The sequence below is a fragment of the Bubalus bubalis genome, chromosome 7 (assembly GCF_019923935.1).
Source record: "Bubalus bubalis isolate 160015118507 breed Murrah chromosome 7, NDDB_SH_1, whole genome shotgun sequence".
Taxonomy (NCBI): domain Eukaryota; kingdom Metazoa; phylum Chordata; class Mammalia; order Artiodactyla; family Bovidae; genus Bubalus; species Bubalus bubalis.
In genome coordinates this window covers 72153396-72225278 of record NC_059163.1, presented here as the reverse complement: position 1 = coordinate 72225278, position 71883 = coordinate 72153396, and the positions used below count along the sequence as shown (strand labels likewise).

Here is a 71883-nt window from a genome sequence, read left to right as displayed (position 1 = left end):
TGTCTAGGAGCCACCCCAACCTGTAAGGACTCTTGGTCATAAGAAACGGAAATCCACACCATCTCGCTGAAGGCTGATGGATACCCGCTGTCGCACAGAACCCTAGCATATGCTGTAACTGTGAATATCAACCAGGACTTCTTACTTGTGAACAAGAGAATGCCACTCCTGTTTTAAAAGAAATGATTCATTTTGATATTTGGCAAATCTAATACAGTTATGTAAAGTTTAAAAATAAAATAAAATTTAAAAAAAAAAGCTAAAAAAAAAAAAAAAGAAATGAAAAGAAGTGTAAAGGAAGAGTGATGGGGGCGCACGCATGGCCAATTGCAGATAGGGTGAGGCCCCAGGGTGCCTGGAAAGACAAAAGGAGGAGGGCTGAGCACCAGCAGCCTGGGCAGGCAGCAGCTGTTCAGTCGACTGGGGTGAACCGTCCCTGGTCAGCCACTTGCAATTGCGTTTGTTCAGCTCTGGACATAAAGCCTGTAAATGGAGGTCCCTGGGGTGGGCAGAAGGATCTTGTTTCCCCACTAACACAGTGAGACCGTGCCTGGAATGACTTATCCCTGCAGTGACTCACAGTGGAGAGAGGTCACTCCTCCAAAGGAAACAAAGACTTAATTTGGAAGGCGATGGGCACTGGATCGTGAAAGCACGTAAACCTGCTCTTTGCCAGCTCTTGACCGCGAACTGACCAGGGACAGGATTGTCCCTGAGACTGTCTCCCACTCCCATTTTTTAAGCCCTCTTTATATTTCTGCTTCATTCATTTCTCTCTCTTTCCCTGAAAACTGACTTTCTTTGCATCAGGTAGAAAGTGGCTGGCCACAGCCTCAGGATTTGTTGACTGGGGGGCTTCCCAGGTGGTTCAGTGGTAAAAGAATCTGCCTGCAATGCAGGAGACCCAGGTTCAATCCCTGGGTCAGGAAGATCCCCCGGAGATGGAAATGGCAGCTCCACTCCAGTATTCTTGCCTGGAGAATTCCACAGACAGAGGAGCCTGGCGGGCTGCAGTCGATGGGGTCTCAAAGAGTACACCATAACTGAGCGGCTAACACACACCAGCCACAGCTGGGCTGAATCTCTCAGCACAGTTTCAGTTTTCCAGACAAGGAACTGATTGGTCCAGCTCAGGTCAGTTGTCTACTTTGCTCCAATCAATTGAGGCCGGGGAGAGGGGAGCAGGGCTGGTGGTGAGGAGACGATCTGAACACCACCAATGTGATTTGGGAGAATGGAGCAATTTGCAGGACAGGCTTGGGGACTTGTCCTAGAATATGGGTCCCTTTCTGTGGAATTTGTAAGTCGTTGCCTGTATTAGACTACCTGCAATAGTGGTTGAATGCTTTGACGTCTCCATATCCACCTAGGTGGGAGCTGGCCTAGTCTGGGGTCATTCCCAGTATCGAAAGTCTTCAGAGACCCTCGCAGCTCAGCAGGACAGATATGACAGGACACTTGTCCCGTGAGACCAGAGGCAGGAGTGACCCTGCATTGGCTGAGGCAGCCCTGGAGATATCGGAGGAGGAGGGAGGGGGAGGGGTGTGAGAAGAATTTGGGACTGTGTGTTCTGTGAGAAGATGTACAAAGTGAATGAAGGCATGACCCTGCCCTAGGCAGCTGTGCCCCGACACACAGGCAGGTAGCTGGGACTCTGGTTCCTGGGGTCTGAGGCAGTGAACCCAGGGACGGAGGAGAGAGTTGGAGCCCAGAATGAGGGGTTAGAACTCAGGAGGGGCCTGAGGGACATCAGCCCAGCTCCCTCACCGCAGACTCAGAGCCCCGGGGATGTGGAGCCTTCCTCAGCGCCCTCCCCGGGTTGGTGACAGAGCTCGGGCCTGCCAACTGGTCTCTGGGTTCTTTGCCTGGGACACTCTTCACCTCATGTACCATCTCCTGTGTTTAATTTTAGAATAATGCTTTATTCTGAGCTTCTCACCCAAGTACAGGGAAGGATATGATCTTCCCTCAGAAGAGCTGTGGGTTTGATGTCACCTTGGATTCTATGTGTGTGCTGTGCTTAGCTCAGTCGTCAGGCTCCTCTGTCCATGGGGATTCTCCAGGCAAGAATACTGGAGTGGGTTGCCATGCCTTTCTCCAGGGGATCTTCCTGACCCAGGGATCAAACCCGCATCTCTTATGTCTCCTGCCTTGGTAGGTGGGTTCCTTACCTCCAGCACCACCTGGGAAGCCCCTTGGATTCTACAGTTATTTCCAAATGTGAGTTATTGACTGTAGTGTTTCTTTCTCCTCTCCAATGAACCGAGAGAGTGGTCCAGGCCAGTTACAACTCCTCTATGTGCTTCAGGAGTTGTCCTGTGAAGCCTATTCTTGTGTCTGGATCATTTGAGGCTCTGAGGAAAATCTTGCAGGCCCAATGTCACTCCAGGTCTATCTGAGAGAAACAGAAATTTGGACATGCGGAGAATCTAGAATGCGATCCCAAGGGTGAATTCACCAGGGAGAGACTGGCTCCCCTCCCCAGCCAGTCAGACCATACTAGGGCATCCACTGAGGTTTTGCTGAAACTGAACATATTTAGGAGCTAATCCACTCCAGGATTCTCCTGAAGATAATTCGTAAGTCTCTCTTTTCTTTTTGAACTTTAATATTAGAATTTACTTTAAAATAGGTAATAATTATATTCAGATGGCTCAAAGTTCAAAAGTGAGAAGGGTAGACAGCACAATGTTTTTTGTTCCCCCCACCCCTCCCCAGGCAGCCAGCTCCATCATGTAAAAGCAGTCAGTGCTAATGGGTAATTTGCTTTCTCGAGGGGAGAACCTGCCTGATGAGCACGGGTTACTGTTGGTGTCAGGAATTTTCTGGAAGACAGTGTTAGCTGGCATTCATTCCTCCTGAGCCCTAGCTGCTCCAGATACCTCCCAGAGCTGCCGGGAGGCAGTGGGCGGAAGATCGGCTCTGAGGGCAGGTGTGGAACCTGGAGTCTGTCTCTCGCTCCTTGTGGGATCTCAGCCAAGTCCTGGTCTCGCACTGACTGGCCCAGTCTTCAAGATCTGGGAGCAGTGAGAGAACCTCCTTTACAAGCAGGTTGAGAGGGTTACACAACATCACATGCATCCTCAGTACATTCTGGGGCATGTGTATTACACAAATAATTCTTTCAGTTCAGTTCAGTTCACTCGCTCAGTTGTGTCTGACTCTTTGCTACCCCATGAATTGCAGCACGCCAGGCCTCCCTGTCCATCACCAACTCCCGGAGTTCACTCAGACTCATGTCCATCGAGTCAGTGATGCCATCCAGCCATCTCATCCTCTGTCGTCCCCTTCTCCTCCTGCCCTCAATCCCTCCCAGCATCAGAGTCTTTTCCAATGAGTCAACTCTTCGCATGAGGTAGCCAAAGTACTGTAGTTTCAGCTTCAGCATCAGTCCTTCCAATGAACACCCAGGACTGATCTCCTTTAGGATGGACTGGTTGGATCGCCTTGCAGTCCAAGGGACTCTCAAGAGTCTTCTCCAACACCACAGTTCAAAAGCATCAATTCTTCATCGCTCAGCTTTCTTTATAGTCCAACTCTCATATCCATACATGACCACAGGAAAAACCATAGTCTTGACTAGATGGACCTTTGTTGGCAAAGTAATGTCTCTGCTTTTCAATATGCTATCTAGGTTGGTCATAACTTTCCTTCCAAGGAGTAAGCATCTTTTAATTTCATGGCTGCAATCACCATCTGCAGTGATTTTGGAGGCCAAAAAATAAAGTCTGACACTGTTTCCCCATCTATTTCCCATGAAGTGATGGGACCAGATGCCATGATCTTAGTTTTCTGAATGTTGAGCTTTAAGCCAACTTTTTCACTCTCCTCTTTCACTTTCATCAAGAGGCTCTTTAGTTCTTCTTCACTTTCTGCCATAAGGGTGGTGTCATCTGCATATCTGAGGTTATTGGTATTTCTCCCAGCAATCTTGATTCCAGTTTGTGCTTCTTCCAGCCCAGCATTTCTCATGATGTACTCTACATATAAGTTAAATAAGCAGGGTGACAATATACAGCCTTGACGTATTCCTTTTCCTATTTGGAACCAGTTTTTAATATGTGTGTGTGTGTATGTATATATATATATATATATATATATATATATATATAGTTGGAGTATATTTGCCTTACAGTGATGTGTTAGTTTCTGCTGTACAATGAAGTGAATCAGCCATCCATATGTATACACTTATCCACTCTGTCTTGGACCCTCCTCCCACCCCCAACCCCTGTCCCATTCATCTAAGTCATCACAGAAGACTAGCCGAGTTCTCTGCATTATACAGCAGGTTCCCACTAGCTATTTACTCTACATGCAGAGTATACATATGTCAGTCCTAATCTTCCAATGCATTCTACCCTCTCCTTTCCCCTTGGTGTCCATGTGTCTGTCCTCTGCATCTGCGTCTCTATCCCTACCCTGCAAGCCGGTTCATCTGTACTATTTTCCTAGATTCCATATATACGTATTAATATACAATATTTGTTTTCCTCTTTTTTACTTACCTCACCCTGTACAAAATTACATATGACCCAGAAATCCCACTCTTGGGATATACCCTGCTGCTGCTGCTGCTAAAGTGCTTCAGTCGTGTCTGACTCTGTGCAACCCCATAAACAGCAGCCCACCAGGCTCCCCCGTTCCTGGGGTTCTCCAGGCCAGAACACTGGAGTGGGTTGCCATTTCCTTCTCCAATGCATGAAAATGAAAAGTGAAAGTGAAGTCGCTCAGTTGTGTCGACTCTTAGCGACTCCATAGACTGCAGCCCACCAGGCTCCTCCGTCGATGGGATTTTCCAGGCAAGAGTACTGGAGTGGGCTGCCATTGCCTTCTCTGTGAGATATACCCTGAGAAAACCATAATTCAAAAAGACACATGTACCCCAACGTTCATTGCAGCACTATTTACAATAACCAGGACATGGAAGCAACCTAAATGTCCATCAACAGATGAAGAGATAAAGAAGATGTGGTGCATATATAAAATGGAAAATTATTCAGCCATAAAAAGGAACGAAACTGGGGCATTTGTAGAGTTGTAGGTGGAACTAGAGTCTGTCATACACAAACAACCCTTGGTATCACCCGTTCACAGCCTGACCCTCTCACGAGAACATGGCCCCCTGGAGGGCAAGGTGTGTCTGTCACCAGCACCGCTGGATGCCCTGTCCTGGCACAGAAGTTGGCAGGTGGCAGACACTCAATAAATCACCATCACTGGTAATGTTGTGAAGCACTTGCTATGGGCCAGGCACTGTACCAAGCTCACTGCAGACAGACTCACAATAGCCCCTCTTTGAGGTGGCTGCTGCTCCATTCCTGCTATGTAGATGGGGGCATGGGGGCACAGAGAGGCTGTCCCCCAACCACAGAGCAGCCACACCAAGATGTGATATCTGGAAGTCCAGGGGTGACACCAGCTCTAACTGATTTGCCCGGGACCACCCTAGTTTTAAAATGGAAAGATCTACCTCCCAGAAAAGGGCAAAGGAGAAGGTCCAGATCAGGATAAAATGAGTAAGGTACTTGCCTGGGGCCCAAAATTTAAGTGGATGCCAAAACACTCAGTAACCAAGAGAAATTACATTTTAAGGCAGTATTTTAAAAACAACCAAAATTCATGTAAAAAATTCATGATGAACAAAATAACAAAGTTTAAAGAGTCAATTCCTGTGTGGGTCACCACTCCCCTCCTCATGCCATGAGAACGTGTCACAATGAGGCAAAATCATGAAGCGTCTCAGGCTGGTCAGTGGAGACAGGGAGGCTGGCCTCTCCTGCTCCCACCAGTTGGGACCCAGGGGTCTATCCTTCTGGTTTTCCTTAGCTTTGAGCAAGCAGGCGGGGAATCTCTGGGAGAAGTAGGAATGCTGCTAAGTCGCTTCACTTGTGTCCGACTCTGTGCGACCCCATAGACGGCAGCCCACCAGGGTCCCCCGTCCCTGGGATTCTCCAGGCAAGAACACTGGAGTGGGTTGCCATTTCCTTCTCCAATGCATAAAAGTGAAACGTGAAAGTGAAGTCGCTCAGTCATGTCTGACTCTTAGCGATCCCATGGACTGCAGCCTACCAGGGTCCTCCGTCCATGGGATTTTCCAAGCAAGAGTACTGGAGTGGGGTGCCATTGCCTTCTCCGAAGTAGGAATAGCTGCTGCAAAGCAGAAGGAATTGCTGAGTTTAGAGGAATTCTAAGAGGTGGTATTCTCTCCCAGAAACCTGCATGGCTAGCAAGGGGAAGACTTTGGGAGGAAGGCCGGAACAGGAGACAAGAGAGCATTTTTTCTTAACATCAGTGGGAGAGAGGACATCTCTGTTGAGAAATGCTTCAAAAACTCCATTTGCTGTACAGGCTGCAGTCAGGGTTTCACTGGCAGCTGAAAGCAGAGGAAAGGGAAAGCTATTGTGTAACAGAGGAAGGAGCACTGAATTGGAGCCTGGTGGAGGATTTTGGATGCAAGAGAGGAGACAGAGAAGGATGCTACTGCAGGAACTCCATGTGACGCCTCTTTGTGACTTTCCATCTTTATCTTAAATTACATTTCCAACCACCACAAATTGCTGGGAGTGAAGCCTGTCACAAGACTGCAGAGGCCAGGGTCTGTGTGGTCCCTGGTCCACTTCTGGATTTCATTAACATCACATCTGCAGGAAATGGATTCATCCACTCTTTCTGGGAAGGTTGGCTCCTCTGTGACTGTTAGCAATTAAGAGGTTCCAGAGTGATTTTGCTATTGACCGAATACCTATTTTTGTATCCACTTTAGTTCTCACCACTTTTGGGATAATGGTAATGCTCTCCCAGGTTATTATAGTGGTTTTGCCACTTGGTAGAGATTTATGGAGCTCATTTTGGGGCGCTTAGAAATTTGAACTCTTGGTTTTATTCCTGAACTTGTTTTTCTCCCTGTTGGCTCAGACGGTCAAGAATCCACCTGCAGGGCAAGAGCCCTGGGCTCCATCCCTAGGTTGGGAAGATCCCTTGGAGAAGGGAATGGCTACTCACTCCAGTATTCTTGCCTGGAGAATCCCATGGCCAGAGGAGCCTGGTGGGCCACAGTCCACGGGGTCACAAAGAGTTAGACACAGCTGAGTGACTAACCCTTTAGTCCTCTGTCCTTGTAGGATAGCAGTAACGCCCTCCCAATTTATATTGTGACTTCACCACTTGGTAGATTTATGGAGCTCATTTTGGGGCACTCAAAGTCAAACTCTTGATCTGATCCTTGAAGTTATTTCTCTCTCATCCACCAGTAAATGGCACCGCCACCTACCCAGCTGTTCAAGCTAACTCCCATCATTCTCTGTAGATTTCCTTTTCTTCCTTCCATCCCATCCATCAGCAAGTCAGATGGTCTTGCCTCCAAGTGTTGTGGCCTATGATAACCAACCTGATAACCAACCACCCAGGCCAGGAATTTTTCCATTTTAGCACTAAATGTCCCATGTCCCAGGAAACCCCTTAGTCCCAGGCCAACAGGGGCAGTCGGTCACCCTACTCTGCTTCGGCCACACTTGTCTGATATGCACTACTGCGTGCTCTCCAGCTGGTCTCTCTCCTTCGCTCTGCACCCACAGCCACACTCCACACTGCAGCGGGGTGAGCCTTCAGACAGCTGACTCGGATGGCACCCTCTGCTCAAGACCCTCTGATGCCCCTAAACCCACAGCTCCCCCCAGCATGTCCTCTCGAGGCCGCATGTGATGGGCTGTGGCCTCACTCGGCCTCTCTGCTATAGCACTTCCTCGGTCACCACACTGGAACCACCATCTCATTATGACAAGTCCCCTCACCTCATACACATCTGCCTTCACTGGCCCCCTCTTCCCAGGACGCTGTTCCCAGGTCTCCACATGGGGCTTGCTTCTCACCATTCCAGTCTTGGTGCAAATATCACCATCTCAGAAAGGGCTCTCCTACCACCCAGATCTCAAGTACTACCCCCCCCCAAAACTGTCACGTTTTATCCCATAACTCTGTTTTATTCTCCTCATGTATGAGTCACCACTAAAACAATTGTGTGTGTATATGTGTTTGTTGATTGCCTTTCACCTCCTCTCTACTCCCCTAAGACATAAACTCCCTGATAGTAGGAACTTTCTTTCCCTCATTCTCCCCAACACCTAGAACAGTGCCTGGCAAACAGGTGGTGCTTAAGAAATGAGTGGAAACAAGGCTTCCCTTCACAGATTTCAAATTGGCAAAAGGCATGGTTTCTGCCCTCCAGAGGCTTTAAGTACTTAGGGGCTGGAGAACACAGCAACAGAAGGAGGACTTGTGGTTGTTATTTGAATCATTTAAAGGAAAAGAGGGCCCCTGAGTAGGTTAAGTCCTGAAGGAAAATGGGATTTCCAGAGGCAAAATTAAGGACACTCCAAGGGCATTCCCTGCACGTGGAGGATGAAGGCAGGAACAGCTGCACTCAGCGATCTGTCCTTGGCATGGCTTTCAGAGTTTGCATAAAGTCACCATTGCCTGGGTGATGAGACCTCCACAGGGTTAGCCAGGAACCGTGGAAGGCTCTAGAGCAACATACCCGAGGGCTTTTGCGGGGAACGTCATTCAGGGTGGTGGGGAGAACCATCAGTCTGCTGCAGCACTGATGCTTCTGTGAGTACTGGGAGAAAGGAAAACCTGGTGAATACTCAGAGGCAAGAATTACTAGGGCTTGGGGGAAATTTGGATCTTTGTGGCAAAGGGGAAGGAAATAGCCAACCAGTTGCCTAATTCTATTGATCTCCAATAGAATCAATTAGAATTGATCAATAGGTTAGGCAATTGCAGAAATCAATAAGATAGGGAAAGCCAGTAGAGAGAGCAATAGAATTAAGACATTGGTTGGATTTTTTGGCAAAGAAGAAGGGCTTTGATAGTTGAGAGCCTCTGAGTTGCAGGTTGGAGAGGCATCTCTGTGGGAGGGACTGGTTTGGGAGGGTCCTTCTCATAAAATAATGAGCTTCCCAGGTGGTGCTAGGGGTAAAGGAACCTGCCTGACAATGCAAGAGACCTAAGAGATGTGGGTTTGATCCCTGGGTCAGGAAGATCCCCTGGAGAAGGGAATGGCAACCCACTCTGCCAGTATTCTTGCCCAGAGAATCCCATGGACAGAGGAGGCTGGTGAGCTACGGTCCATGAGGTCACACAGAATTGGACATGACTGAAGCGACTTAGCATGCATGCACACTCATAAAATGGTTTTGCAGACTGTTGCATGTGGGGCACTACTGGGAGGTCCAAGTGAAGCTCCAGGGCAGCTTTAGGACCCATGGGGCTGGGGAGAGAGATGTATAAGTCACTCCATCCACAGAAAAAGATTTTTAAGCTTTTGGGATGAAGGACATTTGTAGATGTGAAAAAATATCAGACCCACTCTCTAGAAAAATGCACAAATCCACCTACTCTGAAAAACTTCATTCAAGTTCAACCCAGCTGTCAAATGGATATTTTTTTGTTTGTTTATCTTTTGTGTGCCCTGGAGATTGGCTTTTGGAAATGATTCTTTTATGGAAAGGATTATTCTGAAAAGATAATCCCTTATGGAAAGGATTATTCTATAAAGATTTAAGTTTCAATTTTTAAAACCTCTACTTCTCCCTTCATCTTTTTTTTTTTTTAGCCATGCCCTCAGCAGTGAAAGCACAGAGTCCTAGCCACTGGCCCACCAGGGAATTTCCCTTCTCACTTCATCTTAAATTCAGTTTTAAAATATCTTTTTACTATGTATAAACCTACCAAAGTTTGAACAACTAATTTAAAAATCACTTTATTTACATTTTAAACTTCATTTGCACTTTCAATATATTTGGTTTCTTTCAGTCATTGTGATTATCGAATATAATAACTAGATACTTACCTCATTTTTATGAATCTAACAAATTAAACCTTAAAATAATGGATTTTAAGTACTCTTAAGTGTTCTGATATGGTTTACAAACTGAATAAAATTTCAATTTAAGTTCACAAATATCTACATCAATTATGCAATCATTATTTTAAATTAAAATTTCTGGGTTCAGTTCAGCTCAGTCACTCAGTCATGTCCCACTCTCTCCGACCCCATGAACTGCAGCACAGCAGGCCTCCCTGTCCATCACTAACTCCTGGAGTTTACTCAAACTCATGTCCATTGAGTCAGTGATGCCATCCAAACATCTTATCCTCTGTCATCCCCTTCTCCTCCAGCCTTCAATCTTTCCCAGCATCAGTCTTCACGAGGCCAAAGTATTGGAGTTTCAGCTTCAGCATCAGTCCTTCCAATGAATATTCAGGACTGATTTCCTTTAGGATGGACTGGTTGGATCTCCTTGGAGTCCAAGGACTCTCAAGAGTCTTCTCCAGCACCACAGTTCAAAAGCATCATTTCTTCGGCACTCAGCTTTCTTTATAGTCCAACTCTCACATCCATACATGAATACTGGGAAAACCATAGCCTTGACTAGATAGACTTTTGTTGGCAGAGTGATGTCTCTGCTTTTTTAAATGCTGTCTAGGTTGGTCATAACTTTTCTTCCAAGGAGCAAGCATCTTTTAATTTCATGGCTGCAGTCACCATCTGCAGTGATTTTGGAGCCCAAGAAAATAAAGCCTGTCACTGTTTCCACTGTTTCACCATCTATTTCCCATGAAGTGATGGGACCAGATGCCATGATCTTCGTTTTCTGAATGTTGAGCTTTAAGCCAACTTTTTCACTCTCCTCTTTCACTTTCATCAAGAGGCTCTTTAGTTCTTCTTTGCTTTCTGCCATAAGGGTGGTGTCATCTGCATATCTGAGGTTATTGATATTTCTCCCGGCAATCCTGATTCTAGCTTGTGCTTCTTCCAGCCCAGCGTTTCTCATGATGTATTCTGCATATGAGTTAAATAAGCAGGGTGACAATATACAGGCTTGATGTACTCCTTTCCCTATTTGGAACCAGTCTGTTGCTCCATGTCCAGTTCTAACTATTTATTCCTGACCAGCATACAGATTTCTCAAGAGGCAGGTCAGGTGGTCTGGTATTCCCATCTCTTTCAGAATTTTCCACAGTTTGTGGTGATCCACACAGGCAAAGGCTTTGGCATAGTCAATAAAGCAGAAATAGATGTTTTTCTGGAACTCTCTTGCTTTTTCGATAATCCAGCGGATGTTGGCAATTTGGTCTCTGATTCCTCTGTCTTTTCTAAAACCAGCTTGAACATCTGGAATTTCACAGTTCATGTATTGTTGAAGCCTGGCTTAGAGAATTTTGAACACTACTTTACTGCTGTGTGAGATGAGTGGAATTGTGCGGTAGTTTGAGCATTCTTTGGCATCGCCTTTCTTTGGGTTGGAATGAACGCTGACTTTTTCCAGTCCTGTGGCCACTGCTGCTGCTGCTGCCGCTGCTAAGTCACTTTGCTGGCGTATTGAGTGCAGCATTTCACAGCATTATCTTTTAGGATTTGAAATAGCTCAACTGGAATTCCATCACCTCCACTAGCTTTGTTCGTAGTGACGCTTTCTAAGGCCCACTTGACTTCACATTCATTCCAGGATATCTGGCTCTAGGTGAGTGATCACACCATCATGATTACCTGGGTCATGAAGATCTTTTTTGTACAGTTCTTCTGTGCATTCTTGCCACCTCTTCTTAATATCTTCTGCTTCTGTTAGGTCCATACCATTTTTGTCCATTATTGAGCCCATCTTTGAATGAAAAGTTCCCTTGATATCTCTAATTTTCTTGAAGAGATCTCTAGTCTTTCCCATTCTATTGTTTTCATCTATTTCTTTGCATTGATCACTGAGGAAGGCTTTCTTATCTCTCCTTGCTATTCTTTGGAACTCTGCATTCAAATGTGTATATCTTTCCTGTTCTCTTTGCTTTTTGCTTCTCTTCTTTTCACAGCTATTTGTAAGGCCTCCTCACACAGCCATTTTGCCTTTTTGCATTTCTTTTTCTTGGTGATGGTCTTCATCACTGCTTCCTGTACAACATCATGAACCTCCATCCATAGTTCATCAGGCACTCTGTTTATCAGATATAATCCCTTAAATCTATTTCTCACTTCCACTGTATAATTGTAAAGGCCTTGATTTAGGTCATACCTGAATGGTCTAGTGGTTTTCCCTACTCTCTTCAATTTAAGTCTGAATTTTGCAATAAGGAGTTCATGATCTGAGTCACAGTCAGTTTCTGGTCTTGTTTTTGCTGACTTTATAGAGCTTCTCCATTGTTGGCTGCAAAGAATATAATCAATCTGATTTCAGTATTGATCATCTGGTGATGTCCATGTATAGAGTCTTCTCTTGTGTTGTTGGAAGAGGGTGTTTGCTATGACCAGTGCATTCTCTTGGCAAAAATCTATTAGCCTTTGCCCTGCTTCATTCTTTACTCCAAGGCCAAATTTACCTTTTACTCCAGGTGTTTCTTGACTTCCTACTTTTGCATTCCAGTCCTCTAAAATGAAAAGGATGTCTTTTTGGAGTGTTAGTTCTAGAAGGTCTTGTAGGTCTTCACAGAACCATTCAACTCCAGCTTCTTCAGCATTACTGGTTGGGGCATAGACTTGGATTATTGTGATACTGAATGGTTTACCTTGGAAACGAACAGAGATCATTCTATCATTTTTGAGATTGCATCCAAATACTGCATTTCAGACTCTTTTGTTGACTATGAGGGCTACTCCATTTCTTCTAGGGGATTCTTGCCCACAGTAATAGATATAAGGGTCATCTGAGTTAAATTCACCCATTCCAGTGCATTTTAGTTCACTGATTCCTAAAACACCAATGTTCACTCTTGCCATCTCCTGTTTGACAACTTCCAATTTGCCTTGATTCATGGACCTACCTAACATTCCAGGTTCCTATGCAATATTATTCATTACAGCATCAGACTTTGCTTCTATCACCGGTCACATCCACAACTGGGTGTTGTTTTTGCTTTGGCTCCATCTCTTCATTCTTTCTGGAGTTATTTCTCCACTGATCTCCAGTAGCATATGGGGCATCTACTGACCTGGGGAGTTCATCTTTCAGTGTGTTATCTTTTTGCCTATTCATACTACTCCTGGGGTTCTCAAGGCAGGAATACTGAAGTGGTTTGCCATTCCCTTCTCTAGTGGATTGCATTCTGTCAGACCTCTCCACCATGACCCATCCATCTTGGGTGGCACTACACGGCATGGCTCATAGTTCCACTGAGTTAGACAGGCTGTGGTCCATGTGATCTAATTGGTTAGTCTTCTGTGATTGTGGTTTTCAGTCTGTCTGCCCTCTGATGGAGAAGGATAAGAGGCTTCTGGCAGTTTCCTGATGGGAGAGACTGAGGGGGGAAACTGGGTCTTGTTCTGATGGGCGGGGCCATGCTCAGTAAATCTTTAATCCAATTTTCTGTTGATGGGTGGAGCTGTGTTCCCTCCCTGCTATTTACCTGTGGCCAAACTAAAGCAGGAGACCCAGGTTCAATTACTGGGTGGGGAAGATCTCCTGGAGAAGGGAATGGCAACCCACTCCAGTACTCTTGCCTGGAGAATTCTATGGACAGAGGAGCCTGGTGGGCTACAGTCCATGGGGTAGCAAAGAGTCAGACACGACTGAACGACTTCACTTCACTCCAAACTATGGTAGAGTTAATGAGGATAATGGGGACCTCCTTCAAAGGGTCCCATGCATGCACTGCTACGAGTGCCCCCAGCCCTGCAGCAGGCTACCACCGACCTACGCCTCCACTGGAGACTCCTGGACACTCCCGGGCAAGTCTGGGTCAGTCTCTTGTGGGGTCACTGCTCCTTTCTCCTGGGTCTTGGTGCACACAAGGTTCTGTTTGTGCCCTCCAAGAGTCTATTTCCCAGTCCTGTGTAAGTTCTGGCAGCTCTATGGTGGGGTTAATGGCACCTCCTCCAAGAGGAAGTATGCCATACCCAAGTCTGCTGCACCCAGAGCCCCTGTTCCTGTGGCAGTCCACTGCTGACGTATATCTCCACAGGAGATGCTCAAACACAGTCTGTCTCAGTCTCTGTGGGGCCCCTGGGTCCTGGCGTGCACAAGGTTTGTTTGAGTCCTCTGAACATCTCTGGTGGAAATGGGGTTTGATTCCAAATGTGAATTCGCCCGTCCTACCATCTTGCTGGGGCTTCTCCTTTGCCCTTGGGCGTGGACTATCTCCTCACAGCCGCTCCAGGGCCACAGAGCAGCGGCTCCAGCGCCTATGGTCTTGCTGTAGACCTTTTTGTTTGATATAGTCCAATTTGTTTATTTTTGCTTTGTTGCCTTTGCCTGAGGAGAAAGAGCCAAAAAGATACAGCTAAGACCAATGTCAAAAAGTTTACCTACTCCTTATGTTGTCTTCTAAAGGTATTATGTTTCAAGTCTTGTATTTAAGTCTTTAGTCCATTTGAATTTGTTTTTGTGTATGGTGTAAGAAGGTGGTCTAATTTCATTCTTTGTGTGTGTCTGTCTAGTTTTCCCAGCATCATTTATTAAAGAAACTTTTTCCTCATTGTATATTCTTGTCTCCTTTGTCATAGATTGACCACGGGTGAAAGTGTTAGCTGCTAAGTCTGACTCTTTGTGACCCCCACGGACTGTAGCCCAGCAGTCTCCTCTGTCCATGGGATTCTCCAGGCAAGAATACTGGAGTGGGTTTCCATTCCCTTCTCCAGGGGACCTTCCCAATCCAGGGAACAAAGCTGGGTCTCCTGCACTGCAGGCAGGTTCTGCACAAAAATAAACCCTTAGATGAATGGAACAGAATAGAGAGCCATATAGATTGACTGTATAAGTGTAGGTTTATTTCTAAACTCTCTGTTCTGCTCCATCATCTATGTGTCTATTTTGTACCAGTACTATACTATTTGATTACTACAGCTCTGTAGTATAATTTGGAATCAGGAAATGTAATGGTTTCAGCTTTGTTATTCCTTTTCAAGATTGCTTTGACTATTTTGGGTCTTTTGCAGTTCTATTTTAGAATTATTTGATCTAGTTTTCTAGAAAATGTCATGGCTATTTTTTTTATAGGGATTGTGTTGAGTCTGTAGATAGTTTGAGGGTAATATAAGCATTTTAACATGAGTATGGAATATCTTTCCATTTACTTTTGTTGTCTTCAATTTCTTTTATTATTGTTTTATAGTTTTCAGAGTACAGATCTTTTACCTCCTTCATTCAATTTATTCCTAGGTATTTTATTCTTTTTTTTTTTTGATGTAATTATAAATGGTGTTATTTCATTTCTCTTTCTGATGGTTTATTATCTGTGTATAGAAATATAACATATTTCTGTATATTAATTTTTATTTTATTTTTATTCTATATTGGTATATAATTGATGAACAATATTGTATTAGTTTCAGGTGTACAACAAGCTGTATATATTAATTTTGTATCCTGCAATTTTACCGAATTTTACTGAGTTTTTTGGTAGAGTCTTTAGAGTTTTCTATATATAGTATCATCTACCAATAGTGACAGGTTTACTTCTTCCCTTCCAATTTGAATGACTTTTGCTTATTTTTCTTCTATGATTGCTGTAGCTAGGACTTACAATGCTATGCTGCATGAAAGTGGTGAGATGGGCATCTTTGTCTTATTCCTGTTCTTGGAGGAAAAGCTCCCAACTGTTTACCATTGAGTGTGATGTTAGCTGTAGGTTTGTCATAAATGGCCTTTAGTATGCTGAGGTGTGTTTCTTCTGCACTCACTTTGTTGTGAGTTTTTATTGTAAGTGGATGTTGAACTTTGTCAAATGTTTTTTCTGCATATATTGAGATGGTTATATGATTTTTATCTTTCATTTTGTTAATGTGATGAATCATGTTGAATTATGAATATTCAATCATCTTACACTCTTGGCATAAAGTCCATGTGATCATGGTGTATACTCCTTTTAAAGTATTATTGAATTCAGTTTGGTAATATTTTATTGAGGATTTGTTTTTCCATCTATTTTTTTTTATCCAGGATATTGGCATTCAATTTTTTTTTTTTGGTGGTGTCTTTGTCTGATTTTGCCATCAGGGTAATGCTGGCCTCATAGAATGAGTTTGTAAGCTTTCCTTCCTCTTCAATTTAAAAAAATAATTTGGTAAGGATAGGTATTGTGTCTTTCTAATGTTATGCTCTAAAGTTTTTAATGTGAACAACTGAGTAACTCATTACTAAGATCAGGAAGGCTGGGGGAGTCAGGAGTGGAATTTAGGTCATGTCAAGTTTGAAAGGCTGGTGGGATATGCCTATGACAGGAACTCTTGAGAAGCAGTTGGAAATTCATGTCTGAAACTCAGATACTTCCAGGCTGGAAATAAATATTTGGGAGTTGTCAGCAGAGTGAGGGCATTTAAAGGCATTTAATGACCTATGCCCCAGTGGTAATCCTGACCAGCATTAAAAAAAAGTGAATAAAATAGAAATTTCAGAGTGTGTTATACATAGTATGTGGTCATTGTTTTGTGAAATATTTTATTTCAGTTGTGTTTATGTACACGCACGAACTGGGTCTGGATGTAAAATGTATTTCTTACTGTGAAAGTGAAAGTGTGTTAGTCGCTCAGTCATGTCTGACTCTTTGCAACCTCACGGACTGTGTCCTACCAGGCTCCTCTGTCCATGGGAGTCTCCAGGCAAGAATATTGGAGTGGGTAGCCATTCACTTCTCCGGGGGAATCTTCCCAACATATGGATTGAACCTGGGTCTCCCGCATTGCAGATAGCTTCTTTACTGTCTGAGAGTCATGGTCAAAAGTTTGAAGGTCATTTAGCTAAGGGCTGAGTGAAAGAGAACTGAAGACTGATCCCTGGGGCACTTTGAGGTATAAAGTTTAGGAAAGAATTCCAACAAGCAACTCATGAGAAGGAGTGATGTAGGAGGAACATTAAGAAGCTGAGCAGTGAAAGTATTTGAATCAGAGAGAGAGATCGTGTGCCTCAAAAATGCTATCACAAGATTGAGTAAGGTAACCAAGCACTGAAAATGAGATTAGCAACATGGAAAGCAATGGGGACCTTGATAAAGTTCTTTTGGTGGCATATGGAGGGCCAAAACCTGGTTAGAATGGGTTCCAGAGAGACTGGGATGGAGGAGAGAAGTAAAGACAGGGTCTGGATGACTGAAGGCACTTACTAAAAGGTGAGAAAGAGAAATGGGACAGTAGAGGGAGATGAGGGGTCAATGAGGAGGATGACTGGGAGAGCTGTCCTGGAGCAGGGCAGAGGAGGGAGGGGAGAGGATCTAATAAAGATTAGACCCTCTAATAAAGATTAGATGGTATTGTTAGCTGAGGAGAAGGCAGGGGGAGTTAGAGATCTTTGCTCACTCACTCAAACAAAAAATGCTAAAGCCCTCCAGTGGTCTGCAGTCTGCCACTGGAGTATGCCTGCCTGCTCTCCCTTGACTTGTGGCTGAACGCTTGGACATCCATGTGGTGACTTTAGCTCTGGGCTTACTTGGGGCTAAGTGTAGTACCTGCTTTCCCATCAAAATCTCTCCCAAAGGCCCTGAGTCTGCAGCTTATGCTCATCCATGGTAAACAGTGAGGTCACCAAAAAGGATGATTGTGATTCCAAACGGAATGAAGCCAGGTCTGTGGAATCAGCCCGGCATGGATGGAAGTCTGTGCAGCTCTAACACAGGCTGCGTCTGCCCGCAATGCGGGAGACCCGGGTTCGATTCCTGGATCGGGAAGATCCCTTGGAGAAGGAAATGGCAATCCACTCCAGCACTCTTGCCTGGAAAATCCCATGGACGGAGGAGCCTCCATGGGGTCACAAAAAGTTGGACACGACTGAGCGACTTCACTGTACTATATAACGCAGGCCCAGTCCTGCCGCCCCTTCCATGTGCATGGGGAAGGTGCCTTCACTGGTGGCACACAGACCCAGGCAAAGATTAAAAACCAACAAAAAACCTCTGGGTGTGAGAAAACAACTAGAGTGAAATGCACCCAAACTCGTCATAGTGACTATTCACTGACAGTAACTTCCCTCCTATTTTGGAAATGTCACAATTTCCACAACAGCCATAGATTCCTTTTATGATAGAAATCTTCAATAAATATATTTTTCTTCTTTTTTCCTGAATATGAGGACTGATTCAGTTTTGCAGGCTGCAACTCAGAAATCCCAGGGGTTTCACAGAGCTCCCTCCCAATCTGCACCCCTATCCCCACCCCCAGAGTCCCCACCCAGGTTATAAATGCTGGAAGGGAGATTGGGAGGTGGAAAGATCACGGGAGGCTGGGGGATCAGATCATTCAATTCTGCTTTTATCTGTTTTATCTGTTTGCACAGGAAAAAAAAAAAAATCACTGGAACGGATGATTTCTATGGTTTGTTCCAACTTAAACATTCTGTGTTCTGTGTTACCTGTAAATTGTTGAGATGATTGCAGTACTGCAATTTTATCTGAGCAAAGGTTTCCACAGAGTTATACACAGGATGACGCCTTAGATTCCTGGCAGAGTGGAAAGTGCTTTGACAGGTTCCCTATGTGAGAGCTCAGCTGATACCACAGTGCCTAGATCAGAAGGGTTACTTTGGAGGTTTCTGGAAAGAATTGAAATTTGGTCAAACTTACCATTCAGGGTAAAGACTATGTAACTTGTGCAGTGACCCCAAATCAGAAGAGGTTCATTTCCTGAAACAAGAAGAGACTAGGTTGTGTTTGCTCCACTGTGTCTACCCACTGCTTTTTTCTGAGTCACACTCAAGGGTTCCCCCCTCCTATCCGCCACAGATCAGAAAGAAAGAAATAACAGCTAACAGTAGCAGTTAAAAATGGCAAACCTCTTGCCCTTTCTCAGGAGTTACAAAGCTTCTAGCAAGGGAGGGAAAGGATTTTCATTTTGTTGAGTTTCTATAAGGACAAAGAGGCTTCATTGTTCCTGGTACCTAGCAGCTGCTCCCAGGATGAAATCCTCTGGACAGTTGCCCAGTGCAAACATGGACACCTCACAGGGACAAGGAGGCCCTCTTCACCTTCTTCATTCTGTGATGGGAGAGAGCCAAAGGGGCAACCACATCAACATTAGTGATGGCAAGGCACTGGCGTTTTAAAGAGTTGGGACAGGAATGCGATGCCTGCAATCAGGTGGTTTCTTAGGAGCCTTCTTTCCTGAGATGAGGCTGATTCTGATAAAGGGAGAACTGGCACAGAGGCAGGCCACGATGCTGATGACATAGGCCTGTTCTCTGTGACATTCATTCACTCCACAAATATCGGTTGAGTTCTACTCTGAGCCAGGTGCCCCTCCAGGTTTGGGGGTCACCGCAATGAGTAAGAGAAAAATCCCTGCCTCCATGCAGTGTATATTCTATTGTCATCTAGAACTTAGTTCTAGAAAGAACTAAACAGTGATGCCATTCAGAGGTAGTAAGCTAGCCAGCAGCTAGTATGCTGCATTTGGCCTGAGATATGCTTTTGAACTGTGGTGTTGGAGAAGACTATTGAGAGTCCCCTGGACTGCAAGGAGATCCAACCAGTCCATTCTGAAGGAGATCAGCCCTGGGTGTTCTTTGGAAGGACTGATGCTAAAGCTGAAACTCCAATATTTTGGCCACCTCATGGGAAGAGTTGACTCATTGGAAAAGACTCTGATGCTGGGAGGGATTGGGGGCAGGAGGAGAAGGGGACGACAGAGGATGAGATGTCTGGATGGCATCACCAATTCGATGGACGTGGGTTTGGGTGAACTCTGGGAGTTGGTGATGGACAGGGAGGCCTGGCGTGCTGCAATTCATGGGGTCGCAAAGAGTCAGACACGACTGAGCAACTGAACTGAACTGAACTGATATTTTGTTCAGCTCCCCAAGATGGATTTTTGGAGGTTTTTATGATTCAAAAATTTTGAGCCAACCTCAAAAATTCTGAAATTTTATTCTTTTAACTTATTTATTTATTTATTTATTTTGAAATCTTATTTATTTATTTGGCTGCGCTGGGTCTTAGTTGTGGCATGTGGGATCTAGTTCCCTGACCAGGGATGGAACCTAGGCCCCCTGCATTGGGTGCATGGAGTCTTAGCCACTGGACCCTCAGGGAAGTCCCCAAATTCTGAAGTTTTCGCTAAAGGCCTTAATTTTTTGAGCTGTGAGAGACGTAGCAACACAGGTCCTTGTGCTAAATAGCAACAATCAACTGAAGGTGAGTATTGGCCGCTGCTGCTTTTTCTTTTTTGGTTACTCAGCTGGCGGGATCTTAGCTTCCTCACCAGGAGTGGAACCTGTGCCCCCTGCAGTAGAAGCACAGAGTCCTAACCACTGGACAGTCAAGGAGCTCTGGGACCTTCTGTTACACTGGGCTTTTTCACTGAAGACTCGCCTGAATGTGGCACTGGCCATTGGCCAGAGTTCCAGCTCAGGAAGGTGTTGCACTTCTGTGGGAACTACCCTGAGCCCCACTTTCTCATGTCTGCTTTGATTTTATTACTATTCAGCAAACATTCACTGAGAACCAGATTCTGTGCTGGGCTCCAGGGACACAAAGATTAAGAAAGTACAGTGTTGGCTTTTCCTTGGGAGGGCTTCCTGGGGGAGGTGACACGGGGGAAGAAAAGAGATGAGGTTGGATGTATAGGCAGAGCCATGGAGAGACTGCCAGAGCAGACTTTGGATTCTGTCTTATCAGCTAGTAGTTCTTAAAATTAGGTGCACACCAGAATCACCTATGTGACTGCTGGGCCACATGTCCAGGCTTCCCCATCAGAAAATCTGGGGTGGAGACAAGAAACTGCATTGCCAAAAAGGTCCTGGTGCTGCTGGTCTGGGAACCACACTTGAGGAACTGGTATTTCTCTGGCCTCTCCTGCCAGCTGGCTGACTCTTGCTTTAATGCTTTAAAGACTATAAAACATCCTTGGCCTTTGGAGTTGTGTCTGTTTCTGCTGTTAGACCACCGCCCCGTAATTCAGATTTAAGTGAGCCCAGTGCATGGAGCAGCCTTTCTCCTTAGAAACCACTGGTCCTGAGATTTGTGCTTCTGGCAAACCAGGGATAGAGAGGCCTGCTTGCTAAGGTTTTAGAGCAGAACAGAGGCCAACTCTGAGTTGGGTCAGACAAAAGAAAGGGGTGGAGGGATGGAGGGAAGAAAGAAGGAGGAAAGGAAGAAAGGGAAGAATGAAGGAAGGAGAAGGGAAAAGGAGAGGAGGAAGAGAAAGGGAGGGAAGAAGACTACATGCAGAGAAAGAACATGTTAATTTCACTGTGATTCAAATCACAGAGATTTGAATCTCACCAAGTGTGAGGTGACACAAACATTAGTAAACTTTTGGGGGCTTGGAGGGAATGGAAATGTCTGCAATTGAACCTGAGCGTGAGTCCGTCCTTGAGTTCTGTGCTTTAAGTGCCTCTTGCCTCTCGTGTGCCAGGCCCTGGACGGACGTATAAGCTTTGGAGTTAGGCAGACGTGAGTGAATCTCAACAGGTGGGAAAGTAATGAACGTCTTGGTCTGGATTTCTCATCTCTAGCATGTAAATAATTAACAATTCAGTCACTCAATGGGCTTCCCTGGTGGCTCAGTGACAAAGAATCTGCCTCCAGTGTGAGAGACCTGGGTTTGATCCCTAGGTCAGGAAGATCTCCTGGAGAAGGGCATGGCAACCCACTCCAGAATTCTTGCCTGGAGAATCCCATGGACAGAGGAGCCTGGTGGGCTATAGTCCATGGGGTTGCAAAGAGTTGGACATGACTGAGCGACTAACACACAACAACTGAGGATGAAATGAGACAATGCATGAGGAGCTAGATTTGGGGTTTGGAACATAGAGGCTCCCCACACAGAATTAAGACAAAAATCACAGTGGAGTCCTACTGTGTGCCAAGCTGTAGATTTGGTATTGTACATGCCTCTGTTAAACTAGTCCGGATGACAACCTGCTGCTGAAGGCACTATAAGCGCAGGGCCCAGGCCTCCACATAGAGCCTGACACATAGTAGGTGTCCATAAAGGCTTCCTGACTAACTGCTATGGAAGGGTCCCAGTCTCTCAGCTGGCCAGAGGGAAGGGACGGGGGAGACCTCAGATTCCAGAGGAAAATAAATGTAAGAATGATTTATCCCCATAGGAGAGATGGGAGAAGAAACTGGTTATGATAAATTAAGTAACAGTGAAACAAAAGAGGGTATCAGGGGACTTTAAGGAACTATTTATAAATAATAATAGTAAGATTCAAGGTAAAAAAAGCTCAAGGTACTGAAGCCTTCTCATTAAATTGATAATTATACATCATACCTACTACATGTTCAAAATGTGTGATAAGAAGGATTTGAGAACCAGAGAGGCCAAGGTTTGAGAGCCTAACTTTGCTTCTAGTTGTTACAGACCTTTAGCAAGAAATAAATGGAATAATAGCTTTTTTCCTGAGTCCCTGTTGTGTACTAGGCACTATAATAATACTTGATATTCATTAATTTACTAAACAACTTATAAAATATGCAAAGTTCTATAAACTTTTAGGACCTATTAGTTATGACTCAAACAGAACATGCATATCTCTTAGAAGTACCAACAGTCATTACTGTGGTTGGATCTCCTGTGTGTCAGACATCATGCAAGGCACTTTACTGATAAACATTTACATTCATCAGTTCCATAGGCGTGAGTCTGTTACATCTGTGACTATAACTCTGTAGGACTTATTTGTTACTAGACACCAGCACAGTACCTGACTACAGCAAGCACTTAATAAATGGTGCCATTTCTATTCTCTGCAAGGCTTCTAGATGGATTTTACACCTTATTGAACATCATCTTATTTGAATACTCAAAACCACCTTTGGAGTGAGTTGAGTAGATACTATCTTATTGAGAAATGGAGTGACACTACTTCAAATCTGAAAACTCAGGGATGGAGGGCTCAGGTCCAGCACCAATTTCTTTAAAAAGCATTTACCTTAAGAATTTCTGGTTAAGAAAGGGAAATATAGTCTTGAAAAATATTTTAGTAGAAGGAAAGTCTCGAGCATCTAGTTGTTTTTTTTTTAATCTAATGGACACCATAGGTTTTTAACTAGCGTTATTTCCCCCTTCCAGTTGGTGACTAGAAAACTGAGAGCCAAAGTTGCCTGAGCTCCAGCGAGTCTAGATCTGCATTTTATATTAAGTTGGGCCACATGAAATTGGGGAAATTTTTTGATCTACAAAAAATGGCAATTTCATTTGGTTCCACTTAATATATAGCACCTGCCTCTTTCCTACCTCAATCTTACTTCCCCATCTTTCTCTTTGCCTCTTGTTTCTCACTTATTTTTGAATCAATTTCTTTTGTGTCTTTGTAGATTTCCTAAAACCCTCTTTGGTGGTTTAGTTGCTAAGTCATGTCTGACTCTTGCGACCACATGGACTGTAGGCTGCCAGGCTCCTCTGTCCATGGGATTCTCTGGGCAAGAATACTGGAGTGGGTATCCATTTCCTTCTCCAAGGGATCTTCCCGACCCAGGAATCGAACCCAAGTCTCCTGCACTGCAGGCAGATTTTTTACCAACTGAGCTACAAGGGAAGTTCAGCTCAGTTCAGTCACTCAGTCGTGTCTGACTCTTTGCAACCCCATGAATCGCAGCACACCAGGCCTCCCTGTCCATCACCAACTCCCGGAGTTCACTCAGACTCATGTCCATCGAGTCCGTGATGCCATCCAGCCATCTCATCCTCTGTCGTCCCCTTCTCCTCCTGTCCCCAATCCCTCCCAGCATCAGTCTTTTCCAATGAGTCAACTCTTCACATGAGGTGGCCAAAGTACTGGAGTTTCAGCTTCAGCATCATTCCTTCCAAAGAACACCCAGGGCTGATCTCCTTTAGAATGGACTGGTTGGATCTCCTTGCAGTCCATGGGACTCAAGAGTCTTCTCCAACACCCCAGTTCAAAAGCATCCATTCTTCAGTGCTCAGCTTTCTTCACAGTTCAACATTCACATCCATACATGACCACTAGAAAAACCATAGCCTTGACTAGATGGACCTTTTTTGGCAAAGTAATGTCTCTGCTTTTGAATATGCTATCTAGGTTGGTCATGACTTTCTTCCAAGGACTAAGCATCTTTTAATTTCATGGCTGCAGTCACCATCTGCAGTGATTTTGGAGCTCCCAAAAATAAAGTCAGCCACTGTTTTCACTGTTTCCCCATCTATTTGCCATGAAGTGATGGAACCAGATGCCATGATCTTCGTTTTCAGAATGCTGAGCTTTAAGCCAACTTTTTCACTCTCCTCTTTCACTTTCATTAAGAGGCTTTTTAGTTCCTCTTCACTTTCTGCCATAAGTGTGGTGTCCTCTGCATATCTGAGGTTATTGATATTTCCCCCGGCAATCTTGATTCCAGCTTGTGCTTCTTCCAGCCCAGCATTTCTCATGATGTACTCTGCATATAAGTTAAATTAGCAGGGTGACAATATACAGCCTTGACGTACTCCTTTTCCTATTTGGAACCAGTCTGTTGTGGCAGTATGGAAATAGGAAAAAAAAAAACCCTCACACATTTCCACTACCAGATATAGCCACTGTGAACCTTTCTGTGCATTGCTTTCCAGAATTTTTCTCTGCATATTTATACACATATTTAAGCAAAGTTGAAAACAGCCTATAGTTATGTCCATCTGTCTTCCATTTCTTTAAACTTTTTCCATTTAAACCTGATACTTTGAAGTCTAGTGCTGTCTCACAACTATGCAACATGTTCTTTGACATTTCCTGAATTCTGGCTGCATTGATGAGTGGGCCTGGCTGAACAGTCTAAAATGATCAACACTGCCACAGGCCCTGAAGAAGCTCCTAATGGATGCAAAAGGTTCTAAGCGGTTTTGTTCAGGTGATATTTTTGGAGCCACTTTTTCGGGCCTTTATGGTACAATCTACTTTATGCCTTTGTATTGCAGGGGCTGTGGCCAGGACAGCACCAAGCTGCTTGCCCACTGCCCTCCAGGGTGGGTGCCTGAGTAGACAAGTTCTCTGGGCCCAGTTCTCACAGATGAGACCCAAACAGGAATATTTGCCATCCCCTTCTTTTCTTGTTTCAGTCACCGGCAGCTTCTCACTGCTGAGGAATTGGGGATGAACTGGGCAAGGCCAGGGGTTGGTTCTCCTGTCTGTCTGAGTGCCTTGGTTTTCTCAGGCCTGGTGACTTGGAGGGCAGGGCATTGAGCTGAGGATGAGAAATGAAAGAGTCTGGTTCCCGGGTGCCCATCTCTCAGGACACAGCCATCTCCCAGGCAAGAGAGCCATTGTCTCCTCTTGAGAGCTTCTCTCTACCACCTTAAAGAATGCCAGCCCCACCAAGTGGATTAGGAGACCAGCAGGAAGAAGTACTCGGCCCCAGAGGACAAGCCATATATTAATACACAGCTGGTGGAAAGGGCCAGGGTCTGAACATCTGAGGATAGATTCTGGCATCACATGAACACTGAATTGGCGGTCCACAGACCTGCTTTGGGGCTTTCTCCGTATTCCAGAGGTAAAGAATCCACCTGCATTCGATGCACGATACTGGATGCTTGGGGCTGGTACACTGGGACGACCCAGAGGGATGGAATGGGGAGGGAGGAGGGAGGAGGGTTCAGGATGGGGAACACATGTAAACCTGTGGCGGATTCATTTTGATATTTGGCAAATCTAATACAGTTATGTAAAGTTTAAAAATAAAATAAAATTTAAAATAAATAAATAAATAAATAAAAGTCAATTAAATTAAAAAAAAAAAAAAAGAATCCACCTGCAATGCAGGAGACATACCTGCAATGCAGGGATCAGACACGGATTTGGTCCCTGGATTGGAAAGATCCCCTGGAGGAGGAAAAGGCCAGCCAATCCAGTATTCTTGCCTGGAGAATCCCATGGACAAGAGGAGCCTGGTGGGCTACGGGGGTCTCAAAGAGTCAGACACCTGTGAGCACGCGTACAGACCTGCTTTGTTTGGCCAGCCATTTTTTTTTTTTTCCTAGTGGTAAATTTCGCATGAAAAACTGACTTCTTCAGAAAAGTCCAAATATCTGGCAGCATCCCGTCCCTGTCTGTCCTGCAACATCTGGAGTTAAACCCTGGCCTGGGCGTTGCCTGTTCAGATTAGCACAGAACACACCTGTCTTCTCTTGCCTGGGGCCTGCCCCTGAGGGAGTAATTTCTGCCTCAATCTGTGCTCAGGCACTTTATCTATGTCCTTAACGGCTAAGGCTGATGAGTTTAAAGATAAGATATCTGACTCTTGCCTTCTCCAAAGTCTTCCTTCTCCGAAGGCAGGAACATTGGGGTGGGAGGGGTTTTCTGGAAAGTGGGGACATTTGGGGAGTCTCAGCCTGCTGGATTTCCCCAGGTGGCAGTAGTGGTAAAGATCCCGCCTGCCAATTCAGGAGACAAAAGAGACATGGGTTCAATCCCTGGGTTAGGAAGATCCTCTGGAGGAGGAAATGGCAGCCCATTCCAGTATTCTTGCCCATGGACAGAGAAGCCTGATGACCTTCAGACCATAGCGTCGCAAAGAGGCGGAAGCAACTTAGCAGCAGCAGCAGCAAAGCTTTCAAGAAGGAACAGTGGGAGAGGACACTATGTATGAACAGAAAGCCCAAAAGCCTTCGTCTGTTGACTGGTAAAGTGTAAAGCAGATAACAGGGTGGGAGAAAGCAGGAGCGTTTCAGGAGGAAGAGACAGGACAGCAGTGTCCTGACACAGGCCAGGCCTCCCCTTCACCTAATCCTGGGCTGGGTTGTTACATGCATGAGAGTAGGTGTCCCAAAGAGCTAGAGTTTGTGCTATAATTTATTATGCATTTCATCAGCTTTTCAGGCAAAACCAAAGACAAATAAGTGATATAAATATTCTAAGTGGAATTCCCATCCTTGTCAATGCACAAGTACACGTTTGGTAGAGGTTATTGGGGATGCAAAAGGACTACCCTGTTTCTCCCTACTGAACACAACAATATTTGTGTATGTGTATATAGATTGTTGAAACAATCCAACTATCAGACATTCGTATAACTCTTTAGAGTTGCAAAGCTCTTTTCTTGTGCTGTCTTACTAAATTTTCATCATCTGTGAGATTGTTGTTTTTCAGTCACTAAGTCATTTCTGACCGTTTGTGATCCCAGGGACTGCAGTGCATCAGGCTTCCCTGTCCTTTACCATCTCCCAGAGTTTCCTCAAACTCATGTCCATGGAGTGAGTTGGTGATGCCATCCAACCATCTCATTCTCTCAGTTGCCCTCTTCTTCTCCTGCTCTCAATCTTTCCCAGCTTTCAAGGTCTTTTATAATGAATTGGCTCTTCCTGCTTGACCACCTCCAATTTGCCTTGATTCATGGACCTAATATTCCAGGTTCCTATGCAATATTGTTCTTTACAGGACTTTACTTTCTCTACCAGATACATCCACAACTGAGTGTCATTTCTGCTCTGGCCCAGACCCTTCATTCTCTTTGGAGCTGTTTCTCTACTCTTCTCCAGTAGCATATTGGACACCTTCTGACCTGGGGGATTCATCTTCCATATCTTTTTGCATTTTCATACTGTTTATGGGGTTCTCAAGGAAAGAATACTGGAGTCGTTTGCCATTCCTTGCTCCAGGGGACCATGTTTTGCCAGAACTCTTCACTATGACCTGTCCATCTTGGGTGGTCTTGCACAGCACGGCTCATAGCTTCATTGAGTTATGCAAACCCCTTCCCCACACCAAGGCTGTGATCCATGAAGGGGATGAGTTAGGTAAAGCAGATCAAAACATTGCCCCCATATAACAAGTAAGAAAACTGAGGTTCAGTTAGATGACTTGTCCATGTCAGTCAGTGACAGAATAAATCATTATTCTTTTCAGATCCACTGTCCACCCTTCTTTCCAAGCTCTCTGCTCCATGAGACCTGTATGAACTCTATCAAAGGGCTTGCATTTTGCTGGCCTCTAGGTTGGGAATTCAGGAATGCTTGGTCAGTCGTGTCTGACTCTTAGTGACCCCATGGACCATAACCAGCATGGACTGTAGCCCAACAGGTTCCTCTGTCCATGAAATTTTCCAGGCAAGAATACCAGAATGGGTTGCCATTGCCTCCTCCAGAGGACCCTCCCAACCCAGGGATGAAAACCGTGCCTCTTGCATCCCCTGCATTGGCAGGCAGAGTCTTCACCTCTGTGCCACCTGGGCTTTTAGCAATAAATGGATGGATAATGGATAATATTTAAATTTTTATTTCTTGGGAATTTCCTGGCAGTCCAGTAGTTAGGACAGGGTGCTTTCAGTGCTGAGGATCTGGGTTTGATCCCTGGTCAGGGAACTAAGATCCCACAGCTGTGTGACATGACCAATAAATAAATAAATAAAACTCTGTTTCTAATTTCAAAATATGTATAGATACACACACACATATATAAGAATAAATTGTTAAATCCTCAGATTATCCCTGTTAAGACTAGTATATACCTTCTAATCTTTTCCCCTCTGTATCTATTCTGTGCTTTTTCAGTGGTACCCCATTGGCTCAATGGTTGTCTGGATATAAGGATTTTGTTATGTATATATGAAACAGTAAACATTGTGTCCAGCCTATTCTACAGCATTACGTATAATAGATGGCAATGTGGGAAAGATTGTGAGGTTTGAAGTTGTTACACACTTGTTTAAGTCATTTCCAATTGTGTGGCACCGTAAGTATTACCTTTAGGAACATCTAAATACATAATGCTTTGGAGGGGAGAGTAGAAGCTGAAGCTGAAGCAGAGTAGGTGCTAAAGCCAAGTAGAAGACTTTTTATTTGGGGGTGGGGGGTGGCGGGTTGTGGGATTTTAGTTTCCTGACCAGGGATTGAACCTAGACCCTTGGCAGTGAGAGCCCTGAGTCCTAACCACTGGACTGCCAGGGAGGTCCCAAGAAGATCATGGTTAAGCACTGCTCTCACACTGCCAGCAATGCCTCCTGAGAGAATACACTCACCCTCTTCCCCCCGCCTCGCCCGCCCCCGCCCCCGCCCCCGCCCCCCGCCGTAACTCCACCCACATTGGGTTCTAAACCTTCCATTTGGGGGGGAGGTGTGATTGCACATGATAGGAATAGGAGATGCCTAAGGGCTAGGAGATCTTTCTGTGTGGGTGTGGTGCTTGTGGTGCTCATATCTCTTTCTCTGATGTCCTCAACCAGGCCTGTTGGACCCAGAGGCACCAGAGAGTAGAAGGGCGATGCAGGCCTCCTGGATGGCGTTCACACTGAAGTTCAGAGCTGTGAGTTCCTCTTGAACGTCAAATTATTATTAAAATCTTTTGATTTTAATTAATTAAGAATTAATTTAAAATAATGCGATAAAAAATTGTATGTTCTAAACTCTAAATCCCTTTGGTTAAGAAATGCTAAAGTCAATTAGAAAACAAACTTATGGGTGCCAGGGGTAAGTTTGGGATGGTCATGTACACACTGCTATATTTTAAATGGATAATCAACAAGGACCCACTGTATAGCACAGGAAACTATGCTCCACGTTATATGGCAACCTGAATGAGGCAGGTGGTGTAGGGGAGAAGGGATACATGTATATATGGCTCAGTCCCTTCACTGTTCTCCTGAAACTGTCATAACATTGTTAATTAGCTAGAGTAGTAGTAGTAGAAGTAAAGTCACTGAGTTATGTCTGACTCTTTGCAAGCCCATGAATTGTAGCCTACCAGGCTCCTCTGTCCATGGGATTTTCCAGGCAAGAGCACTGGAGCGGGTTGCCATTTCCTTATCCAAGGGATCTTCCTGACCCAGGGATTGAACCTGGGTCTCCAGCACTGCAGACAGACACTTTACCGTCCGAGCCAGCAGGGAAGCCCCGGTGAGGGCTATACCCTAATACAAAAAATTAGCTATACCCTAATACAAAATTAAAAGTTCAAAAAAAAAGTCTTGAGTTGAAAGTGAAATATTTATGGTGCAATCAGGGCCTCAAACCCCAATCCCTCAGCCCAGGAAGAAGTCATCTCTTTGGAGGTCTATTGTTGAAAAATACAAAACAAAAAAAGCCATACAACAATCTGTGAAGGAGATAAAAATAGGGTGACAATGGTGGGCCAGGAAAATGCACAGCGAAGGTCTCTGAGACCTGAATGATAAGGAGGCGTGTCCTTGTGAATGCCCAAGCGAATGTTTCCCTCAGAGAACGGCAAGAGCAAAGGCCCTGGGGTGGGAATGAGTGACAGAAGGAGAAAGCAGACCAGATGGCAGGGAAGCCACCTTTTCTCCACACTGGACCCCTGGCTACCACCCAGACTGTGTATCTGAGGCTCAGATACACACATATACACATATATACATATACACACATACATACTGGTCCACGTTGAAGCCAGCTTGTTAGGCTTATTCCTATTATGGTATGTCCTTTTAAAATAGGAGTTTAGTGGCAATGGCCTCAAATATTTAGAATCTAGCCCAGTAAGTAAGGAAACATTTTCTGATTATCCGGAGTAAATGTTTTTAAGTCTAGGTAGCACAAGATGCATATAAACAGATTCAGGCTTACTTACTCTTGCTTGACACACAGTTTCAATGACTGTTAATTGAACAGATAAATGAATGAGATGGGCAATTTTCTTAATCCACAACTGGTTAGAAATAACAATATAATAATAATAATGAATGATGATGATAAAGCATATACACATAGGGAAAATTTAAAGGTATGTTAGTAATCTGGACCTATTTAGGTTATTAAAAACAGCTCTGAAGTGCTTAAGGAACTTTGGGATTGTCTTTGGATTTTGTAAAATGATCGTAAGTCAATAAGCCATCAGGAGGTGGTTATATTCAGTTTACTCCCACTAAGAAAGTCTGTGTGTTCTATTTTAAAAATTTATCACATAATTGGTGTTGGAGGAGGTAATAGAGAGGATGTGACCTCTGGCTGACCCTGGAGCTAGACCCAGGCAATTGTAGGCTCCTCACTCCCTCCCCTGTTCTTGGAATGCACATTCTCCCAGCTGTTTCAAGGACACAGCCTTGGGAGAGTACGGTGTTGTTGAGACCATCTGGGTGATATGTGTGACTGAGCCCAGTTAAGGCTTCCATAGAAACTTTTAAAATTCTGGCAGGCAGGTGCACAAATTTACTTGTTTTGCAGCTGCCCAAGACAAGCCTCATATGTGAGTTTCCCGGCTTACTAAACCTGCCACCTTCCAATCTAAAGTGGTTGCCTCTTTCTAGGGTCTCTGCCTGCCTTCTATGTGTGGGGCCAATTAATGAACCAACAATTGATTAAGCATCCTAGACAGAGCAAGACATATAGAAGGACTAGCTCTGCTACTGATGGAACATTCATGTGACAAGGCTAGTAAGTGGCTCAAACTTACTGGCTTTAAAAGAATTCCAACTCAGTGAAATAAACCCAGAACCTATCTTCTTCCTTGAATTCCTACCTAATACTAATGAAGTTTAAAAAAATTTTTTTAATTGTGAGACATTCATAGAAAAAAAAATACATAGGATTAGTGTAACTCAAAGATTTATCACAAATCAATCACAACCAAGAAGGAGACTGCCACCACCTCAGAAATCTCATGTTCCCTCAGTATTACTCCCTCCTTCCTACCAAAGTGACCTGCACAGACTTTTCCTTTTTTTTTGGCCACAATGCATGGCTTGTGGGACCAGGAATGGAACCCAGGCCCTCTGAGTGGAAGCACGGAGTCCTAACACCGAACCGCCAGGAAGTCAGACTTCGCTTTTCTTCAGTTACCACTTAAGCACACATTCCTGATTACTAAAATTTCATTTTGTCTGGCTTGGGACTTTTCTACAAGTATTACAATCAAACAGTATGAAAGTTTGGTCTGGCTTCTTTAACTTAAATTATGTTTGTGAGATGAGACTTATCCATTTTGTTCCATGAGATAATAAATAAATTGTTCATTATCACTGATGCATACCATTTGACAAATTTTTACTACAAAAATGGCAATTGTATAGTAGTATTTCATTGTAGGAGTGTTTCACAGTTAATGTTCCATTCTATGAATGCAAATGGACATACAAGCCATCTTGTGGGCATTTTTGTGTATGCTTTTTGGTGAACATATGGGTGCATTTCTCTTGGGCAGTGGCGTGGGAGTGGACATACATACATACACTGGGTTTAAATCTCACTGTGATTTAAACTGCATTCCCCTCAACTGTGATAAATAAACCTTTTAATGTGTTTATTAACTACTTCCATTTGTGAAGCCCCTATTCTAGTCTCAACCATCTTTGATTTTTTTGACTGTGCCCCATGACATGTGGGATCCTAGTTCTCCACCCAGGGATTGAACCATGCCACCTGCAGTGGAAGCGTAGAGTCCTAACCATTGGCCTGCAAGGGAATTACCAAACATTTTTCAATTGGATTCTTTTTCCTTTATGTACAGACATTCTTTACAAATTCTGGAATAAGCTCTTAGTCAATTATATGTGCTCCAGATCTTTCCCTTGATTCTGATTGTCCTTTTCTCCCTGTCAAAAGCATCTTTTTCTTTATGGTTAATGTATCTTGTATCCTACTGAAGAAGTCTTTCCTACCTGAGTTCATGAATATTTGTCTATTTTGTCTTCTAGAAGTCCTATTGTTTTGCCTTTTGCCTCTAGATAAATTCTCGGGGCAGGGAGGGGGCGGCGAGGGAATAGATGGAGAGTGAAGTTTCATTTGTTTCCATCTGGATACCGTTTATTGCAGATTTTCTGTACCTACTGTCTGCAGTGATATTGTTGTAAAGCAAGTATCCATATGTGTTTCTGGGTTGTCCATTTTATTTCATCCTCCTCATCATACAAGTCCTCTGGGCAACAATTATCCCTATAAGGAAAAGGAGGTAAGAAAGTAGCAGAAAACTGCTGATTATGTGGTTGAAATTGGTAACTGGGTTAAGATCTTAATTCTGCCACTTACTAGTCTTGTAACATTGGGGGACATTGTTTGACTTCTCTGGGGCCCCATTTCCCAATCTTTATATTTAGCTCATTTTGTTACAAGGATTAATAAATGTTTACAACAGTACTTGTACACAGTAAGCACTCAATAAAGGACCTTAAAAGTCTTCATTACAAGAAAAACATTTTTGTAACTATGTATGGGGACAGGTGTTAACTAGACATACTGTAGTGATCCTTTTAACTGTAAATGCAAATAGTGAACAATTATGTTGTACACCTGAAACTAATATAATATTATATGTCAATGATACCTCAATTAAAAAAGGTAAAATGCTACTGATACAAAACAATTGTGTAAAAGTCATGCCTTTGAGGGAAGGTGAGTTTAGAATTATTGGGAAGAGGTATGAAGGAATTTCTTAGGGTGATAGAAATATTCTGTATCATGATAAACAGTTTGAGTTTCATAAGCTTACATATTTGTCAAAATGTGTCAAAAGATACATTTACAATTTGCATTCACTTTTGTAAATATTACTTAGAAAATAAACCAGAAGGAAATATTGAACTCTGGTTACTAATATGCATGTTTAAGAATTTATAGCTGCAGTGAACTGACTTTTAAAAATTAAGCAAAATAGTGGATTAACAAGAAAACTGATAGGATAGATACATAATAAAAGCAAGCAGTATAGTCAAATGTTTATTACAAAATCTAGGTAGAATATATACACATAAGTAGTGTAAAAATATTTCCACTTTTCTGCATGTTTAAAAATGTTTATAGGGTGCTTGTTTCGGCAGCACACATACTAAAACTGGAACGATACAGAGAAGATTAACATGGTCCCCGTGCAAGGATGACATGCAAATTCATGAAGCATTTAAAAAATGTTTATAGGGAATTCTCTGGTGGTCCAGTGCTTAGGACTCCAAGCTGAAGGGGGCATGGGTTTGACCCCTGGTTTACTGAGTGTGCACACGCGCACACATGCGAAGAACTAAGATCCTGCACAGCCAAAAACAAACAAAAAAATAATAAAAATAAAAATGTTTATAGTAAAAGTATAGACAAATGGAAAACATGTATATATAATGTAAAATACCCTACACACATAAAATATTATAAATAAATATAAAATACTTGGCCATGGCAAAAAAAAAAAAGCAGTCATAATCTCTAATCTGCCATTTAAAAACTCATTCCATGCCCTGGCCTGATGTATAAAATAAAATTTATTCCACTTAATACCAATATGTATACATTTTTACAGTAAAAATATCAATGAGTTTGATCACAGAGTACTGCCCAAGTCCCATTGGAGTATCTGCATCTTACTTTCTAAAAATATAAATTTTTATATTCTGAACTACATCTGGCCCCAGGGACTCAATAAGGAATGTGAACATATATTAGCACAGAGATTGTAACTTTGGACAAGATACTGTGTGGCCTCTAGGTGGGCCCATCTAAATCAGTCAGTTCTACCTTGTAAGACAACAGTATGCAGATCAAGTTTGCTGAAGGAAAGCAGTTTAGAAGTTTATGGGTAAGCACAGGCTGTGCTTTATAGTGCTCAGTGATGATAGCCTTCTGTATTAGGATTGGAATGAAGATAGAAAAGTATGTTCCCCTAAAGGGACAGATTATAGACTTTATATGCACACACCCTATCCACCCTTTTGCTAGTGGTGAAGAACTCACCTGCCAATGCAGGAGACATAAGAGATTCAGGTTCGATCCCTGGATCAGGAAGATCCCCTGGAGAAGGGCATGGCAACACACTCCAGGATTCTTGCCTGGAGATTCCCCAAGGACAGAAGAGCCTGGAGGGCTACAGTTCACAGGGTTGCAAAGAGTTGGATACGACTAAAGTGACTTAGCACACACAAAGTAATATAAAACCCTACAATCCAAAACCAGAATCAAACAGATATCATCTCTGACCTGTAAATGGAATCCATTAAAAAAAAACAAAACTCCTGACTGAACCGGTATTTTGCCTTTTTCATTGGACCATAAAAGGGAGACCTGAGACCTTCTCCAGGTTTTCTGAAATTTCCATTTGTCACATCCTTGTTGGGAGTGATAGGAAGGCATTGTGGGTCGAGTTAGATCCATATCCCATACAGAGTCCATACCTACTGGGGGAGACTCAGCAGGACCAATGAGCAACTAAGGCCTGCCCTGGGAGTCCCTGAGATGACTCTGCCTCCTGCCCAGGGCCAGAGATAGAGCTGAGCTCAGTGAACGCATGCCAGCAGATCCCTATCACTGGTGGACTCTGCTGCAGAAGTTGCTCCCAGGAGAGGTGCTGCTTGCTCACTGTCTCCAAGGGCTGGATTTTAAGACCAGCACCCACTGGCAAAATCGTTCTCTCTCCAATAATAAGAACAGGCCCACTAGATTTGATTTCTAGTGCCCACTCTCAAGCAATATGTGTCAGCCCTTGGACTAAAATGACCAGCATTTGAGACTGTGGAGTAATGACCTCAGACTCCCAAGGTTCCAGATGAGTCCAATCAAAGCTTCCCATTCATCTCCCAACACCAGAGGCTTCCAGTGGAGCTCTAATGGTTAACATGTACTCCTCATGTGCCAGGTACTGTTCTATGTGTTATATATATTTTAGCTCACTTTACTCTAACAGACAGAGACCATTATTCCCATTTTACACACAGCAGACAAAGGCAGGGGAAAAGCAAGGGGCAAAACAAGACACTGGTCTCAGGCAGTTGGACGCAGGAGTTAGTGTAAGTGACCAACTAACTTTTCAGCCCCAGAGAGCCTGGCTCTGGTTTCCTGGAAGCAGTACTCCTGAGTTTTTCCCCCTTATGGCCAGAAAAGAAAACCACCCTAGTTTCAGTGGGGCACTTCCACTATTTGCTGGCAGCTGAGCAACAAATTAACTTGCTAAGCCTTTTCCTCAGCTGTAAAACCAGGGCCATTTGACAGAGGGAAAGGGCCTGGGTATTGGAATAAAACCCAAGTTTGATCCCAGCTCAGCAACTCTAAGGAATCCTATGTCCGCTAACCTCTCTAACCTCCACTGGAAAGGGAGCTTGCTCTTTCCCCAAGGAAGTGAAAGTGTTAGTCGCTCAGTTGTGACCAACTTTTTGCAGCCCCAATGGACTGTAGCCTGCCAGGCTTCTCTGGCCATGGGATTCTCCAGGGAAGAATACTGGAATGGGTTGCCATTTCCTCCTCCAGGGGATCTTCCCCACCAAGATGGAACCCAGGTCTCCTGCACTGCGGTCAGATTCTCTATGGTCTGAGCCACCAGGGATGCCCTTCTGGGGGAAACGTTTGCTCCACACATAATTGGGCTGTTACTTCCATCAGCGTCATGATGGGGTCTCCCTGGGACAGGTCTTCTCAAAGCCAGGATGGAAAAACATGTGGCCACACCTGGAATACAGGGCAGAGCAAAAGAAATAAGGGTCAAGTTTTGCCCAAGCCCGGACAGGCAAGTGGGAGGTTCTGGTGGTGAGCAGCCCTGCGTTTTTCTCAGCCTTTCGCAGATCCAAGGCTCCAGCTGGCCAAGTGTCTGTCCAAGCTACCAGGACAGAAGGCATCTCCGAGCATGATAAGACCAAACAATCCTGGCTTTGTTTTGGAAGGATTTGTCCCTGAGTTTCCAGTTGGCTTCTACTTAAGTCTCAACGTCACTGACCTTTTCGGTCTCGGAATAGCTAAACTAGACGATTCAGGTTCTTGGGGAGGAGAAACCTGGGGAAAACGAGGAGCCCCGCTAGGCCTCCCTGGCTGGGATCCTGGGGCCGGTGATAAGGCGGGGCGGGCGCGCGGCAGCACGGCCGGGGCTCAGGGCGCAAGGGCCGCCTGCCTACCGGGCGCTGGGGCATTCGCCGCGGATCCGGCGCGGGGGGGCGCCGTCTGAGATCTCGCCCCCAAGCACGGCCGCCTCTTTCCTCGGCATAGCCGGCTGGGTCACGATGGGCTCATTAAGCCGGCAGGTAGGCAGTGCCCCGGCGGCGGCAGCAGGCGGTCCTGGAATGTGCGAGGGGCGTGATGACTGCCGCCGGCCTTTTTGCGCAACACCTTCCCTATATATACCAGAGCGCCGGGCTCCACCTGGGTGCCTGCTCCGGTTCATTACCTGCGTAGAGAGCGCCAGTGAGTACCGCCGCTGGGGTCTGGGCGCTTCTTCCTCTCTCCTGCCTCTTGAAAGAAACTTAATTCATTTTTAATTTACTTAATTCTTTTAGATCTCCCTCGATCCTGATTTCAAGGAAGTTGGCTGTCTTTGAGCTACAGAAGAGGGGGAAAGTAACTTTCTCCACATTTTCAGATTTTTCTTTTTCTTTTTAATGTCATTACTGTTGCTGTTATTTCAACTCCAGGGACTACACTATTAGTTGTGGCATACTTGGGGATTCTAAAATTAAAGATGTGGGGGGATTCCTACCACATAGGAATCAGGACAGCTAGGCTATCTTTTTGGTCACTAACTAGCTGTGTGATCTGAGGCAGGTCCCTGTGAGCCCCAAGGCCTCAGTCCCCCCCCCCCCCAACTTTTTCCAAGAAGGGAAACAAAACGGTCTGTCTTTTCTGCTGTCTTTACTGCGAAAATTCCAGCTCTGGGTGGCTGTCCAGTGATGCAGTGCCTCCTGCAGTGTGACTTCCACATGCTGCTGTTCTAGTCTGCAGGGTTATTTATCCAAAGTGACTGCAAGACACAGTCCTGGTCTGCTAGTCCCATCAGCTCAGGCAGCATCAGCAAAGGGCCCAGCCTTCCACTTGTCTTGGGAGAACGGAGCCCCCAGTTTTCCAGTGTTTTTGGAGATAGAGGTACTGGGGTGGGGGGCTAGGGAGATGTGGGCAAGGTGCAGTTGTGTTGGGGAGATCAAACATCTCCAGATCAGGAAGAGGGAGGCATGTGGAGTGGAGTGAATTCAGTCTTCAGATTCTCTGGGTAGCTGGCACTGAGGTTGAGTGTCTCTCCTATTCCCTTAGTGAAGAGGCAGCTTTCTCAAACTTGATTTCATGGAGGCAGCTTGTGGATTTCATCACTTAGAATCCTCTCTTCCTCCCTATTTGGGTTCATGATGAGATCTGGGTTAACTCTGCTTGCTCCAGCCCTGTTGGACTTTTTCTTCTCCACACCATTCTCCTCCTGGGCTGGAACCCTCTAATCTGTTCCGAGTTGGGTATTCTTTAAAAAAGTTGTACCTCATGGCAGTGACCATTGTTTCAGATTGTTGGGCATGTTTGACTCTCTAGCCCCTGCCAGCCAGTTAGCTGATAATGATCTCTATTTTTGTAACTTTGGGAACTGGTGGCCAGAAGTGCATGCTTTGTAAAGGCTCGATGTTAAACTGCCACCACCAAAATCCACCCTAAGTCAACTCAAGTATTTCATTAAAACAAGTTCCCGGTTTTGGGAGGATGGACGTCTGGTATATTGCTATTAGACACTAAGTGGGCATATGTACTGCTTGAATTCACTTTAATGAAGACAATAGCTTCTCAGGATCAGTGATTTGGAATAAACTTAATTCTTAGCCACCTTCCACCCCGCCTTTGTCCTGCCCTCCCCCCAGCTCCACCCTGGGAACAGAAAGGCAGTATCAGCAGGGAGTAATCAGGACATCCTAGTGGAATTAATTCTAGTGAATTTAAAGGTGCAAAAGTGTGTGGAAAGAAGGTGGCAAAAAGATGACAATGCATTTTAAGATGTTTATCTTTTATAAATTAGCTCTTTTAACGCCCCCCCATACAATGCAAAAATATGGTTATAAGTTAATTATAGGATTTATTTTAAAATAAATGCAAACTGGAAGTGCAGATGAGGGCAAGTGTGGTTTGGTTAAAAGGGTCTTAGTTTAAAGTGATAGTGTAAAAGTCTTTTAAAAATCCTGTTAGTTCATACCTTCAAAAGTCTAAAAGCCATTCATTGAGGTAAAACTGAGCTGCTTTGTCTCTCACACCTTCCTCCACCATTCTGTCCTCCAGGGATTATTTTTGCGATGTTTAGTGGAAGTTGAAGGAAAGTAACCACCATTCTCGGGAATTTTTGAATTCTTGGTCATTCTTTCAAAGTATGAGAAAATGTACCTCAAGCATATTGAGACCACTGGAGTCAAAATACTCAAGTTTGAATTGTCTCTACAGGCTTGGTGTGACTTAAAGTGATTATTTCTTTGAGCCTCAGTTTCCTTTCCTGTAGAATGGGGGATAGCATTGATACTAAGGTCAAAAGTGTTAGTCACTCAGTTGTGTCTGACTCTTTGCTATCCCATGGACTATAGCCCACCAGGCTCCTCTGTCCATTAAATTCTCCAGGCAAGAATACTGGAGTGGGTTGCCATTTCTTTTCCAGGGGATCTTCCTGACCCAGGGATCAAGCCCGGGTCTCCTACATTGCAGGCAGATTCTTTACTGTCTGAGCCACCTCAAGCAAATTGACAGGAATACATCAAGTGCTTGTGAGACTAAACAGATTAATTTGTTAACAGGGCTTACTGCAGGGCTTGGCACAAAACTCTCTGGAAGTATTTGGCTGGCAGACACTGTCCGCCATGCTGGGGATTGGGGTCACCCCCGTGTGCTTGTGGAGGTCACAGCCTGGTGGGAAAACGCCTGTGTGTCTCGGTCTCTCAGCAGGACGATGCCCCTTGCCTCCTTCCTCCTCTCCCTACTTCTTCAGATGGCCTTGAGCTACTGCTGTTCTGAGCGGAGGTGGCCCCAGAACAGGTCCTGGTTGGAGAGGCTTAAACAATGCCAAGCATAGGAGTTGGGTGACTGCCAGGTGCCTTACATTTCCCCACTGCCCAGGTCTGAGAAGGGCTGAGCAGTTTTTTTTTTTTTTTTTTTCCCCTTATCCCTCAAGAGTTCCTCTTGGCATCATATACACATGTGGATGCAGGAAGTTGAGCCAAAAGTTATCAATACAGCCAGCTCAATTGTAGGGAGGAGCCCAGGGTCGGGGCAAGGGAGCAGATGTGTGGTCGGAGTCACTAATCTTGTGCCTGGGCAATAAAAAACATTTTTCTGGGTATTAGCACCAAATTGCCAAAAGGGATGACTTAATCCTTCTCTGCTTCTGGCAGGTAGTAGGAGAGCACAGCCTTGGGGGAAGGTGGGGAGAGGGAACAGCTGAATCAGAGGGAGGGGGATGGGAGAAAGCCTTTGGAGGGGACCACAAGCTCTAAGGGCCCCTCTGACTGCCAAAGCACTTCCCAGGGGAATTGGGCACTAGTGTCTGCCACACCCCTGGGAGCAGTGGCCTCAGATTCAGTCTACATCTTCTATCAGGCTCATTCAGTGCCTACTGTCCTGCTTAGCTGAGCCTCCTAAAATTTAGACATATGCCAAATCCAGGCCTTTAGTATGCCTGAGCCTTTGTGGGGAGTCAGCAGCCTGCCCTTAGAGTATCTTGACTGACATTTCCAGCTGTCTGAATCACTAGGTAAGACTGACCCCTGCAGAGGTGTCAGTCAACTAGCTATCCCAGACTCCTTCAGAGCCCCACTAGGCCTGGACCCAAGGTAGGTGCCTTACTGCTCTGATGGGGCCTGGAGGATATCTAACTCCTTCCTCCACCTTGACACTTGGTGGGGTTCTGTGGAAAGGCCATCTAGCTTTGGAACCAGCAGTCCTGGCTTCAAATTAGACTCTATCCTTGGGCTTCCCAGGTGGCGCTAGTGGTAAAGTACCTGCCTGCCAATGCAGGAGACATAATGCAGGTTTGATCCCTGGGTCAGGAAGATACCCTGGAGGAGGGCACGGCAACCCACTCTACTATTCATGCCTGGAGAATCCCAAGGACACAAGAGCCCGGCGTGCTACAGTCCATGGGGTCACAAAGGGTTGGACACGACTGAAGCAACTTAGCATGATCCTTGGGTAACTGTGAGACTTTCTCAATTTCTCTGTGCCTCAGTTTCCTCTTATCCTAAGATTTAATGAGGTCACAAATCATATAGAACACTCCCGCATCACAAAACAAATATTAGATCCTTTTTTCTTACGTCCTTTGAATTCAGCGGCCACATAAATATTCACTCAGCTGTGCACCGAGATGAAGATCTTATGGGCTGGGGCAAAGTGGAGTTTTGTCTATTTGTTGTTTGTGATGCAGTTCATTTCACAAAGTGCTGAGTCTTTACTCTGCCAGGCACGCTGTTCGGGCCCTCAACTACATTCATTAATCAGTTAGTCTAATAACAGCTATTTAGGGAGGGAGACACTTGTCCCTAATTTTTGAAAAGATGAAACTGAGGCTCAGAGTCTCACACAGTAAGTGGCAGGGCTCTGCAGAGCCTCCCCTGCCGCATGGTTCTCTTTCTGGGTGGTGTGCCAGGCACTATGATAGCAGCAGACTGAACAGCTCTCTAGTCTCAGGGCTAATCACGGTGCGTTTGCTCCAAGTCCCCCTTTGCTTGGAGTCTGCAGGGTCAGCCTGCTCAGAGCGCTGAGGCTTTGGTGACTGGGAAGGCCATGGATATAGGGACTCTGCAGCCACACTGCCAGGTGCAGTGGTTGGGTACCTGGTGGCCTGCATTTCCCCCCTTTCCAGGTGCCAAGAAGAACATCTTGAGCTGTGGGGTGGGGAGGACAGGAGGGGCTGTTCAGCAGCTTCAGAATGCTCTGGGCTGGGTCAGATGACTCCTGGCTGCCTACCCCTCCGGGGGAAGTGCTTCAGTATGTGGACCTGCGCATTCTCTTCTTTCCTGCAAGTGACTAGCAGCGTGAACACCCAGTGAGTGATGATGGAGTAGATGAATGTACTGGACAGTGAAGTACAGCGGTTCCCAGGTGTCTGCTGGGTTTGGTTCCAGGACTTACCACAGATCTTGAGATCTGCAAAGTCTAGTGTATAAAATAGTGTAATTGTATATAGCCAATGCTATCCTCCCATATACTTTAAATCATCTCTAGATAGATTTTTATAATACCTAACAGTGTAAATACAAGGTAAACGCTATGGAAATAGTTGCCTGTGTGCTGCAAATTCAGCTTTTGCTTTTTGGAACTTCCTGGAATAATTTTTTCCCCTGAATGTTTTCCATCCGTGGTTGGTTGAAACTTCAGAAGCCGAGGACAAGGAGGACTACTGAACTGGATGTAGGAAAATGATTGCTTCATCAGGAATGTGTCTGGAAAGGTGATTTGGGTGTGGGACAGATGTCTGAACTTAGAGTAGGGGAAGCAAGATTTCTAGGAAGGAAGAGTAGAGACTTCCATTAGAATGTTGCCTTTGCTTCTTGGTGATGCTGATTAATAGGAAATGAGGACACAGAGAGGAATGAAGCCAGCACAGGCCTCACGAAGAGGAAGTACTCAAGGCACTCTAGTTTGTTGAATCCCTTGCGGCCAAACGCTACTCTCCCTTCTGTCCAGTTCAGTGGAAATGAGTGTCTGCCCATTCCATTGCTTTTATTATTGTGAATTACTTGTATTTCGGACCATGGAAAGTGTGTGGTTCTGAATTTGCTAGATACCTTGTACACCCCTTAAAAGAAAATGATTCTGATTAGTCAGAAATCCAGTCACTGGGAAGAGTTTAAATAATACCTTACTGCTGATGAGAATTTCCCAAGCTGGGCTGCTATGACATCCAGATTGTAGCTTCTTGAGACAGCTGCTCCATCCAACAGATCTTGCCAAACGGGCTTGCATATGGTGATGAGGAGCAAGCACTCATAAGATTCAGGCATGATTTGTTTCCTGGTCATGATCAGTGTGGATCTAGGGTGTTCCTTCAGTAAACCCTGGATGTTGACGTCTCCATTCACAGATGTACAGTACCTACTATGTGTGGTCTGCTGAGCTCTGGGAGAAAACGTGTAACAGGGTTCCAGCTCTCCAAAGCTTAAATTCCAGTTGGGAAGGCAGTGTAAATGTGCATAAGAGAAGAACAGCTCTAGGGTGAATTCAGATTATAAGAGAAAGAGAGGTGATAGAATTACCAATTTTTCCCTTCAAAATGCCCCTATATACATTTTGCGTTCTATACTATAATATGCCCATACTTGTTTTAGCATGATCATTGATAATCACACAAGTTTACAATATGTTGGCACCATTCTGGGGGCTTTTTAACTATCACACACTTGATCATCACAATAATCCTTCATAGGGTTAATCAAATATACATCATTTAGCAGTAATAATGTAAGTCATTTAACATTCCCTTGCCTCTTTATGTGTGTAAAAGTAGTGCTCTCTGAAGATATGTCTATGTCCCAACCAAGGATATGTTTGATCAGGGCCCACCCTCCCTGACAGGTAGAGCTGTGTTTAAAAACTGGCTCCATCACTCACCTACTAGGTGACTTTGAGCAAGTTGCTTGGATGTCTTGGAATCACAGATTTGTCCCATTTGCAAATGACAGTGTTCATGATGAAATGTGAACCTTGGCTCAGTGGTAAAGAATCCGCCTGCAAAGCAGGTGACCGAGTCGATCCCTGGATCAGGAAAATCCCCTGGAGGAGGGCATTGGCAACCCGTTCTGGTATTCTTGTCTGGAGGATCCCATGGACAGAGGAGACTGGCAGGCTACAATCCATAGGATCGCACAGAGTCAGACACGACTGAAGCAAGTGAGCGCAGCACAACGTTCATACGCCTTTTTTGCCTAAAGATTTGAGTGACATATGTGTCAAGCACCAGCATAGCACCTGGCACCTCTTTGTCACTCTTTAAAATGGGAGTTGTTATTATCAGAAATCAAGTAAAGATATCACAGTGGTGTGTGATGGAGTGCCAGATGAGTCACATGGGTAGGACACACGCTTAGAGAAGGGCAAGACTAGAGAGGCCTAGGGAACTCAGGCAGAGGAGGGAGAGAGAGGGCTTGGGTTGAGCCTAAAGAGGTGGTGAGAAAGATAGGGGGAGGGTCTTCTAGTTGGTGGGGGGGTGCCTGGGCAGAAGCAGAGGAGAGGGTTCAGGGTCCCAGTTTTAGGCTGGTGTGACCAAGGCCAGGGATCATTTGGGGAGCAGCAAGCCATAAAGAGATGAGTGCACACGATCACAGCTGTGTGTTGGGAAAGAAGCTGTACAGAGAGGCTGGGGCCCAAATCAGCTCAACAGGCTGCTGTGTTCCTCTAGGCAGGAGATACAGAGGCTCAGCATGAGGAGGTGGCCCCAAGGAACCAGACGCCAGGAACCAAGTTGCTCCCAGGTAAAATGCACAGTCCTGGTGCTGGCTGGATTTGGGAGCTGTCAGAGATGACTTGGAGATTCTCGGCTGATGATGGCAGGAGTCACATAAACAGCAAAGTTCCACCAAGGGGAACTTTGGGAATGATGGGGAAATGAGTTGGATTTAAGTTAAGGTGATGTCTAAGTGCTGACACACGTAAATGGTCCATGAACAGTGGAGATAGGTGGTTCGGATGCAGGCTACGTGCTTTTGTGCAGATATCTGGGGTGGGAGATGCTTGGAGACTGTGGGAGACTCATTTCCTCCCTGGAATCTTTTTTTTTTCCATCTGTTTTTGGCCGTGTTGGGTCTCTGTTGCTGCGTGGGCTTTTCTCTAGTTGTGGCGAGCTGGTGTTACTCTCTAGTTGTGGTGTGCAGGCTTCTCATTGCATTGGCTTCTCTTGCTGTGGAGCATGGGTTCTAGGTGCCCAGACTTCAGTAGTTGTGGGTCCCAGGCTCTAGAGCACAGGCTCAGTAGTTGCGGTACACAGGCTTCATTGCTCTAAGGCATGTGGGATCTTCCTGGACCAGGAATTGAACTCAATCTCTCACACTGGCAGGTGGATTCTTTACCTCTGAGCCACCAGAGAAGGCCCCCTCTCTGGATTCTGTGTGCAGTAAGTGGGATGCTGACTTCCACTAGAGTGTGGAAGCATCTTTTCCATTTGTCTAGATTTGGGCTTTTAATCAGATAGATACCACTTCTGATGCTATTAATGCATGACTCACTCCTTCCAGGAGAGTTCCAGGTCATATAGTCATTGAGAGGCAAGCAAGTGGACTCTAGAGTCAGAGAAACTCTCAAATCATGCCTATGACCTTGGGCCAAGTGACTTCATCTGTCTGGGTGCTTTGGTTTTCTCATCTATAAAATGGGAACAACACAAACCCCTTGCAGAGCTGATAAGAGGGGTTAAGAGGATCAATTTATTGAACAGATTACTGTACAGAAATTAACTCATTGAAGCTGCCTAGTAACCCAGTGGTTTATAAACATAAACCACATTTCTATGTATGGGAAACAGACGCACAGGGCAGTCGAGTGACTTGCCCAAAGTCGCAGTGTATCTGGGGCAGAGCTGGGGTTTGGTTCTAAACCTCTGTGCTGTATAATACCTAGTCTAGAGCCAACCCTGTATTTTCTTTTTAACCTCAGAGCCATTTCAAGCCGACATTTCAGATGTGGCAGCCTTGAGCTGAGGTTGAAGTTCTCCCAGATCAGCCGTGGTCTCTCCTCTCCAGCCACCCAACTTGACCCCACTTCCCCTGCCCAGGCCCAGCCTTGTAGCTGTCTCTCAGCACACCCCAGAAGGTGCCCCATCAGCAGGCCTGGAGAGCAGTGGGCTTTGCCCCACCTAGGGTGGTCAGCTGTACTGCAGGAGACTGGATGGAAACTCACCTGGGTTCAAGGCTCTGCCGTGTGGGACCTTAGGCAAGTCACAGGTCTCCGTGTACCTGAGTTTTTCTTTTTCTTTTTTTTAATTGGGTATAATTGCTTTTGGGGCTTCTCTGATGGTTTAGTAGTAAAGAATCTGCCTGCCAATGCAAGAGATTCAGGAGATATGAGTTTGATCCCTGGGTTGAGAAGATCTCCTGGAGGAGGAAATGGCAACTGACTCCAGTGTTCTTGCCTGGAAAATTCCATCAACAGAGGAGCCTTGCAGGCTACAATCCATGGGGTCACAAGGAGTCAGACACGACTGAGCAGAAATGCACATGTGATTGTTTTACCATGTTGTGTTAGTTTCTGCTGTACAACAAGTGAATCAACTATTTGTACACATATGTCCCCTCCGTCTTGGACCTCCTTCCCCACCCCATCCCACCCCTCTAGGTCACCACACAGCACTGAGCTGAGCTCCCTGTGCTATAAAGCAGGTTTTTCATCTTGGGATGCCATATGATGGCAGAATAATAACAACACTTCTCCGAATGGGTGGTGGTGAGGTTGAGCACAGCTATTGGCTCTTGCTAGCTAGGCAGGTCCCAGCATCCTGTTCAGAAAGCACACGAAGCCTAGGTGCCAGGCCCAGTGCTGGGTGCTTATGAAGCTGAAATGAAAGACCTGGTCTGTGCCTTCCTGGAAGCCAGTGACTGCAGGATGTTGGCTTTGATCACAGGAGTATGTGCCATGCTCTACAGTCACACAGGGAAAGTTCCTTGGGCTAAACAAATGGCATGAAATCCTCTCATGATGGGAATTCACAGAATCAGCTTCTTTTAACTCCTGGCTTTATCAGTATGAGTGACAGTAACCATACAAGTGCTCCTGAATCACCTAACTTCTGTGAGTTTGGGGATGGGGCTGCATCTCTTGAAGAAAATAAAAATCGCAGACAATCCTACCACCCCTTGTGTACCCCATGGAACATTTCTGGATCCTTTTCACGATCATGCTGTGAATAGAAGGCATAAATATGCCTTCTATTCACAATTTATCTAAAACATTTTCCTGAGGTTGTATTTACTTTGTTTTGCTGGTTCTTTATAATGGCATGCTCTTTGCTGCATGCATGTCCCATAGTTAATACAATAGTTTCCCGGTTTTTATTTTTGACCCTGTAAATAAGAGTGCATTTTGGTTTGCATCACATTCATCCATCAATCAATGTTTACTGGGCCTCGTCAACGTCCCAGGCAGAGTTATAGACCTTGAGGATGCAGTTATGAGCAAGACAAAGGCCCCCTTTTTGGTAGAGCTTCCATTCTGACAGGCAGGAATGATTTCCACTGAAGAAAAATGGGAAAGGAAACAGACCCAGGTTCTGGGAAACCCTCTCCAAAGAGGTGATCAGAGCAAGGCAGTACTTTTGATTTTCTGAGAAAAAAAAAAAAAAAACTGTCCCTAGATTTTAATTCCTACAGGTGAAATTACTGGGTCAGAGATGTATGAAATATGTATGGGGTTTAGACATTTGCCAACTTCTTTCCAGAACTTCGGCAGTGCTCATTTCACTGGATCATCTCCAGATTGGTACATTATACTTAAATTTTTATTTTTTGCTAATTTGATAGTTGAAACTTACCTCACTGTTTTGCGTATCTTGGGTCATTAATGAGGCCAAACTCTTACTTTGTAATAAGTGTTTGAGCCACTTGTACTTCCTCTTCTGTGAATTGTTTATTCCAGTCCTTTGGGTTGCGTTGTCTGACGTGTGTCAGGACAAGAACTGCAAGTAGAGGATGTCCCAGTACGTAGGGAGTCAGGTTTCCTCTCCACGGAGCTGAGAAAGGCTTTGTTGAGAAAATGGGTTGTGAGGAAGGCTCTCTCAGAGGCTGGGAAGAATGTGGTTCCGACAAAGGGTTGTTAATCCAGGCAGCATAGCCTAGTAATCATTGCTACTATTTACCAGGCACTTTCTGGACACAACCATTAATCTCATAACCCCACAAAGCAGGAAGCATTGTCCCCATTTTATAGATGGCTCAGAGGCCTAAAGGGACTCTCCTAAACATATGCCCACTGATAAGTGGCACCTGTGGGCTTTGAACCAGGTCTAATATATCATGCTTCTCATAGAGGACCCAGCAGCAGGTAAAGCAGGTAGAGTGTATACGAGCATTAAGACAGACCATAAGTCCACTAGGTGAGGCCTGTTGCAGATGTGCAGGTGAGCTTGTCCTTTCATGAGAAGCAGATGGGAAGCCCATTGGATGATCGTGAGGGCTTAGTGGTACCACGAGTTGATGAAGATGAATGGGTTCGTGTTCCCTTTCTGACTAAAGGAGAGAGTCATGACAGACCAAGACAGACAGAGCAACCAAAGGAGGTTCGGCTGGTGTATGGATTTGAGGCTAGGATGGAAACATAGAAAACAGTGGTTTGGTTTAGTGACAGCCTGGGTGAGCGAGGGAGGGAGGCCTCCAGAGGCATGAAATACGGTGCTTAAGGGTCCACACTTAGGACTTACAAGCATGAGTCTTTGCAACCACTGTCTCTTCTTGTGGAAACTGAGTGGGCTTCCTTTCAGTGGCTGCTTCTTTAAGCTGTTTTTCTATCACAGACCATGGCTCCTTGGCCTGAGTTGGAAAATGGCCAGCCTACCTCAGAGAAATACACTGTAAAGGCCGATGGTGAGCAGTCTGCCAAGCCTGAGAAAGCTAAGGAGACTGAAAAAGGTAAGTGCCCCACCTCCAGCCCTGGGCTGGCCCCCTTGGGAAGGCCCCAGGAGACCCAGGCCTGGTTCCTCATTCCTCATGGCCTCTCTGCTTGTTTGGGCAGATGACACCGGCACCCCTATCACCAAGATAGAATTTGTGCCATCTCATTCCACTGCGACACTGATTGAGGAGCCCACCGAAGTGGAAGACCCCTGGGACCTGCCCGAGCTTAAGGACACGGGGATCAAGTGGTCAGGTAAATGAGGGCAGCTGAGGCAGGTCTTTACACTGTCACCTTGGTGTCATCGTTTCCCTTCGATTGTTTAAGCAAAGGTCCTGGCTTTAAGAGTCAAGCCTCCTGTGATGACTGGGGGATCTTTTATCCTTTCATTCATTCATTCAACGAATGAACCGAGGTTATAACCAGACCAGACCCTGTGCAGCTCCACTGTGTGCCGAACCATGTCCCAGGCACTGCCCAGTGCCGTGGATGCAGCAGGAAATAGATGAGGCCCCATTTCTGAGACCCCGGGGGGTTGGGGAAGAGGGGTCCCCAGACCTCAACATGGGCATCAAAGAGAGATTATAGAAGGCAGTCTACATAGACAAAACAGCAGGGATGCAAGCAGATGCCACACTTCTGGTTCAGGCAGTAAGGTCAGTCTGCAGGTCAGGTAGAAGGGGAGGAGAGCTGGGAGGGAGGACGTGAGAACCACTTTAAAAGTGAGTGCAGAAAGCGACAGCCCAGGATGTAGCCTTCCAGGACATACGAGGGCCCAGACCCTCCCCAGATGGAGGCTGTGATTGCTACCTTGCAGCCACTTTGTTGAAAATATTCTGTGTGGTTCTGAAGGTGCTTAGAAAAGCCTTTATCTCTGACCTCGCACTTAGCAGGGGGCAAGTGCTCTTAAGTGGCTCATCAGTGACACTTGCTCTTGCCCGTGTGTGCCCCAGACCTCACCAACCCCCTCCTCCCAAGAGCCCAATCCTTTAGCCATTTCACCACAGGTTTCAACTGAATGGACTCAAGTGGTAATTACTTTGAAAACTACAGCCAGCCATGAATGCATCCCATTGCTAGGTCTTGCTAGATTTAAGACTATAGCTGCCTGGCTAGGAGGGGAGCTGGGGGAGTTCTGAGCTCATCGTCAAACTTCTCAGTGTTTCAGCCATGCCTTTTCCCCTCTTCCAGAGAGAGACACCAAAGGGAAGATTCTCTGCGTCTTCCAAGGGATTGGGAAATTTATTTTACTTCTGGTGTTTCTCTACTTCTTCGTGTGCTCCTTGGATGTCCTGAGCAGTGCCTTCCAGCTGGTTGGAGGTATGGATGGAAGAGGTCAAAGGTCTGGGGTGGGGGTGGTGTTTTCGGTGAATTTATTTCAGAAAGTCACAACTCAGCAAGCCCCATGCAGTTGCAGTCTACCCGAGTGTTCTAGAAATGGAAGTCACCTGAGATCATCTGAAGTCATGCCCCCATTTTACAGAAGAGAAAACCAATGCCCATGAGAGGTTATGATAGGCTGGCTGAAGTGGCTTAGGCCAGGCCAGAGCCAATGCCAAGGGCAAGCCATCAGCTCCTTGTGTTTGTCTGTGATCCCTGGACAGGAAGCTGTTTGACCTAAAGGCTTACATGAGGGTTTCTGGCTGTCTTGGTGCCTCCCCACCTGAGGGGACTATTGACTAAGACTGTTCTTAGGCTAAAGCAACTACTAAAAATCAAAGTTGGTCCTTTGCTGGAGAAGGACAGGGGTCCCTTGTTGGGGGATCTGCTTTCACTGCAGTTGCCTAAACACCTCCCAGGACTGAGCGTGGAAATGAGGGGTGAGGGGACCCAGAAGTGAAATTACTATATGCTTGGTCACCTGCCTATCCCCGATGGGCAACAGTAGTAAGAGCCAGCCCTTTAAGTGCCTACTGACGTAGGGGCATTGTCTTAAACATTACTTCCCAAAGTCTTTCCTACCTACAGAGGAATGGGCTAAGGCTCTAGAAGGTTGTCACCCAGCACTGAGTTTCACAGCCTGTAATTGGCATAGTGGGATTCAAACTGAGATCTGGTAACATGGAAGACCGTAGGTTTCTGTATCCCTTGGTTCTGTTCTTGAGAACTCATCTTTGTGGTCTAGCAGAACTGGGGGAGTTTGAGGGGCAGACTGACTTGCTGAATGCCACTCTGATCTGCCTCTATCCCACGCAGCATCAGCAAGGGGCCTTGCTGTCTCTCAGACAAGGCATTCCACTCCCCACTCTCAGTCTTCTTTTAAACATTAATTGGGGGGATGGATTGATGGTCTCAGAGCACACTCTCAAGTGATGCTCCTGGTGTTCGGTTATGGGCTGGGGCTAGGGGCTTGAATCGAAGGGGTTGGGTAGAGAAGAATGAGATGATCTACATGGATAAATCTTGTGAGTTGGGAATACATCCCTGACCAGAATGAGGCCATCAGGAGATGCACTGGCATTCATCAAATGAAGTACAGAGCTGAGGCCAGATTCGCGATCGTAGAGGACTAGAGGAGGGCTTGCTGATGAAAGTGGTTGAAGTAGATAGGAAGGTACAGGGTGAAGGGACAAGAGGAACAGGGGTGGGGGAGATTAGAGCAGCACTGGGGAGAAGCCTGAAGAAGCAAGATGCCTGAGATACCACCAGCAAGTCTGCTGGCTGGCACCTACAGCCACCGGCCAGTAACTTGAGGCTGGTCACTCAGCGCCCACCTAACGTCCATCACATGGTTATGGGTTTGTTTTTCAGGAAAGGTAGCTGGGAAATTCTTCAACAACAACTCCATCATGTCTAATCCCTTGGCGGGGATGGTGATTGGGGTGCTGGTGACGGTCCTGGTGCAGAGTTCCAGCACCTCCACGTCCATCGTCGTCAGCATGGTGGCCTCCTCACGTGAGTCCAGGCACCTGTGAGCCCAGATACATTTCAGGCATTTCCCTGTTCAGCTGGGGAGGCTGGGATTTACTCTGAATATGTCCAGGCCTGTTGCCATTACCTTCCTAACTTGTCCAATTATGATGTGCTCTGCTTAGACTGTGGGCAGCCTCCTCTTTCCCTTCCCAGGGCTGAGCCCCAATGCTTGAAGACTCAGTTCCGAATTCTCTTGAACTGTGTTGTCTAGTCTAGTAGCCACTAGCTACATGTGGCTGTTTCATTTAACCTTAAGTTCAGCTGCTCAGCGGCAAGATGTATTTCAAGGGATCACATGTGGTTAATGGCTGTCATATTGAACCACATAAATTTAGAACATGCCCATCATTGCTCTCAGGGCTTCATGTAATCACAGCACATGTTGGCCTTGGGGCATCTGAGCTTGGGGACCTGACGTTACAAACTTGAACCCACTCAACCTTTGCCCTGGCTATGTTGAGACAGACCCTTTGAGGGGAGCCAGTTTGAACTGGTTAATTTTCAACCCAAACCAGTATTTTTATCTAAAATTTAGTAGAACAACTTTTCAAGGACCAAATTAGAAAAATATTCTTTACTTCTGCAAAGCATTTTTATACTTTTATAACTTATATTTTTTATACTTCTTAATACTTTTATAACATATACTTTTATATGTACTTTTATACTTTTATACATTAGAATGTATGGCAATGTATTAATTTTGTGAGAAAAAGATATTGCCATAAATTTTCCATAAAAATACGTAAGTCCTTATACATTGTTTCCTGGTCTCCTTTATGCTACCCTGCCATCTGGAATGGGGGGACAGAGGGATTTAGAATGGAACTTTTAAACTGAAACTTTTAAACAGGAGGGTTTTGTGGAGTCTCTGAATTCCCTGCAATTAAGTGCTGAAATTTTTTATTTCCTTCTTTGGCATACGTGCCTATTTCTATAGTGAGATGCCCAAGTTTTGTTCAGATTCACAGTGGGGTGCAGACCCTAAAGAGATTAAGACCTGGTGCTTTAGGGGATTACCAGCCTGCATGAGGTCAGTTTGCCTTGGGCCACATCAGGAACACGGCCAAGATGCCTTCCTCAACTTTACTAACTTGCTAACTTACTCTTTTCCACCCTCCAGTGCTGCCCGTGAATGCTGCCATTCCCATTATCATGGGAGCCAACATTGGGACTTCAATTACCAACACCATCGTGGCGCTCATGCAGGCAGGAGACCGGAAAGAGTTCAGAAGGTAGGAGGCTTGGAGTCAGCCTTGGCCACCACCAGGCCCATATAGGGGTTGGCCAAGTTTTCCTAACTGTCGTTGACAAGAGAGCATGTTTGTTATCCCTGGACCTCTTAGAAGTAGCTACAATGAAGTAGGGCTGGAGGCTGGGATCACATACTTATCAGTTGGTAACTCAGTTCCCTGACTTGCAGAGCTTGGATAACAGAATCTATCAACTTCCATGTTGCCTAAAGAAATTAACACATTCATATAGATAAATACTTAGCAAGGTGCCTGGCACCTAGTCAGGGCTGCCTGAATACAAGTTTTAGCCAGAAGCTTGACCTGTGGCATGGTTAAAACAAGGCCAGGTAGAATAGCATTTACTATCTCACTTGGAAATAATTATAACTTCCTAAAGCTTCCATTAAACACAATTCCCAGCCTCTCTTCTGACTGGTTATGGGTTTTTCCGGAGCTTGTTACAATAGTGAAATAGTCCCCATCCAACAAAGCCAAAAACACCAATTTGAAAAGGTACAATGCACCCCCAATGATCATAACAGCATTATTTAGAATTGCCAGGATATGGAAGCAACCTAAGTGTCCATCAACAGACGAATGAAAGACGTGATCCATCTACACACACACACACACACACGTACACATACAATGGAATACTGCTACTCAGCCACAAAAAAGAACAGATTTTTGTCATTTGAAGCAATATGGATGAACTTGGAGGGCATTATATTAAGTGAAATAAGTCATACAGGGAAAGACAAAAATTGCATGATATCACTGATATGTATAATCTAAAAAATACAACAAACTAATGAATAAAACAAGAAAGAAGCAGACTCACAGATATGAGAACAAACTAGTGGTTACCATTCGAGAGATGAAAGGGGGATGAGTAAGATAGGAGTAGGGAAATAAGAGGTACGCACTATTAGGTATAAAATACGCTACAGGACATAGAGCCAATATTTTCTAATAACCATAAATGGAATAAAACCTTTTAAAATTGTGAGTCGCTGCATTGACCTGCGGCTTATATAATATTGTACACCAACTATACTGCAACTATCACATCAGAAGGTGACACTAAACAGGCTGCTGGGGGTGGTCAGCAAACACCATCCCTCGTCCGCGGGTGCACTGGCGGGCACCAGATGTCCCCCATTCAGTTTCTGTCAACCATAGCTGAACTCCTGGTCCGCGATAAGATGTTCTGAGGTCTAAATTATAATACGTATCACCCAGGGCGTTTGCTAATTTGATCTTAAGAAACTGAGTAGACTTTTCTATGCACTATTTTATTAAATATAGAAGCACAAAGAGGTTAAGTAACTTCGCTGAGGGGCATAGCTGGGACTCAGTCCAGGTTTTCTTATTAGAAATTCTGGGTTCCTTTCACTGTTACACTAATTTTTACCTCTGGATATATAAAGATGAAAGTGCGTACACATAGAATATAATTGATCTAGCTCACCCACTTCTGAGATATTTAAATAGATTGCTTTCAATAACATCTTTGGAGATGTGTATTATTCTTTTCTGGTCATTTTTTCCTGGATAGATTCCTGAAACAACAACAACTATATCAAACACCTATAAGGCTTTTTTAACAGTTTTCCAAACTACAAAGAAATATTTGTAACACTTTGAGTCAGCAGTGTATGAAAATGTCTTAAATCACCCTCTCCAGGAAGCATAAGTAAAAATTTGTACTTGCAAACAAATTGCAAATTTCTAAAGGAAGATTGTGTTCAGGATGCATGATTCAGAAGTAGTCCTGATGACGTTTTTTCAAACAGCCCCTTGCTGAATTAATACTTGCAGCCAAAATAACCTCTATTGATAGTTCCCTTTCCCCCACACAGAGCAAACTGTCTCCTGTCTAATCTGGTGGGAAATGTTCTGCCAGGCAGTAGGAGACGAGATCCCTGGACCCAGCACTGCTGCAGTGATCTTCAGTTCCTCTGTTTGCTGGTCCTCAATTTCTTCATCTGATGAATGGCGGTGGGGTGGGGGGAGGGTAGTATTAATACCACTCACTTTGGGGATTGCTGTAAGAAGAAAAGTGAGATTGTATACCTATATACATATAGGGAGGTGACACCTGGCAGATAATACAAGTGATGACCTGCCTAGATGGTACCCAGCCACTCGATGACTGGTCTGTCTCGGGGTGGGGTTCTCCTCCTGCAGGGCCTTTGCAGGGGCCACTGTCCATGACTTCTTCAACTGGCTGTCCGTGCTGGTGCTCTTGCCTCTGGAGGCCGCCACCGGTTACCTGGAGCGCCTGACCAACCTAATAGTGGACAGCTTCCACTTCAAGAATGGAGAGGAAGCCCCAGAACTTCTGAAAGTTATCACAGATCCCTTCACAAAGCTCATTATCCAGGTAATCTGGCTTCCTGCAGAGAGGTAAATGGGATGGAAGAGATGGATGAGGGTCTGTAATCACTGCCCTTTAGCTGCCTCTGAAAAAAACCAAGGGAGGCAGAACTTCAGGAACACCAGATGGGATGGAGTTCTTGTTGTTCAGTTGCTCAGTCATGTCAGACTTTTTGTGACCCCATGGACTGCAGCACACCAGGCTCCCCCGTCCTTCACTATCTCCTGGAGTTTGCTCAAATTCATGTTTGTTGAGTTGGTGATACTATCTAACCATCTCATCCTCTGCCATCCCCTTCTCCCGGAGTGAAGTGAAGTGATAGCTCAGTCGTGTCCGACTCTTTGCAACCCTGTGGACTGTAGCCCACTAGGCTCCTCCGTCCATGGGATTCTCCAGGCAAGAATACTGGAGTGGGTTGCCATTTCCTTCTCCAGGGGATCTTCCCAACCCAGGGATGGAACTCAGGTCTCCCACATTGCAGGCAGATGCTTTAACCTCTGAGCCACCAGGGAAGCTGAGTAATCGTCATTTATTATCTCTGTGACTTCAGCACACGTGTATCATCTTTATTAGTGTGGGAGTGGTGGGTGGTAGTGAGTGCTTCTTGAGACTCAAGGACTCTCCATTGGACACTTCGTTCCCACCTCTGACCTCAGCACCCCTGGGCTCACTGATTAAAGTCACATCCTACTCACAGCCAGAGAGGAAGAGTTTACTGCCTTTCCTCCCATCTTATCCCTCTGCTCACTAGAGTCTGTCCATATTGTTGAAATAAATGAAAGAAGGCTTTGTAGATGTTGCCTTGGGGAGAAGGGGCCAGCTTGGACCTTGCTCATTCACTTTTACTTTCATTTTTTTTTCCTCTTATTTGATTATCTAATGAATATTCTACTGCATGCTTCCTAGATACAGGTCCGTTGTTCATACCAGTCCTTCATTTATTGAGCACCCACTGACATCAAGGTGCTATGCTCTGCCCTGAGAGTGCAGATAGGGTGAGTCCCAGCTCACCGCTGCAATCTGGTTCATGTCCTCAGAGCCCCTCTTAACAGCTTAACCTCTGTCCCACATCGGTTTTGACAATGGGCTGACTCTCTTCTGTCTATTGCTTTCTTCAGCTGGATAAAAGTATTCTCAACCAAATTGCAATGAATGATGAGTCGGTCCAAAACAAAAGTATGATCAAGATTTGGTGCAAAACTTTTACCAACGTGGTAAGTTTCTAAGAATATTGCTGGCTGGGTTAGCTCTTTTGTCTGTACTGGATAAAGCAAGATCTTGCCTTCAGATTGGGCATATAAAAGGTTGGGAGAAAGAAAAATCGAGAATTCCTGAAAAGTCAAAACTAGCCAGTGAGAATCCTTAAGTCGTTGATTTCTAGATGGACAAACATGCTGTAGGACAGACAGGACCAGCCCACATCATGGATGTGTTATTCCTGGCTAATTATATTCATGTCTCCTGGCTTATCTCTGGCTGCCACCTTGCTTCCATTTATAGAGGGACTTGTGAAAGCATGCCCCCACACCTATGGAGTCTCCCCTGATGCCCCGAATTTCCCTCCATTCCCCACCAGAAGTGAGGGTTGTAGACGATGTATAGTATTTCTCATGTTTGCCACCCAGACTGAGAGAAATGTCACCGTCCCCTCGCCTGAGAACTGCACCTCCCCTTCTCTCTGTTGGACGGATGGTTTGTACACCTGGACCATCAAGAACGTGACCTACAAGGAGAACATTGCCAAGTGTGAGTGGAACTCACAGAGCATCAGCCATTACGACAGGCTGTCTGGGGTGATGATGGTTATTTCCTATCTGTGTGGAGCCCCAGTAAGTGAAGGAAAGAAGGGCAGTGAGATTCACTGAACACCAATCCTACATGGGACGATGAGCTGTGAACTTTCACGTCAGAAGAAACTAAGGCTTGGGGACAGGGGGGCAGGCTCAAGGTCCCCCTGTAAGGGGAAGAGCTAGGACCTGAAACTCAGTTCTTCTGACCGTTCCAGACCAACTCAGAACTCATCAACAGATTCCAGAGCACTCCCTCCACGGGCTTTGGTATCTCTTTGGCAGTAACTGTAGGGAGATGACAGCCTGATTTGAAGGTTAGGGGGCATATACAGAACAGATACCATCACCCTTGAGTCAGGAGTCCCTATTGTACAGTAGGCCCCATTTGAGGCACTGGGGCACTGAACAAAGCAGTGAGCTTACTGCTCCAGTTGGAGCACTGATGCTCCAATTCTTTAAGAAGCTATACTGTTGCCTCTGGACTCTTTTATGGCCCTGATGCTAGTTCTTCTAATTATGTATTCCTTATGTGCCCATTTGCATCTCTCTGCCTCTCCGCCTCTCCAGCATCCCCACATTAATTCCGAGCCGTATACCTTACTCTACTCCAGCTGTGGTTTACCTCACAGAATCATGTGAATGTATCACCTCCTGTACTGTAGCTGTTGTACATCCATTAAAATAACCATGTTTTTTCTGGAATCATCATGGAGACACACAGGGATTTTAAAAAAGAAAAAAACACTAGCAGTTTTATAACAATTTATAACAATTGCTCCCACTCTGACTTGCCCTTCCTGCCCCAACTTGGCTCCTTGAATACTTGTAGGTATCCTCATTATCATGAGTAAAATACGGAATGGGATTTAGAGGCAGAAGAATGGAGTTGGAGGCCTGCCCCTGGATTTTGCTACATCTTCACCCTCATGAGATCCCATTGGCCTAAACATAACTTCAGAGTTATACTTACCTGCAAGGGAGGCTTGAAAGAGTGGTCTTTATTCTGGGCTGCCCTGTATCAAGCTGACAACCAAGATCCTGTTACTTTGAGACAGAAGGATGTTGGGGAAAAAATAACAATCTGTGGCCGCCCGGGGCTCCATGCCCTCCTAACAAGGGCTGTCTATGGTCTTTCCAGGCCAGCACATCTTCGTGAATTTCAACCTCTCAGATGCTATTGTTGGCACCATCCTGCTGATCACCTCCCTGCTGATCCTCTGTACCTGCCTGATCCTAATTGTCAAGCTCCTGGGCTCTGTGCTCAGGGGGCAGGTGGCTGCTGTCATCAAGAAGACAATCAACACTGGTAAGCTTGCTGCCTCTCATTCTGGACCTTTTAGGGGTGGCATCACTGTGCCCCTCCCCCATAGGGAAGCTCCTGTTGATTCTCTTCTAGCAACAGCCTCTACATGGAGTTTCTGTCTTGGCTCTGAGAAGCTGTGAAAGTTACAATGCCACTTGCCTTCGAAATCCTCCTTAGTGTTTTGAGTGGAGCCTGGGGAGCACTTGTTTGCAAGGTCTTGAGAAAGAGCCAGCTTAAGTTCAAATTGCTGTGAGTTAGGCCTTCCTTCCTACCAGGTTCCCTGTTTGCCCAGGACTTTACTGAGTCTGTCAGGATCCCTTAGGTAATAAAGGGTTGCAGAAGTCCACTGCGACCCTTATATCCCTTCAGCTCTTGGGGAAGAAAATGTGGTTCTGGATAAATACAGCCAGTGAGACTCTATTGCTGAGAATGGCATCCTGGCCAATGAAAACACACCCCATGAACTCTGCCTGTGAAATGGGGCTGAGGATGTCTACCTCCCGAGGTTGTCATGAGGGTGAGCTGAGCGACTCTTCTCTGGGTGCTTGCTGGCTATGCGGGGCATGGTCCTGGACTGGTGGTGCCAAGAATAGGGTCTCTGGGGCTTCCAAGCTGCTTCACATACTCAGTGCTCCTTTAAGTGGAAACAAAAGTGGAGGGTATGAAGCACTGGGAGACCAAGACAGGAGGAAAGCTAGAGCCTGAATGCTCAGAGTGCTTTGTTGGTATTTGGGTGACATCTTAGTGTGGCTCAGAGGGTAAAGTGTCCGCCTGCAATGCGGAGACCTGGGTTTGATCCCTGGGTTGAGAAGATCCCCTGGAGAAGGAAATGGCAACCCACTCCAGTACGCTTGCCTGGAGAATCACACGGACAGAGGAGCCTGGTAGGCTAAAGTCCATGGGGTCGCAAAGAGTCGGACACAACTGAGCAACTTCACTTAGTCCAACCACTGTAACAAATTCTCATAGACTGGATGGTTTAAACAACAGCAATTTATTTCACACAGTCTTGGAGACTGGGAGGTCCAAGGTCAGGGCGCCAGCACAGTTGGGTTCTGGTGAGGACCCACTTCCTGGTTTATAGATGGCTGCCTTTTCACCAAGTCCTCACGTGGACAAGCTCTCCCTTCTATAAGGGCACTAATCCACTCTTGAGGACTCCAACCTCATGACCTAGTCATCTCTCAAAGGCCTCACTTCCTAATACAATTACATTAGGGGTTAGGGTTTCAACACTTGGATTTGGGGTGGGGGAAATGACACAAACATTCCATGCATAACAGATGGGTTCAGCATTCAGAACTCCAGTGAATATGTGTTTTTGTCTTGGCAACACATCCTTGCTTCCACCGTTCGAAAATGCAAGGTGAAAGAATGCTAAAAAATCCAATTTGCAGCTTCAGACTTCAGTGTGGGTGTGCAGAGGAGTTTACACAACACAAACCTCTGGCCCAGTTGTGCTGCCTGGGTCCTAGGGAGATGCCAGCTGGGCCTCCCAATCCATGCCTTTTCCAGAAGGATTGTGATACATCTCTTATCCTCTGTCTTCCAGATTTCCCTTACCCCTTTAGCTGGGTGACTGGCTACCTGGCCATCCTTGTGGGGGCAGGCATGACCTTCATCGTTCAGAGCAGCTCTGTGTTCACGTCTGCTATGACCCCACTGATCGGTGAGTTTCTCACCTGGGTCTCCCTCTGTCTTCTGTTACCATCTCCTGCCATCCTCTGGGGCTGATGCCACAGGCTTTGTATTTTCATCCCCCCAGGTATCGGTGTGATATCCATTCAAAGAGCATATCCACTAACGCTAGGTGCCAACATTGGCACCACCACCACCGCCATCTTGGCCGCCTTAGCCAGCCCAGGCAGTACTTTGAGAAGCTCACTCCAGGTAAGGAAATGCTTCATGGGACAGGGGCTCTGGGAGGGATCCAAACCCACCCATGTTCTTGTAAGCACATGGTTTCTAAACAAGAAACCAAGTCAAGCTTTTCTCTGTTGTGTCCAAAACTGTGATGTGGAGATGCCTCAGGGAGACAGATATGAGAACAACCAAAGGCCACTCCCTAGAGTGGTGGAACAACTACTCCCTAGAGTGGTAGCCAGACTCCCATCCCCAGAGGTTGTTTAAACAAAGGTGAGGTGGCTGTTTTGCTGGAGGAGGAAAGGGTATTCCGGAAACATAGATACCACTTTCTGTCTCCTTGCCCTCGTCTTGGACAATGGGAGGTCACTTGTGTCCTAAGCCTGGCATTGAGAAGAATCAGGGGTATCTGCCTTGCCTGGATCAGCTAGGTGACCTTGGGCAAGATGACCTTTGATGTCTGAATCACTGTCCCCCAGTTACACACCCAGTGCCGTTGGACAGGTGACCTAACCTTTGAGCATCAATTCCCTCATCTGAAGAACGGGAACCATAATCTCTAGCTCAGTAGGATTATTTTAAAGATCTGATGAGGCTCTGTCTAAAGCCATGCTGTCGATAGAAGTATAGAATGAGCATAGAATATGTGAATCACTCATGAAATCTGAAACTTTTAGTACTGCAGTTTTAAAAGTCAAAAAGGAACAGGGAGATTAATTTTAATAATGTGTTTGATTGAACCATTATCATTTCAATGTGTAATTGATATTAAAAATGATGAGATTTTATATTTCTTTATAAAAAATTAATTTATTAACCCATTTATTAATTTGCTTTTGGCTGCACTGGGTCTTGTTATTGCACGTGGGCTTTATCTAGTTGCAGTGAGTGGGAGCTATCTTTGTTGCCTTGAGTGGGCTTCTCATTGTGGTAGCTTCCCTTGTTGTGGAGCTCGGCCTCAGTAATTGTTGTGCACAGGCTTACTTAGTCGCTCCATAGCATGTGGAATCTTCCTGGATCAGGGATCGAACCCATGTCCCCTGCATTGGCCGGTGGATTCTTAACCACTGGACTACCAGCAAAGTCATTTACAACTGTTTTGGGCTAAGTCTTGGAAATCTAGCAGGAATTTTACACTTATGCCACACCTCAGTGGATAGTGACTAATGCATCGGATAGGGCTGGTCCAAAGCCCCTAACATCATGCTCCGTGCCTGGTGGGAACATATCAGTTCAGTTCAGTTCAGTTGCTCAGTCGTGTCCGACTCTTTGAGACCCCATGAATCGCAGCACGCCAGGCCTCCCTGTCCATCACCAACTCCCGGAGTTCACTCAGACTCACGTCCATCGAGTCAGTGATGCCATCCAGCCATCTCTTCTTCGGTTGTCCCCTTCTCCTCCTGCCCCCAATCCCTCCCAGCATCAGTCTTTTCCAATAGGAAAGTACAAAGTGTGTGGCCTCTGGGGCCAGGCTATCTGGGTTTGAATTCCATCTCCCATCTGTGTGACTTGAGGAAAATAGCTTAACCTCATAGTGCCTCAATTTCTCAAAGTTCATTGTTAGATTTTGCCTAATGGAAACTTCAGGCCCTGAAAATTAAACTGTGATTCAGGCGGTCACTTCCCTTGCCTTCCCCTCCCCACCTCGCCCAACCCACCGCCCCCCGCCCCCACCCCCCCGCGTCCGCTCCCCCCTCCTCCCCTCCCCCGTCCTTCCCCGCCCCCCCTTTCCGCGACACACAAATGTATTAGGCCCTCAGCTAATGTAATCCCTCCCACTCTGGGCTGAGCTACGAAGGTGAGGAAGACCCATGACTCCACTTCTAGATGACGCCCTCTTCTCTCCGACCCCGCCGTGCGGCAGACCCGTTCACCTCTCCAACCCCTTGCTTTTCAGATTGCCTTGTGCCACTTTTTCTTCAACATCTCAGGCATCATCCTGTGGTACCCAATCCCGTTCACTCGCCTGCCCATCCGCCTGGCCAAAGGGCTGGGCAACATCTCATCTAAGTACCGCTGGTTCGCCATCGTCTACTTGATCATCTTCTTCTTCCTGATCCCTCTGGCGGTGTTTGGCCTCTCCCTGATTGGCTGGCCAGTGCTGGTGGGCGTGGCGTCGCCCATCGTCCTTGTGATCTTACTGGTGGTGGTCCTCAAGATCCTGCAGTCCTTCTGCCCTGGCTCCTTGCCGCAGAAGCTCCGAAGCTGGGACTTCCTGCCCTTTTGGATGCGCTCCCTGGAGCCCTGGGACAAGCTCATCACCTCCCTCACCAGCTGCTTCCAGAGGCGCTGCTGCTGCTGCTGCCGGGTCTGCTGCCGCGTCTGCTGTGGGCTGTGTGGCTGCTCCAAGTGCTGCCGTTGCAGCAAGTGCTGCGAAGACCTGGAGGAGGTGAAGGACGAGCCGGTCAAGTCCCCTGAGGCATTCAATAACTTGGCCATGGACAAAGAGGCCCAGGATGGGGTCACTAAGTCTGAAGTGGATGCCTCAGGCACCAAAATCGTTTCCAGCGTCACAGCCTTGTAGGTAGGGGCTGCCCGGAGCGGGGAGGAGGGCCCTATAGTCCACACGCTCTTGCTCCCTCCTGGTTCTTCCTGCATTTCAGGGGAATTCCTTCCCCACTGAGAAATGACATCCATCCCAGCTCTCATTCCCTTGGCCCAGTGTATCAAGCCCACACAGAGGTTCTATCTCAGCCCCACGCTCCCTGAGCCTTCGAGGCTCGGGAAGGCACAAAGCAACACTAAAAGAGAATTAGTGAAACCTGGCCAGAGAGATGATCACAATTGCCCCAGCACACAGCTGGGTTGGTCAATAGGACTCCACCCCCGCCCCATCCCAGCCCCCCCACCCCCCCATCCCAGCCCCCCCCACCCCCCCATCCCAGCCCCCCCACCCCCCCATCCCACCCCCTCACCGCCCCCCCCCCCCGCCCCCGCGCCGACCATCCTCTTCCAAAGGAAAAGCCCCAAGGGAGGAATTTAAGGAAGGTTCTCAGAGGTGCATATTCACGTACACTTCTCTTTATTATGATCCAGCTCAGGCTTCTCTCTTTTACCAAAGACCTGCTTCAACCAAGAGCAGCTGCTCCCATACAGTCCAACGGCAGCCCAATTCAGGGGAAATGGTGTAATTGTCTGGGATTTGGAGAAGATTTGGTGTGGCCTTTTTCCCTTCTCGGTGCTCCTCATATCCCCTGGCAGGGTTTTCGTAAGACAGCAGTCCTGCGCCTGAGCTGGCAGGTGGAGGATGAGTGCTGGGAATTGGGGAACATTTGAGGGAGATGGTTCATGTCTGCCACAAGAGCCTTGGGTGCTTCTTAACCCAGCTAATTTAAAAACCAAATCGGCATATGTTCTGGCTAAAGCCTAGTACTGATAAAAATCACCCCTGCTGAGTCTTCTGAAGTAAGATATGCCAGTTCTGAGTCCCCTCCACTCTGCCCCCTGAATCATAAAGCACCTGAGTGTAGGACAGCTCTACACCTCTCTCTGCCCCTTGGCGCCTTGTACAAAATGACTATAAGGGTCAGTTTTAGTGATCAGCTTCCGCCCATACTTGCCCCCACCCGTCCGTCCCTCAAAGCCAGAACCTCTTTCCAGACATTGTCCCCAGACATTGTCCCATAGTCCCATCATAAATGAACTGTGGCTCATCTGCCCTGTCTCCAAGCTTCAAATTTTTCAGAGGATAGAAACCAGGGCATGGCTGGACTGCCCACAGAACCATGATCATCAAGTGGCAGTGGAATGCATGCATGTCTGTGGATCCAAGAATTGTGCTCCTTCTTGGCCCAGATGCCTTCTCTGTGCCTTTGAGAGCCCCCATTGTATTATTATTTACACCTCTTCTTGCCATTGCTTCTTACCCTCAACAAACCTAGTTCTCCCTGGAGAGTAAGTGAACTTCAACTAAGCCTGGGAAAGGGGATTGATGCAGCCGTGCTCCCAGACCCTGTCCTTCCCCATTCTAGCTTCTCAATTACTTTAGCAGGTTGGGATACCAAACTGAGCCTTCCCCTGACCTTCCCTGTGTAGATACAGATTCCCAAACAGAGCCATTTATACTCTATATTTATACTCCTGCAACTGTACAGCATTTTTTGTAAGTTATATAGTAAGTAGTACTGTGATTTGTGTTATGTAGCGCTCTCGTTTGGAAACCAGGCCAGGTTCTACTAAGAAAGAACACCTTTGTATATTTTGTAATACTGCCTTTTAAACGTGCTTCCGCACCCACACCCACACCACACACCTCTCCAAATATGTAAATATGTACGTTAAACCTGGGCAGGGCTGTGGTCCTCTTTGTACTCTGATTTTTAAAAATTGGATCCTTGTACCTGCGTTGATAGTATCTTTTTTTTTTTTTTTAACTGGTTGTGGGAAGTGAGAGAAATAAAAAATAAAACCCCAAAGGACCAAAGGAGTGAGTTGTTTTCAATCATAGGGAAATAAGGACCTCCTAGATCTATTTCCTAAAAATTTGAGGTCATTCCCTCATTTAATGTCACTACTCACCAACAGCACCAGCTATGTAATTTGTGGGGTCCTTCATTTGAAATGCAGGGAAAAATGCCATAAGAGGTACTAAAAATATCAGGTTTTCCTCTCGACCATGGTCCCTCTTTTTGACTTTTTAAAAATTACTATTTAATGCTAAGTTGAAATTTTAAAATTATTAATGTGAATTTTATGGTTCCTCTTTATATTGTGATGCCAGCTTTAAATGCAAGCAGGGCTTCCTTGGTGGCTCAGAAGGTAAAGAATCCATCTGCAGTGCAGGGGAGACCCAGGTTCGATTCTTGGGTTGAGAAGATCCCCTGGAGAAGGGAATGGCAACCCTCTCCAGGATTCTTGCCTGGAAAATTCCATGCACAGACCAAAGAGTCGGATATGGCTGAGCGACTTTCACTTCACTTCACTTCAAATACAAGCAAGAACTTTTTCACTCAAATGCAGTATTCCTAGAAGTACACAATTCATGTCTGTTAGCTTGGGCACATATTTTGTGTCCACCGGAACAGCAGGGACACCACACAGAATTTACTCAACTGTTTTAATTTCTCTTCTTGTTTGTGCACATTCTGCTGATGTTCCCTACCTTACTGATGAGTAAGGAGGCAATGAAAGGGAGAACTCGAGGTTACCCTTTCCTTCTGTGTCAGCATTTTCAGCCTTGAGTGGATTGCTAACACAGGAAAGTAACAGTGATGAGGAAAGAGGTGATATGGCTTCTTAGTTATTTCTTGTGTTGTATTTGGACAAAGCTCTGGTTTGAATGGGAAGCATGGCCTCTTGGGGGCCCTCGCTTGATCAGTTATAGATGTAGCACACCTATACTTTGAGTCTTGCTGTACTCCCACTTGTGTGTGATCTGCTGGAGTTTTGTAGTCATGTGTGTGTGCTAAGCTAATTTAGTCCTGACCGATTCTTTGTGGGACCGTATGGACTGAGGCCACTAGGCTTCTCTGTCCGTGGGATTCTGCATTGCGTTGCAGGTGGATTCTTTACTATCTGACCCACCAGGGCATTGCACATGCTCTATGTGAATCGGGGTGGCAGAGAACTGCACGCATGCACACTGTGCATCTGCTTCTGCTCCATTGCCCCATTGCACTTAACTTACAAAGCTAAGTTAAAAAATTGTTAAGAATTTCAGGACCCTGACACCAGAGCATTTCAGCTAAAGAATGAGGCTCAAGAATGGGGGTTGGGATCATTTGAAGAGTTGGGTTCCATCCCTAACTCTGTCATTTACTAACAAGCCTAGTAACTTTCTCAGTGTCAATTTTCTCATCTGGAATATGAGACAGAAACACTTGGCTTCCTATGGTTATTAAAACAAAGTAATGTATGTAAGTTTCCCAGGTGGCTCAGTGGTAAAGAATCTACCTGCCAAACAGGAGACATAAGAGATGCAAGTTTGATCCCTGGGTCAGGAAGATCACCTGGAGAAGGAAATGGCTACTTACTCCAGTATTCTTGCCTGGAAAAAACCATGGACAGAGGAGCCTGGCAGACTACAATCTATTGGGTCACAGAGTCGGACACGACTTAGCAACTAAACAACAACAATGTATGTAAGCATTTAGCCCCAGAACTGGTTTACTCCAAGTGCTTGGCATACAGTTATACCTCAAAATAGGCTGCCATCTGTGGGATCACACAGAGTCAGACACAACTGAAGCAACTTAGCAGCAGCAGCAGCAGCAACATATGTGGTACATGATACACTTCCCACACTTCTTTGCATTTTTGTTTCCTTGAGTATTTCTAAAGTGAAGTACCAAGTCAAGAAAGCTACTCTCAAACCCAAGCCACAGAGGTCAGAACTAGCCGTGGACTCGTTATTAGGATGAGCTGGACTAGTGTCACGTGGTACAGCTCCAAGTGGATCTGGGGTCAGCTGAGGGACAGGGTGAGGAACAAGTGGGGAACAGGATGCAAAGAATCACGAGGAAACAGACTGGCGTTGTCCTCTAACTAGTGACTTACTTTCTAGCCTCAGTCTAAGATGTGGCATTGTTTTACAGGATTTTTACATTATTTGTGTCAAGGTTAAAAATCCAGTAGTTGGAGAGAGTTTACAACTGTCAGCATCGTCATTTGCCTCATCCAGTGTTAAGGACCTGGTGCTCTCACTGCCAGGGCCCAAGTTGGACCCAGGTTCAATCCCTGGTGGAGAAACTAAGATCCCACAATTTTGGCAAAAACATAAATAGAATAGAACAGTGCTTCCTCACTTGGCCCAAGGTCATTACAAAGGCTGCAGAGGGGTTCTAGGGTCTGCCTGTTAGTGCTGAGTACTTACATTTTCCACTGGAATCTTAGAAGTCCAAAAATAATGTCACTTTTTTGCCTTATAGAATTTGGAATCAAGTGAAAAATAAGCAGAATATAGACTTATGGAGATGAAAATATCCATTGTATTATGAAGGAAGCCGATAAGACATGGCTTTCTTTTAGCTCTGCAGAGAGGGGAAACGCTTGCTAATATTCCACCTTGGAATGAAACCAGTTTACTAACCCAGCTACAGGCAGATGTGAATACCACAGGCGTCCCCCATGGGGCATTATCAACCCCCCAAGGCCAGCTCCCTTGCCCTCACAGGTGCCCTGGTCCTCGAGTGAAGTACGTGTGGGGCATGTCTTGAGTCAAGGCAAGTCACTTCCCAAACACCCACGGTTGAGGTGAGAAAGGGGGAGTTTTTCTTCCCCCTGGAGTTTTAGTCCCAAGTAAGACAACAGGCAAGCTTTGCTCAGGAAAGTGAACATCCCTTGACCTTATCCTGCTCCTAGCTCTCCTCATTCTTTCTGAAAACAATCAAGGAGTCATATTCCTTCTTTGTTCCTCTTAACAGTCATTTTTGCTCCTCAAGAAAACTTCCTCAAGGAAGGAAGGCATTAAGAATTTAAGTGTGGTAGTGAAAAGATATTATATAATAATAAGGAGACATATTTTAAATAAGGAGACTTATTTTAGATAGAGCAAGAAGTTAGGTAGAAACAGGTCTGGTAGTTGGTAGCTGTGATCATTGACTCTTGCTCCCGACTCCCTCACATGTTTCTGTATGAATGCCAGTCCAGACAGGCATGCTGCCTCGCACTCAGGTCTGGTGAGATGACTTCAGTGGAACCCTCAGAGAGTGAGATAGGAGTGTCCCACAACTGGGGACCCATCTTATGTCAGAAAAAAAGGGCTGTGTCTGAGAACTAGCTGCAGTCCTATCTGACAGACAGTTGAATGATGTCCAGTGTGGCTCACTCACACCAATACACATAAAAATTAGAGAATGTAATGAGACAAAAAATAATCTCTCTACACAGTGCCTACTTTTAGGGCTGTGGATATTCAAGGAATGAAGAAATGAATAAAGGCTGCCACATTTGGATAAACACTACAATGGAAATCGGAGAAGGCAATGGCACCCCACTCCAGTACTCTTGCTTGGAAAATCCCATGGATGGAGGAGCCTGGTGGGCTGCAATCCATGGGGTCGCTAAGAGTCAGACATGACGGACCGACTTTACTTTCACTTTTCACTTTCATGCATTGGAGAAGGAAATCGAAACCCACTCCACTGTTCTTGCCTTGGAGAATCCCAGGGACGGGGGAGCCTGGTGGGCTGCCGTCTATGGGGTCACACAGAGTCGGACACGACTGAAGTGACTTAGCAGCAGCAGCAACAATGGAAATGTTTGCATAACTAGAAATAAAATATATAATAAATAAACAGTCTTAGGATCACTTAAGTCACAAATTCAAGCTGGCTGGAACCCAACTGAGGCTGTCAACCAGAGTGCATGGGTCTGTTTCATGGGATCTCTCTTTGTGGCTTGGGCTTCACAAAGTGTGGTGACTGGCTCAAAACGCAATTGGACCAAGACTAGGGAAGAAGCAGCTCTGGACCTCTTACATATGGCCTTTCCTCAGAAGTTATATAACATCACTCTTAGCACATTTTATTGTTCAAAGCAATGACAATCCCAGTTAAAGGGGAAGCGACTCCACCATTCCATAGGAAGAATGGCAAAGAATTTGCAGCCATTGTTAACCCACCCCCATTAGATTTGTGAGTTAAGTGATCCTAAGGCTATTTATTTCGTATTTTATTTCTAGTTATGCAGATATCTTCATTGTATCATCTATCAAATCTGGAAGCCTTTATTCATTTCTTCACTCTTTGAATAACTACAGCACTAAAAGTAGACACTGCGTAGAGAGTGCCCACTTTTACTTTTTGTCCCACTACATTCTCTATTTTTATGTGTATTTAGACTTTTCATCTTCCTGATAAACATCTAAAGACCTTCTGGGACTCACAGACATGCTCACTGGTAGATTAGTTACATGTTGAAATTGCTCTGAAGGGAATCTTTTGTTTGGATTTTTTCTGTTTTCCTGCACTGTGTGACATATAGAATCTGAATTTCCTGACCAGGAATCAAACCCATGCCCTCTGCCATCTTGGAAGTGTAGAGTCTTAACCATTGAGCCATTAGGGAAGTCCCTGATTTTTCTAATCTCAATATTCAAACACTGCAAGCAATTTTTTGGATATAATTTAGGCAGCAGTGAAGTTCACCTTTGTTAGAAAGTCCCTCCTTCCTAGTGCAGGTTAATCATTTCAACAGTATCCCAGGGGAGAATGTTCAGTACCTGAGAACAATGAAGTTTGCTCAAGGATCTCCTTTGTTTCACGGTTGACAAGTCAGCACAGCTCACTTAATAGGGAGGAAAAAATCAGGAGTTTTTTCTTACAAAAATTTTTGGAACACTTTGAAATCTTCCTCTTTTGCATGCTTTTGATAAGAAATATCTTACTGAATTTTCTATTTATCTACAAAAACAGCATAGAGTCAGTACTCCCAAGTAAATAACATGCTATGCTATGCTATGCTAAGTCACTTCAGTCGTGTCCGACTTTGTGCGACCCCATAGACGGCAGCCCACCAGGCTCCCCTGTCCCTGGGATTCTCCAGGCAAGAACACTGGAGTGGGCTGCCATTTCCTTCTCCAATGCATGAAAGTGAAAAGTGAAAGTGAAGTCGCTCAGTCGTGTCCGACTCTTAGCGACCCCATGGATTGCAGCCTAACAGGCTCCTCTGTCCATGGGATTTTCCAAGCAAGAGTACTGGAGTGGGGTGCCGTTGCCTTCTCTGAGCAAATAACATAGAGACATTAAAGGAGAAACTGAAGATAAGAACTCATGCTTGCCCCCTCCAAGATAACTGCTACCAATATTTTGAAGTATTCTTTCAGTTTTTTTTTTCTTTTCTGATGCTCAAACCTATCAAAAACATGTTTATTCACATATAGTTTTGCTTTCTGCTTTGTTTTCTTTTAACATTTAGGGATTAATTTGAATTTCTTCTGTTTTTAATTAATTTTTTCTTTTACACTAGGTCCTTGTTGTTTATCTATTTTACATACAGCAGTGTGTACATGTCAATCCCAAATTCCCAATCTATCCCTCCCTCTCGTCCCTCCTGATAACCATAAGTTCATTTTCAAAGCTAAGATTTTTTTAAAAAAATTGAAGTATTGTTGATTTATAATTCTGTGTTAGTTTCTGGTGTACAGCAAAGCAATTCAGTTATATGTGTTCTTTTTCATATTATTTTCCGTTATCATTTATATCATAAAATGTTGAATATAGCTCTCTGTGCTATACAGTAGGACCTTGCTGTTTATTCACTCTATATATAATAGTTTGCATCTCCTGGTCCCAGATCTTCAATCTATCCCTACCCCAGAGCCCTCCCTCCTTGACAACCATAAGTCTGCTTTCTTTATCTGTGAGTCTGTTTCTATTTCATAGATAAGTTCATTTGTGTCATATTTAATTTTATTACTTTTTGGTCACACCCCATGGCATGTGGGATCTTAGTTCCCCAACCAGGGATTGAACTCGTGCCCCCTGCACTGGAAGTGCAGAGTCTCAGCCAGGGAAGTCCTTCATTTGTGTTATATTTTAGATTCCAAACTAAGTGATATCATACAGCATTTGTCTTTTCTTTCTGACTTACTTCACTTAGTATGATAATCTCTAGATCCATCCACGTTGCTGCAAATGGCATTGTTTCATCCTTTTTTATGGTTAATATTTATTGTGTGTGTATGTGTGTGTGTGTGTATATATATATATATATATATTATATCTTCTTTATCCATTCATCCATCGATGAACATCAGGTTGTTTCCAAGTTAAGACTTTCTCTTAACCTAACAAGGACTAGAAAAATTGTAGTGATTTATGAGGAAGCAAAGAAAGAACTTTCTATTAAACAACTTTTAAAGATCAAAAATACAGCACTGAAATACATAAAATGCAGGGAACATTTAATAGAAAAAGATTCATAAAGGAAAAATGCTTGGTTTACTCCAAAATGTTTTTTTAATGCTTTCTTTTTTCAGTCACATAAAAACTAAACAGAAAAGTATAATGAATCCCTTCATGCCTTTCACTAAGCTTCAGTAATTACCAACTCAGAGCCAGTACTTTTTCACCTATCAGTTCAGTTCAGTTCAGTCGTTCAGTTGTGTCCGACTCTTTGCGACCTATACCCCAACCCATTTTCTCCCTTCCCACGTTGTTTCAAAACCAAGCTCAAAGATCATATAATTTCATTCATAAACATTTCAACATGCATTTCTAAAAGATAAGAATGCTTTAAACAAAATTGTCACACAATGATGGATGTTAACTAGACATTGTGGTGATTGTTTTATAATATATAAATACAATGAATCATTGTGTTGTGTACTTGAAACTAATAGAATGTTATATGTCAATTATAGCTCAATAAAAATCTTAAAAATTACAATACCATTAGCATATCTTAAAAATTAACAATAATTTCTTTAAAGAAGTTGGACATTTTAATATACATCTATTTAGTGGATCTTGCAGTAAAAAATAAGTAAAATAAAGGATATAGTTCTTCACTGTCCAATACAATATGTTGTAGTCACAAGGGTTGAGTACTTGTGCTTACTATAACTGGGAAATTAAATTTTCATTTTAATTAATTTTAATATAATTTTTAAAATGATACTTGATTCAGTATTGATGATTTTTAAAGAATGTGTAGAAAAATTTGGATATGTGAATCTACTTTTGAAACTAAATTTTATGGAATCTAAATATTGAGCAATAACTGATGACAATTTAGCATCTGAATTGAGATACACTATAAAGGTAAAACACATCTTGGAATTTATGAAAGAACTTTGAGGAATAAATAATTCCCATAATAAAGAAATTGTTGCAGGACAAGGGATAGAAGAAACTATGGGTTGTGTCAAAACTCAGTTTTAAAGCTAAAGCAGACACAAAGTTTAAAAAAAAAGATAAGTGATGTACATGTTGTTTACTTATATAGAGACAAGAATTTAAACAAAACTCCAGTAAATAAGTCAAGCAGTACATAAAATAACAAATTATGTTATGGCAGAAATTTAAGGAAGGCTTATTATAAAACTTCTCATAAAAATCACATCAATTCTCTGCCAAATAGTTTTGAAAAAAATTAATAAACTCCAATATCCACTTCCGATTTATCTGAAAAGTAAACTTTGATTAAAAAAAAAAATGCTTTCTCTTCATGATATAGAACATCCATCTCAACATCCAATCTCTAACATGTATAAATAAGAATTAATATCAGGGCTTCCCTAGTGGTCCAATGGTTAAGAATCTGCCTTGCAATGCAGATCCCTAGCCTGGGAAGATCCTTCATGCCATGGAGCCACTAAGCCCAGGCACCACAACTACTGAAGCTGGAGCACCTAGACCCCGTGCTCTGCAACAAGAGAA

The 71883-nt window shown here is 45.0% G+C and overlaps 1 protein-coding gene and 1 non-coding gene across 5 annotated transcripts; both read left to right on the top strand.

Moving 5' to 3' along the window:
- Positions 1-33596: 33596 nt before the first annotated feature.
- LOC112586333 lies at positions 33597-33703 on the top strand. Its single transcript, XR_003110793.1, has one exon. It is a non-coding gene; the product is annotated as a U6 spliceosomal RNA (small nuclear RNA).
- A 3102-nt stretch (positions 33704-36805) lies between these two features.
- On the top strand, positions 36806-62211 carry SLC34A2 (solute carrier family 34 member 2). 4 transcript variants are annotated; one of them, XM_006072625.4, is made up of 13 exons: positions 36806-36943; positions 47982-48096; positions 48200-48334; positions 49271-49399; positions 50831-50974; positions 52116-52227; positions 54418-54613; positions 55726-55821; positions 56233-56353; positions 57536-57703; positions 59253-59369; positions 59466-59590; positions 61461-62211. In XM_006072625.4, the coding sequence occupies exons 2-13, from the start codon at positions 47985-47987 to the stop codon at positions 62085-62087; spliced, it is 2082 nt and encodes a 693-aa protein (XP_006072687.2). In that variant the 5' UTR covers positions 36806-36943; positions 47982-47984; the 3' UTR covers positions 62088-62211.
- The last annotated feature ends 9672 nt before the right edge of the window (positions 62212-71883 follow it).

Excerpts from the sequence above, each read along its gene's own strand:
- SLC34A2 (XM_006072625.4), top strand. The coding sequence starts at position 47,985 with ATGGCTCCTTGGCCTGAGTTGGAAAATGGCCAGCCTACCTCAGAGAAA. Across the intron at positions 52,228-54,417 it reads GACCGGAAAGAGTTCAGAAG|GGCCTTTGCAGGGGCCACTG; the intron begins GTAGGAGGCTTG and ends CTCCTCCTGCAG. Across the intron at positions 59,591-61,460 it reads CTTTGAGAAGCTCACTCCAG|ATTGCCTTGTGCCACTTTTT; the intron begins GTAAGGAAATGC and ends CTTGCTTTTCAG.